General features: G+C 44.6%; 2 long non-coding RNA genes across 2 annotated transcripts; one reads left to right on the forward strand and one right to left on the reverse strand.

Moving 5' to 3' along the window:
- Positions 1 to 12,045: 12,045 nt before the first annotated feature.
- On the forward strand, positions 12,046 to 18,280 carry LOC115470291. Its single transcript, XR_003942169.1, has 3 exons — positions 12,046 to 12,184; positions 13,946 to 14,005; positions 18,074 to 18,280. It is a non-coding gene; the product is annotated as an uncharacterized LOC115470291 (long non-coding RNA).
- A 12,577-nt stretch (positions 18,281 to 30,857) lies between these two features.
- LOC115470287 lies at positions 30,858 to 38,083 on the reverse strand. Its single transcript, XR_003942167.1, has 3 exons — positions 37,919 to 38,083; positions 32,852 to 32,911; positions 30,858 to 30,868 (listed from the first exon to the last, which is right to left on the reverse strand). It is a non-coding gene; the product is annotated as an uncharacterized LOC115470287 (long non-coding RNA).
- Positions 38,084 to 72,089: the final 34,006 nt, after the last annotated feature.

A 72,089-nucleotide genomic window follows, 5' to 3' on the forward strand; every position in this document is an offset into this window, starting at 1 on the left:
GTCATTAATGGTCATGGTGGCACTTACTAGTAGAAATAGTAATAGATATGAGAACAGCTTTTAAGTATGTTCTAGGACAGTACGCTATCATTAATCACTCATTATTGCTATTCTTGTCACATAATTAGAAAGGAATAAACATATGAGGAAACATAGTAGAATTAGCACTTATGACTACATAGGTAACTTCCAATAGGCCTTTTGAATAGCAGAACTAATCTTACACCTAGAAAGAGGGTGCATATTTGTAAATAAGGGTATAACCTTCAAGAAAGGACAAAGGTGAAAGTTAGTAACAGGAAAAGGCAATCTGTTTTAAAGGAAAATAACTTTTATGTGTTACCATGACATCCTTATAATGGTAAAAAAAAAACCTTCCTGCAGAGAGACCATTTCAGAAATGTTAATAAGGGAACCTTTTTGAAAATTACCGAAGGGGATTATACACATACATGTACATCTACACACAGTGCTTTTTTTGTGCCGGTACGCAACGGTACAGTGTACGGCACCTTTTCTCCTCCTGTCCCCCCTCCCATGATATCCAGCGATTCTCCGCCTCTCCCCTGCCCTCCCATCAACGTGCAGCGATTCTCCATCTCTCCCCTGCCCTCACCTCTCCCATATCCAGCGATTCTTTGTCCCCCAGCCATCCTCCTTCACTGCCTGCCAGCCAGCGTCGGACTCAGAAGCAAACGGTGCAGGCATCGATTGGCTGGCAGTGTCGTAGCTTCCCTCTGCGAGTCCCGCCTATGCGTAAACAGGACGTTGTAGGCGGGACTCGCAGAGGGAAGCTATGATGCTGCCAGCCAATTGCTGCCTGCACTGTTTGCTTCTGAGTCTGACGCTGGCTGGCAGGCAGTGAAGGAGGACGGCTGGGGGACGAAGAATCACTGGATATGGGAGAGGTGAGGGCAGGGGAGAGACGGAGAATCGCTGCACGTCGATGGGAGGGCAGGGGAGAGGCGGAGAATTGCTGGAAATCATGGGAGGGGAGGGCAGGGATGAGATAATTGCTGGACATCGATGGGATGGGAGGGAAGGGCAGGGGAGAGAGAATTGCTGGACATCGATGGGAGGGCAGGGGAGAGAGGAGGGCAGGGAAGAGAGAATTGCTGGACATGGATGGGAGGGGAGGGCAGGGAAGAGAGAATTGCTGGACATCAATGGGATGGGAGGGAAGGGCAGAGGAGAGAGAATTGTTGGACATTAATAGGAGGGCAGGGATGAGATAATTGCTGGACATGGATGGGAGGGGAGGGCAGGGAAGAGAGAATTGCTGGACATCAATGGGATGGGAAGAAAGGGCAGTGGAGAGAGAATTGTTGGACATCGATGGGAGGGCAGGGGAGAGAGGAGGGCAGGGATGAGATAATTGCTGGACATGGATGGGAGGGAAGGGCAGGGGAGAGAGAATTGTTGGACATCGATGGGAGGTCAGGGGAGAGAGGAGGGCAGGGAAGAGAGAATTGCTGGACATGGATGGGAGGGGAGGGCAGGGAAGAGAGACTTGCTGGACATCAATGGGATGGGAGGGAAGGGCAGGGGAGAGAGAATTGTTGGACATTGATGGGAGGGCAGGGATGAGATAATTGCTGGACATGGAGGGGAGAGGGGAGAATGGCTGGATGGGGAGGGGAGGACAGGGAAGAGAGAATTGCTGGACATGGAAGGGAGAGAGGAGAATCACTGGATGGGGAGGGGAGGACAGGGATGAGAGAATTACTGGACATGGAGGGGAGGTCAGGGAAGAAAGAATTGCTGGACATGGAGGGGAGAGAGGAGAATCGCTAGACGGGGAGGGGAGGACAGGGAAGAGAGAATTGCTGGACATGGATGAGAGGGGAGAGAGGAGAAATGCTAGAAATGGATGGAGAGGAGAGCAGGAGATAGAGGAGAATTGCTGGACATGGATGGATGGAGGAGTTGGCAAGGAGAGAGGAGAAATGCTGACTTGGATGGAGGAGAGGGGAGAGAGAATTATTGCTTTATATGGATACAGAGGAAGGAAGAGAGGTGAGAAATGCTGGACATGGATGGAGGGAAGGAGAGAGGAGAAGTGCTGGACATGGATGGAGGGGAGGAAAGAAAAAAGAAGATGCACATGGATGGAGATGAGGGAAAGGGAAGAGGAGAAAAACTGCACATGGATGGAGAAAATAGGCAAAAGCTGGATCCATATTATACCTCCTCCAGTCAATTCCATGGAGGAGGACCCAGCTTTTACTTATGGATGCAGGGCAACAAAAGAAGAAGAAAGGAGGAAAGTAAAGAAATAAATGGAAAGGAAGCCCTGGAAACGGAGTTAAGAAAACAGATAGAAAGCAGCAGAATCAGAGACTGGGACCAATATGGATAGAAAAACAAAGTCACCAGACAACAAAGGTAGAAAAAAAATCATTTTATTTTCATTTTAGTGTTTGGAATTTGTCTTATTTTGCACTGGGTATACTGGAGCTGTAACAGCTTACAGAAATTATTTATAATGAAAAAAAAATCACATTATTTTTTCTCCTATACTAGTATAATATTTTCAATGATGTCTGTTTATATGCGCCATGGCTGGTATAAGGGGTGCGGCTAATGTGGGTGTTGCTATAATAGGGGCGGCACCATATGTGGTGACCCCACCCATAATGAGTACCGGCACCTTTTTTTTTTTTTTACAAAAAAAGCACTGTCTACACATTACAACATACAAACCTGCATATTTTCAGAACTATGTACATAAACCTTAACCCTTCCCAATGCTCATTTTGGCTAAAGTTATCCCCTGGATTCTATAAAGGTTGCCCAAGTTTGGCATGGATTCCATGTCCACACAGAAAGTAATTAGTAAATGAACCTTAACAATCAATTATTGGCATTAATTAGCACTAATTAGGACTTACGCACAGATCTGCCTTTGCATTAGTCTATAATAGTGTGCACCCAAATTGTCATGTGCGTAATTCAATGGGGCAAGGGCAGGGAAGGGGGCATGGGCAGGTCGGGGTGTTCCCAAAATTTAGGCACAGTGTTATAAAATAAGGTCATTTACATGCCAAACTAACATTAGTCTTGTGCCACCATTTACTCCAGGTTTCAGGAAGCATAAGCATAAGCTGTGCAGTGGACAAGAATAATTGAACAGAATGTATGAGCCAATTAGTCTTTTTCCATAGTCAACTACCATGTTACTAGGTTACATCTGGTCCCCAGGTTCTTCAGGCAGTGCCCAGCAGGAAGGTAGACATCTGCATGGCCCCCTCAGAAAGGATCTTCTTCAGAATAGGGTGTTTTGAGCTGTGACCTCTTTCAGAGGGCAAATGCTTCCCTATTCACCACATCCCCTCTATCCCTAGCATGGGTATCCTTAAGTGGTGATCATGGTGGTAAATTAGGAAATTGTGGGGCTTGTCTGAATATTATACCTGAATATAGCAGGTGTGCATGGTATCCAGCTATCAGATTGCAAATGTCATGCAGTGAAGCTCTGCTTCATAGCTACCAGCTACTGCTCCGAATTCAGATAGACCAGTCAACTTCAATTTTCATAGAATGACAAAGGAAACTTCACAGGTATCAAGTTCAAAAACAGCTAATTGTAGATAAATGATCATTTTAATAAGCTGAAGCCTATCATTCAGTAATAGACAGGGAGTTGTCCTTTTGGTAGTAAAATTCTCATATGGATGTGATTATCTATATTATTTGGAGCTTCTTTTTCTTTTGGACTCTAATCCACAAATACAAAATACCATCTGGCTAATTCTGACATAAACTCTGAAGTCAGTTTTAGAAAGTGAGCTATGATATTTGTGCTGCCATAAACAAACATGGAGGAAGTGATCTCACATACACTTTTAGAAAGAAGGTATTGGATGGAGTTTGGGATTACACACATACGTTGCAAAACACAAACCAACAACACACATGTGTATATTTAAGCCTGCTCCAGAGCACTGACTATTTTAGAAGCATGGAATCTATGTTGAAAACAATGGTGTAACTATAGGGGGCCTTGGGGGGCCTGGGCCCCCACAAATTGGATCCGGAGCCCCTGGTTTGGCTAGTGGGAATCCCTAATCCCCACCAGCTGAAGTCTTTCTCCATTGCTGTTCTCTGCACATTGCCCTGCTTCCCCTCATGTCACGTGCATGCTCGGTTTCACTAAAACCAAGCATGTACGCGACATGAGGGGAAGCAAGGCAGGCAATGCACAAAGAACAATGCTGGAAAAAGGCTTCTTCTTGCGGAGGTTGGTGACCCCGACCAGCTAACATATATGGGGTTGCAGTGGGGCAAGGGTTGGGGCGGGGAGGTGGGCTACAAACTGTGCCCCCTCACTTTGGGCTCTGAATCCCCCAAACGTTAAGGTCTGGCTACACCCCTGAAAATACCTTTGAAGCTATGACCTTCAGATTGGAAGGCAACCAACTTTCAGCTAATCTGGCTCTTGTCAATCTCTTATAGACAGCTCACACTTAGATGTATCACAAGTTCAATGCAGGCTGGTGACTCATAGGATTTAACATTGCAAAACAGGCAGAGGTTTAACATACTTCAAGGAAACCTATAATTTTGAGGTGTATTCCTGTTGTTTCAGGTAAGAAATTATATTAAGCAACAAGGAAAATGTTGTTTACATTTTTCATGACATTTCAAATGAATGTGTACCCCAAGGATAAACTAGGTGGCTGAGCTTATATCAATAAGCTATACCATTACAGAACGTCTACCCACAACTATATACATAGTAACAAGGTAACATAGTAGATGACGGCAGAAAAAGACCTGCACGGTCCACCTAGTCTGCCCAACAAGATAAACTCACATTTGCCATTTTTATGTTTATCCCACACATGTTTGAATTCCATTACCGTTTTCCTCTCCACCACCTCCCACGGGAGGGCATTCCAAGCAACCACCACTTTCTCTGTGAAAAAATACTTCCTGACATTTTTCTTGAGCCTGCCCCCCCTTCAATCTCATTTCATGTCCTCTCGTTCTACCGCCTTCCCATCTCCGGAAAAGGTTCGTTTGCGGATTCATACCTTTCAAATATTTGAACGTCTGTATCATATCACCCCTGTTTCTCCTTTCCTCCAGGGTATACATGTTGAGGTCAACAAGTCTCTCCTCATACATCTTGTAACGCAAATCCCATACCATTCTCGTAGCTTTTCTTTGCACCACTTCCATTTTTTTTAACATCCTTCACAAGATACGGCCTCCAAAACTGAACACAATACTCCAGGTGGGGCCTCACCAACGTCTTATACAGGGGTATTAAAACCTCTTTTGCTGGTCACACCTCTCTCTATACAGCCTAGCAATCTTCTAGCTATGACCACCGCCTTGTCACACTGTTTCGTCACCTTCAGGTCCTCAGATACTATCACCCCAAGATCCCTCTCCCCGTCCGTACCTATCAGACTCTCGCCGCCTAACACATACGTCTCCCGTGGATTTCTACTCCCTAAGTGCATCACTTTGCATTTCTTCGCATTGAATTTTAATTGCCAAACCTTAGACCATTCTTCTAGCTTCCGTAGGTCCTTTTTCATGCTTTCCACTCCCTCTGGAGTCTCCACTCTGTTGCAAATCTTGGTGTCATCCGCAAAAAGGCAAACTTTACCTTCTAACCCTTCAGCAATATCACTCACAAATATATTGAATAGAATCGGCCCCAGCACCGATCCCTGAGGCACTCCACTACTCACCTTTCTCTCCTCCGAGCGAACTCCATTTACCACCACCCTCTGGCGTCTGCCCGTCATCCAGTTCCTAATCCAGTTCACCACTTCAGGTCCTATCTTCAGCCCATCTAGTTTATTCAAGAGCCTCCTGTGGGGAACCGTGTCAAAAGCTTTACTGAAATCTAAGTAGATTACGTCCATAGCACATCCTTGATTTAATTCTCCGGTCACCCAGTCAAAGAATTCAATGAGATTCGTTTGGCACAATTTCCCTTTGGTAAAACCATGTTGTCGTGGATCTTGCAACTTATTTGCTTCCAAGAAATTCACAATCCTTTCCTTCAGCATCGCTTCCATTACTTTCCCAATAATTGAAGTGAGGCTTACCGGCCTGTAGTTTCCAGCTTCTTCCCTATCACCACTTTTGTGAAGAGGGACCACCTCCACCGTTCTCCAATCCCACGGAACCTCTCCCGTCTCCAAGGATTTATTAAACAAATCTTTAAGAGGACCCGCCAGAACCTCTCTGAGCTCCCTCAATATCCTGGGGTGGATCCCATCCGGTCCCACTGCTTTGTCCACCTTTAGATTTTTAAGTTGTTCATACACACTCTCTTCCGTGAACGGTGCTATATCCACTCCATTCTCACATGTACTTTTGCCAGTCCATTGCGGTCCTGCTCCAGGATTTTCTTCTGTGAAAACAGAACAAAAGTATCTATTTAGCAAATTTGCTTTTTCTTCATCATTATTTATATAGTGGTTCTCTGCATCTTTCAGTCTCACAATTCCCTTTTTAGTCTTCCTCCTTTCACTAATATACCTGAAGAAAGTTTTGTCACCCCTCCTTACATTTCTAGCCATTTGTTCTTCTGCTTGCGCTTTTGCCAGATGTATCTCTCTCTTGGCTTCTTTCAGTTTCCTCCGGTATTCCTCTCTATGTTCCTCTTCTTGAGTCTTTCTGTATTTCAGGAACGCCAACTCTTTAGCCTTTATTTTCTCAGCCACTTGTTTGGAGAACCATATCGGTTTCCTTTTTCTCTTGCTTTTATTTACTCTCTTTACATAAAGGTTTGTGGCCCTATTTATAGCTTCTTTCAGCTTGGACCACTGTCCTTCCACTTCTCGTTCATCCTTCCATCCCATCAGCTCCTTCCTCAGGTATTCCCCCATTTTATTAAAGTCAGCACGCTTGAAATCCAGGACTTTGATTTTTGAGTGGCCGCCCTCCACTTCAGCCGTCATATCAAACCAAACCGTTTGATGGTCATTGCTGCCCAGGTGGGCACCCACTCGGACATTTGACACATTATCTCCATTTGTGAGCACCAGATCCTGCGTCGCTCCCTCCTTCGTGGGTTCTGTCACCATTTGTCTGAGCAGAGCACTTTGAAAAGCATCCACAATCTCTCTACTTCTTTCCGATTCCGCAGACGGAACTTTCCAATCTACATCCGGCAAATTGAAATCTCCCAAGCAACAGCACCTCTCTCTTCTTTCCCAACTTATGGATATCTGCGACCAGATCTTTATCTAGATCCTCCAATTGCGTCGGAGGTCTGTAGACAACACCCATGTGTACAGAGGTTTTATCATCTCTTTTTAAGGTGATCCATATCGCTTCTTCCTTTCCCCAGGTCCCTGACATTTCAGTTGCCTCGATGTCATTTCTCACATACAGAGCTACTCTTCCACCTTTTCGACCCTCTCTATCCTTCCTAAATAGATTATAGCCTGGTATGTTTGCATCCCATTCATGGGAACCATTTAGCCACGTCTCCGTGATTGCAACAATGTCTAAGTCTGCCTCCAACATCAGGGATTGAAGGTCATGAACTTTATTGCTTAGACTGCGAGCATTTGTGGTCATCGCTTTCCATGTACATTTTCTGGTATGTGTTTCAACATTTGTGATTTGGGGTTGTTTTTTGTCTTTGGGTACCTTCATATCTTTTTGTTTCACCTCCATTGCTTGTTCTTCCGCATCAGTTCTATTTTGAGAAACATCACAGTGCTGTAATGGAGCAAAAGAATTCTGTAGGGGCAACACTTGTGAGGGTGGATGCCTCTGTGCCACATAACGAAGTCTGCCTGAGCATACGGTGAACCATCTATTCTTAGGTGGTTTTATCCTTTGAGGTAGTGGTGTGAATTTGGCTTGATTCTGTGCATTATGATGTTGTGCAGTCTTAGAAGTTGCTTTAAGTGCATCTAATTCCTGCTTTACTTTACTGAGCTCCTGTTTTAAACTATTGAGCTGATGACAGATAGGACAAGCCTTAAGGCTCCAGATGATTGGCCTTGAAACTAAAGCACCACAATTATTAAAGAGAATAAAAGTCATCCTGATTTGTTGGAATGGGTATGAACAGGTATGCTATAATGGGGTTTAACCATGTGCAAGATTAATTTTACTCCTCAGCAATCTGAGACAGTTGTAATTAGGGTGAAGTTAATTTGTGATAAGTAATTATTCAGAAAAGCTATTTAGGAAGTGTCAGTCTTAGGGTGGGTGGGATGAGGGAAAGGGTGGGGGGCTTAAACTTTAACTGTGGAATGTGTTTGCTGTAAAACCTATCTCTAGGACTGTGTTAAGCCACTATTCTACACAGCTGTTTGGGACAAGGGGACGACAAGGTTCAGAAATGCACCAGAAATGTGCAGAAACCACAGCTATAGGGTAGGGAAAGCCAGCACAATTCTTATCTGTTTTGAGTTTCCTTCAGGCAGCAGACAAGCAAAGAGCTGCAGGCTGCTCAGGAGCTCCACAGAAAACAGAAATCACCACACCTAAGTGTTTAAAATGTCTGCTGAAAACCAGGTGGTTGAGGGAGGGGAACAGCTCAGCAGCACACTTTTAGTAAAAGAAAGAGATTTCTAATACTTCCTGGAAGTTTTGAAATCTGAAAATCTAGTTTTCAAATTTACAGATATCAATAAACCAGCTAGAAACAGAACAATCAGATATCAATAAACCAGTTAGAAACAAAACCAGTTAGAAACACAACAATGAGATCACACCAGTTAGATCACAATATTTGCTGAGCAGATTTAAAACAGGTTTTTTTTTTTTAATCTTTTAGGAAAGATATATTTGCAGTGCCAAGGACAGACAAGCATAGAAGGGATAGAAGGGAAAGCCAGCACAATTCTTATCTGTTTTGAGTTTCCTTCAGGCAGCAGACAAGCAAAGAGCTGCAGGCTGCTCAGGAGCTCCACAGAAAACAGAAATCACCACACCTAAGTGTTTTCAATGTCTATAATCAGGAGCACTCCCTATAACAACCTTTTGGTAGATGTGCTGCTGAAAATTGATGCCTTTCTGTTAGCTTGCTGTCTAATCAAAGTTCAAATTCTTCTCTTTTCTCTACTTGATACATTGGCCACCCAATATTCAAAGTGATGTTAGAGTGCAGGAAGGGCTCCTGCCCGCTTAAATTGCTGGGAGCCACCTTACCTCCAATATTCAGTGGCACAGGCTTAGAGATAGGGACTGCCTGGAACGAGAGGGACTGCTTTGGGAGGAGGGAATAGGAAAAAAAAACTCTGTGGATACCAGGGGCGTATCTGGACTCCGGCGGTAGGGGGGGCCAGAGCCAGAGGGAGGGGGCACATTTTAGCCCCCCCCCCGCCGCCGCCGAGCCCCCACCGCCGAGCCCCCCACCGCCACCAATGACTCTCTCCACCCCCCTCCCGCCGCCAACCCTCCCCCGCTGCCGTTCTTACTTTTGCTGGCGGGGGACCCCAACCCCCGCCAGCCGAGGTCTGCTTCCACCTGCCGCTGCCGTAAAAACTTCTTCTTCAGCCGGCGGGGGACCCCAAACCCCCGCCAGCCGCCCCGCGGTGTTTAAAATTCATCTTTGGCCTCCGTGGCCGTGCTGCTGTGATAGGCGCTGTTGAAATCCACTTCGGAGTCTGACGTCGTTGTACGTTGTACGTGCTGCGACGTCAGACTCCGAAGTGGATTTCAACAGCGCCTATCACAGCAGCACGGCCACGGAGGCCGAAGATGAATTTTAAACACCGCGGGCGGCTGGCGGGGGTTTGGGGTCCCCCGCCGGCTGAAGAAGAAGTTTTTACGGCAGCGGCAAGTGGAAGCAGACCTCGGCTGGCGGGGGTTGGGGTCCCCCGCCAGCAAAAGTAAGAATGGCAGCGGGGGAGGGTTGATGGCGGTAGGGGGGTCCAGGGCAAAATCTGCGGGGGCCCAGGCCCCTGAGGCCCCACGCAGATACGCCCCTGGTGGATACTGGTTGTGTTGCAGGAATTACCACTATTGTTAGCAGAATCTGTGGTACTTCAGGAGTCAAACACCACACACCAGAATGAGAGAGAAATCTTCTTTATTTGCCAGCAAACAAAGTAGGACATCAGCACTAGGTCTCTTCTTCTCTTTCTCAGCTCTCTGTGTCTTCTCTCTCTCGTCTCAGCTCCTTCTCCTCTTTCTGTTGTCTCTCTTCTAACGTAAGCTGCTTCTGCTCTCAGTTATATAGGGTCCTACCCCTCTCTAGCCCCCCTTTCTCACCAGATGGTAAAGAATAGATTGATTACCCTGCCTTGAACTAATTATTACTTACACATTACTTAAAAATATCAGTTACATAGGTTTGAGATATTTCCCAAACTGACCTATGACCTGGGGCCTCTCACAGTAGACAATGTGGCACCTATCTCTTGCATTTTATTATTATTAAATTCTTAGGTTCCCAGCTAACTTCATACTAACTGGGTTCTGGCATTCATTAAGGGGTCAAGGGGCCAATCTTGCTCAATGGCACACATACATTTATTATTACTTTCAGAAAACCAGTCCTTCACTTAGCTATAATTAATCAAGACTTTCCCTGACCTCTTTCACCTATTAGTTTCCTACACAGAACTCGCTAGGACTGTGGATAATTCAAACCAGATGATGACCTCTTAAAACTGCAGACAAGCTTACTTGAAAAGTCAGTCAAAGATGTAACACTGAATTGAAAAGATATTCTACATAGAAATAGAACTTATTAATTAAACAGAATAAAACATATTCTAAAATAAGCAGAAATCAGAATTCCTTATAAGACAAAATCTAAATCATCAAGAATATCTATATCTACTCTATCTTCTTCTAGACAGCATTAGCCTAATCCTTTAAACTGCCTGCAATATGCCTTACTTATAATGGTATCCAGATGTGGTAAATAATTACTTCTCTCTGACCTTTCTAACCTCTGGTGTAGCAAAAGCTAGACATTTGAGTAAATTAAAACCAGATGGCATTCCTCCACTTTACAGGACTGAAAAGTTAAACACCAAATTAACAATATGATTTCTTTGCCCAGGCTGCCTCAGTTGATATTCAGCCGGAAACTACATAACAGTCATATGTGGGTTCTGGATGAATGTCGATCAGGACCTGCATACGTTCTGGTAGCTGCAACTGCTTTGTTGTTCTTTGTAGGTATGTTTATAAGATCTTTCTTATTTGTATGGATTTCCTTTCCAGTTTTATGTATTGTAATTTTTATTGTGACCCTCATTAACCTGTCTGCCAGATTTTGCACTATGTCAAGCCATAAATAATCTGTGACTGTAACTCGATATTCAATGCCTGTGGCTGCACATGGCCAAGAAATGAATACCTGGGGCTAATATAGCTGGAGATAGCGTTTCAAACAACGTTGACCACCGGAGGCTGAATATCGGGTGGAATGACTATCTACGTTCATATTAACCCCTCAGTTTGTCTACATCTGGCCTCTTTTTTCTCAACATTTCCACTCCTTTTTGCTAGTATTTCATTAATTTTAACATCTACCTGTTGATTGCTTTTTATCTTAATATGTTTTTTCTATACATATTCCACTGAAGTTCCTTGAGATTTCTTCATTTCAGTGCTTTTCATCTATATTCCCCATCCTCCTTTTCCCTTCCGGCCTTCACATGCAAAATGCCTTTTCACATTTGAGAGGAATTCCATCCCCTGTATCATTTTGGTCGCTCTTCTTTAAACCTTTTCTAATTCCGTTATATAATTTTTGAGATATGGTGACCAGAATTGAACATAATACTCAAGGTGAGGTCGCACCATGGAGTGATACAGAGACATTATAATATTCTTGGTCTTATTTACCATCCATGTTCTAATAATTCCTAGTATCCTATTTGCTTTTTTTGGCCACTGCCGCACACTGCATGCTTTGATACAACACCCTGATTTTCAACAACAAAACTGCATTGCTTTAAAATGATCAGCATCCCTTCAATTATATTGTAATTACTAGTTTCCTGCAGAAATACTATTGGTGCTTTAGAAAACTTCCTGATAAACTCCTGTATAAATAGAGCATGTTTATGTGAGGAGGTAAAGCTCAGAGTGTCATTCTTCACATCTTTCTTCTCAGCACTACCGTACCAGAAATCAAGAATGGCATATTGGGGCCGTCAACAACAATGCTGTCCTCCCAGCCCAGACTGCTATCCTGTCCAGGATCCATGTTGTAGACAAAACCCATGTAATAATCGTAAGTAATGCTTCAGTCTGATAATACTTTAAATTATATCTTTTATGAGCCTTATCTGCTTTATAATCTTCTGAACTCTATAAGTTGAAAGTGACAGTTACCACTTGCATTATTACATATATTCTAAGAGAACTTCAAAACATGAATTAACAGTGAAAATGTGCCAGGGTATACCAAGCAGTTTGAACTGTAAAAAATTAACATAAAAATAAAATGCAGTTTATAACTATTCAAAAGTTGGACTTCAGATTTAGTATTCACTTTTTCCAAATTCAAGCTCAAGAAGAGTTAAAGTTCAGGGACATGAGGTTGTTCTCTACTCATTTGGACTCACAGTCTAAGTGAGTGTTGTTCACTCCCAGTCATCAATGGCTACCAGTATGTCAGGTTTTCAGACTATCCCTATTGAATATTCATAAAAGAGATTTGCATAAAATGCAGGTAATACACTAGTGAAAGCCTGACCTGTTGGTGGCCCTCAATTACTGCGGTGAATACCTAGATCTAAGTTGTAACTGAGGCAATAGAGGGTGAAGTGATTTGTCCAAAATCATAGAGAATATGAGTGGGAAAACCTGAAACCCTTGATTATCTAGTTATTTTCCTGTTTTTCTATGAAGTGGCTTCTCTATAAATGTTCAGAGAATGTTTATATTTCTTTCAAGTCCTTAGTTGTAGGGTCAGATCTTTAAATATACAGTAAAGAGGGCTTGTGCTAGAAATGCAGGGCCCAGGGCAGAAACTGGGAAAGGGTCCCCGAAAGCCCACCTTCAGGCTATATTTCCTTCAGCTTGTAGTAAGATCGGGGGCCCTCTGTAGCATAAGAGGCTAGGACAGTTGCTCATGTTACCACCCCAAAAAGCCAGACCTAATCAAAGGTACTTCATAGGCTAACTCTTTTTCTTCTCTTCTTTCTTAATTTTACATCTTTACTTTCTAGAATTTCCATAATTTATTTGCCTCATTTTCCAGTACTTTGTACTGCTCTATATTGGCATAACGCCTTATTAATAGTCATATTATTAATGATTACAAACATAACTGGATTTAACTCACGCCTTTTCAATAGATGCTCCAGGTGGGATAGACTTCCATACAGGAGGCATTGGAGCTGACTCTGTGGGTGCTTGAGCACCCCTAATATTGAGAAAATTCCTTGTATGTGTCCAGGGAGGGGTCATTTCCATTGGGCTTAGCACCCCCAATAATTTTGAAAAGTTGGCTCCTATGACAGGAGGTATTTCTTTGTTCCCAGAGAGATTATAATCTAATTTTTTAGCTGAGGCAAGGGAGGGTTAAGTGAGTCACCCAAGATCACAAGGAACAAAAGTAGAATTTGAATCCTCCATTTCCGTGGTTGTCAGCTTTCTGTTCTAATCACAAGGCTATTCCTTCATCATTGACTTTCTTTTTATGCATTTGTAGAAGTTTATAGGACTTGAATGGTTTTGATTATTAAATATTATCAATGTTAGTAGGAAGTAAAATTGGTAAAAAAAGAAAAAAAGCTTTTTTCAGAGGCCACCTGTATTTGATTTTGTTCTGTTTTATATCCAATAAAGAATTTACAAAACAAAACACAAAAATAAAGCAGTTGAACAATAGGCAAAAAGGGTAGTGGTAAACAAAGTTCACTCCTACAGAAGAGAGATCATAACTGTATTCAGAATTTGGTACACAAATCATACTGGATATAACTGAAAATTAGAAAATAGAATGAATGCCCATTTTCAACATTTGTTTTTCTATTCTTAATTTCAGCTTGCAAGCCTGTCCAGTGCTGCCCACAGAATAATCAGTATTCGTATTACCGTTCAGTAGGTATGTAAAATTGCAAATGTGTAGTCTTTTTTTCCAAATGGTATCTAGGTCAGCATTGGAATGCACAAGTTGGGATATTCACAGTCTTCAGCCAATTTTACCAAGTGCCTGTGGAACATGGAACCTTTATTTAAGTTAGGTGTAGGGCTGTGGAATATACATATGTATTTTTTTCAAATGTGCCATCAGAACAATATTACAAAGATATACATAGAAAACAGAGTGGCATCTTTGGTTGCTTCTACATGAAAACAGCAGTACTTACGCATGTAAGTGCAGATTTTTATAATCTACACATGCTAAGTCCAGTATTTCACAAATTTTCATGTATGAGTCACCATTCAAGGAAGCAATCATCCTGTGGCCTGTACACGTGTATAATGCAGAAACTGAAGTTCAACTTTTGCACGTGTTTGCATTCTAGTTTTTACATGTATATGTGCAACTACTTACATGAGTAAATACTGCTTCCTCCTTCTAAAATTACCTCCTTTATCTATCGAGCTATTAATATGCTACATACAATTCAGATTCAAAACTATTTTATTTAAACTTTTAAACATTCTGTTTATTAGGGAGTGAAATTCTTTAACTGAAACTCTTTTTGAAGACACACACCCCCAACAACATTGGTGTTTCTTTAGTAAAATCTGTCTATTTTATAACACTGAACAAAACAAAGAAGTTTGTTCTAGAATGGAAATACGCCACTTTCCTCCTTTTTATAGTTTTCCAACATGATTAGTTTATCCTGTGGAATTCAGTGCAAAAAATAAAAAAAAAATAAACCTCCAGAAAGAAAATGAAAAAAAAAATTCTTCACACAAAATTTTTTAATACTGACCGTTTTTTAATTAATTTATGAAATCAGTAAAATTGCTTTTTTTAGTAATTAAAAATAAAATCCCATTAGCAATGCAGTACCAGTTATTAGCCAAATTCAGAATGGTTAGTTTTTTGATATAGGTTACCCCTATAAGTCACTGAAACAGGACATCAAAAGAAAAGATGTGTGTCCTTCTTCTCTTTCCCAACCCACACTTTCCACCCCATTCAAGCTATTTTTTCCTTTGCCTACCCCATTTTGCCCTCTCTCGCTCACACACACACACACACACACACACACACACACACACACACACAATATAATACAATACAATACAGATTTCAATGACCACTTAATCCCAACAGAGAGATCTGAGGCAGTTTACAGTCAAAACGTAGCCAATATAAGAGTGGCTGCAGGCTAAACCTGAGGACATATAATATGGCCGAGCTGCATTAGTGAGCAGAAATAATTTGATTTATGTGGCCAAAGGGGGGTTTGGTGGAAGGGAATTGGCTAAGGAAAATGGGGAGGGTTGAATATATGTGATATTGAGGCTTATATCTCTTTGGAGTTGTGGTATTGGGTATCAAGGGGTCAAGTGAGATGTGGGGAGGGAGCACTTGGAAGCTGTTCGGGTTAAAATGACAAGGTAGTTTGTTCCTGGGGTATTGGGATTGGTGGGGATGAAGGTGTGGGCAGGGTTGGGTCAAGGGGCTTTTGGTAGGAAATATTTTAGCAGGAAGATGTTTTGTGGAAAGGGCAGGAGCTGTGAGGGACTGTTCTTTCACAGCGGGAGAGAGGAAGAAGCTCCCTTGGTAAGATAGGGGATTGGGTTGGGCAGTTGTGGGTAATCAATCCTTTAGAGTCTGGATGTTTGTTTTGGGGCACCACCATGAGTGTGTACATTACCCTGCAGCACCACAAGTCATGTAATTACTAAGAATACAATGAGCTAGGCATTCGAGTTCTCATAGGTGGCTAGTTCAATACTGGCAAGCTACAAGGTAGGGTGGAAAATATATTATGATATCTGTTAAGTAGCTTTTATTTGTACTGATAACCTGCTAACATGTTTATTGGACAAGAATGCTATGGCCATAAAGGTCTTGTCATGACTTGGACGTGTTAGATTCTTAATTGGGGTAGGGTTATTTTTGTTTGTTTGTTTGTGTGGTGATGCAGCAAAGAGAGAGTGCAAGTGCCAATGTTATCATTGGGAGATATGATAGAAGTTTATAAAATATTGAGTGGTGTAAAATGATTAGAAGTGATTCGATTTTTTACTCTTTCAAAAAGTTCAAAGACTAAGGGACACTCAAATGAAGTTACAAGGAAATACTTTTAAAACAAATAGGAGGAAATATTTACGAATAGTTAAGCTCTGGAACTTTTTGCTGGATGATGTAGTAACAGCGGTTAGCATATATGGGTATAAAAAAGGTTTGGACAAGTTCCTGGAAGAAAAGTCCATAGTCTTTTATTGAGATAGACATTGGGAGCTACTGTTTGCCTTGGGATTAGTAGCATGGAATGACCTGGATTGGCCAATGTTGGAAACATGATACTGGGCTATATGGACCATTGGTCTGACCCAGTATGGCTATTCTCATGTTCTTATTTTCTTATGTACTTTAGTAGCTATACGTAAATTATTCAAAATTTTTTCAAATAGAAAGTTTTTAGTTTCTTACAAAAGAATAGATAATTTCATTCTACTTTAATGGCATAGTAAGCTATTCCAATCAAGTGCTACTAGATATGAGAACAATTAATTAAACAATTGCGTATAGTGCAAACCTTTAGTAGAATTATACAATAACAAGAATTGGTTCTGCATGAGAGAAGAACACCTATACAGTGGCCTTTCTGACAAATTAACCACATTAACCCCCCTCTCTCTCTTTTTCTGCCCAGCCTTACCACTCTCCTTCTTCCCTTTCTCTTTCTCCTCATCTCTCCACCACTTTTTATTTTCTACAATTTTCATTCATTTCCTCAGTCCATCTCTACCACACATTGTTCCTCACCAACCAGTCCCAATCAATCTCTTTCTAAACACCATCCAAAAAACCTCCCTTTCCCCCATCCACTCTCTCTTCCATTCTTGGTTGCCCCTACTGATATTCTTCCCTGACCCTGCTAGTCCAGTTCCTCTAGACAAACAGCAGCACCAGCTCAAAAAATTGTACTTCTCCCTCCCTCTCTATGGTCCAGAAAAGCACTCATTTTGTATTGGAAGTTAAGTATTTTGAAGGAATGGGGAATTCTATACAATTCTGTGCTTTACAGTATGTAATATTCCCCCCAAAGTGATAAATGCATCTATAAATAAATAATTTCTAAATAACTTAGCTCATCATCACATGACATTTCAGACTTGAAGCCAGTGATTTAATCCTTGACACATTCTTCTCTAGCAGAACCATGAATGAGTTTTTGATATGAGCACTTTTTCATGAGATTTGGACCTATCAACAACTCATTTTCATTAGTTATGCAGAAGTAATCTTTATTACAGGACACCTAAGTTAATTGAGCAAAAAGGTGCCTATTTTAGACCTGTTTAATAAAATCCATAGGAGCAATAATGTCTTTATAAAATACTAGCAGAAATCCAGCAGTGACAGGGCCTACATTGAAAGTGCAGATATTGTGTCTGCTCGACAACAGTCTGAATGTTAGTGCATAGAGTATGCAAGTACACAAGTAGACTAGTTTGTAATCAATCTGCATATTTTATGACTCTATCTACACTCCACACAAATTGTGTGTATGTTGTCCTATATGTGCTCAAATGACTTCATAAAATTACTCCATAAATGTGTTTCAGCAAGTGGGCAAAACATGGACAGGTTTCCAAATTATGAGCGTAACTTATATAACACAATAAGTTATCCGCAGATCATGAAATACATAGACATGAATATGTATGCTTACCATTGACCTGGCCTGACTTAAGTATGCCAGTGCAAGCCTAGCTAGTATTCTCTAACTGTATCTTGGTGCACAGATGCCATTATAGAATTGGTGCTCAGCATTAGTGTGTCTACCTCAAGGAGCACAGTCATAGAATTGCCTCATAGATCCCTGAAAACATTTTAGAAAGATCATTACATCCATTGAGTCAGGCTATAAGACTGGACACGTTAAATATGAGCAGAGAAATAAGTTATTATTTTTATAACAATGTCATGTGCTTCACTGATCTTTAATTCTGGCTTTTCTTTAATTTGCTGTAGGTTCATATTCCCAAAACAAATGTTGCCAAGGCCCTGTGAGAAAATGCAAGAAGTGAAGATGCTGCAATGAAAGCTACAAATCAGCAGTGTTATATTTCCAATTAATCAAAAACATCTCTCTCTCTCTCTCTCTTTCTCTCTCTTAATATCCATTCTTTTGTGAAAACATGACCCTTCCTTATTAAACTTTTTGTGATGATCAAAGCATCTTTGGTTTCACTGTTTTTTTTTTTTAACTTTAGCCTACAAGCAAAATGTACACTTTCATTTTTTCAAAATTGCCTTTTCTTTTGAAAAAAATCTTCAGATGCTAGATAAGTCATAGGCTGGGGTAGAGAAGCTCAAAATTATGAGCTAAAACTTGATAGAGAAAATTAGAAGCGCATTCTTGATATGAAATATAAATCCAAATTTGCATGTTTTCCTAAAAATATCCAAAATTCAAATGGTGAATATAGTGATTTTTGAAACAGAAAAAGCCTTTTTGTTTTGAAAATGGCCATAGCAAAGAGTGGATCAGAGAGTTCCATATCTCCGTCCACTTCCAGCTATTTTATATCATTGGCTCTAAAAAAAAAAAAACTCTAAAAATGTTTTTGATTTTTATCTTTTACTAGTAAAAAAGGCCCGTTTCTGGAACGAATGAAACGGGCGCTAGCAAGGTTTTCCTGGGAGTGTGTATGTTTGAGAGAGAGAGCCAGAGCAAATGTGCGGGTGTGTGACAGAGTGAGACTGTCTGTGTGACAGTGTGTGTGTGTGAGAATGAGAGTGTGTGACAGGGCCCCTTTCCCTGTTCCTAATGGCCCTCACCCCGTTCCCTCCCCTCCTTTTCCTCCTCCTTCCCACACTTTGGGTTCCTTAAGGCTTTCAAAATTCTATGTACCCCCGTGGCCCTAACGCCCAGTATCCGGATACCCCAATGCTTTCCTCCTCACCCCTCCCCCAAGATGTAATACTTTCACGTACTTCATTTTTTAAAAAAAGTGTCCTATCTAACCTGTGTACAAATGCCCGGCATTCAGATTGTGTTCCTCTCGTAAATTTTCATTTCTTTCATTCATTCAGAACTCTCTCCCCCCCCCCCCCCCCCCCCCGAACACTTTTGGTTCCTTCAGTCTTTTAAAACTCTCCTATGTACCCTGTGTGCTAATGGCCAGCATTCAGATTGTTCCCAAATGTTCATGTCTTTCAGTGGTTCAGAACTCCCCCCTCCCCCCATTTAACACTTTCGGTTCCTTCAGTCTTTTAAAACTCTCCTATCAATCCTGTGTCCTAATGGCCAGCACTCAGATTGTTTTGCTTTGCCAAATTGTCTGTCACTGATGTCACTGAGGTCAGAGCATGCCTGCCTAGCAGACCACTTCCGGCAGGCACGGTCCCAAGCACATCCTGTTGGAGGTGAGAATTATTATATAGGATACTTTCATAATAAAGATTCTTCTATGAACATCATACATACTTCTGTGGTACTGAATGAAATGCATTGATTCCTCAGTGAAAATTACAAGTCATTCCACTGTCTTAGATGAGTGCAAGAGTCTCCAGAAAAGAGATGGAAGAGGGTAAGCGTAGAATATGTTTTGAATAAACTGCAAGAAATCGGCTCAACTGATTGCCAGTCAGGAAGCAGCAGGGCTTGACCTGTTCATACTGAAGACAACATTGCAACAATTCAACAACCAGGCATTGAGGTGACATCGTTTAGATGAGGTGGTTGGTGTGAGTGTCAACGTATTGCAAATTTTGACACAGTTGTGCAGAAAACACAACTCTGTGTTATAAACTGTATTTTGTGCTCATTTTTTTACTATTCTCTATACAATACCGATGGCCAAATTTCAGTCAGGATATCTTGTTTCCTGATTGGGTTCATCTTAACTGTTGTTGTAATCTGCCTTTGGAAGCCTGGTTTTATAAAGATGGAATATATTGAAATTAAATGGAAGTAGAATTAAACTCTCCTTTCATTGGGACAGGTGGAATCACATCTTCATTTCATCTGTTTTGTAAAAATTTGCATTTTAAATACACAAATGGATTATTCAGTTTTGAACATATTTCAAGGATAAGCGGTTTTATAAGTCAAAATAAAAATAAATATTTTGTTTCATGTAGCTCTCTTATTTGTTAAAACATAACTAAATGGGCTATAATGCAGTCCATTGGTTTTCTTATATTTTGTACTTGTGCTGACATAGAGGGGCATAATTGAACGAAAACGCCTATCTCCATGGGCGTTTATCTCCGAGAACGTGTCCGTGAAGGGACGGACCGAACCGTATTTTGGGAAAAAATAGACGCCCATGTTTTATTCGACAATGTGTGAGCTGGGCGTTTTTGGTTTTCAGTGATAATGGAAAATGAAAGCGCCCAGCTCAAAAACGAATAAATCCAAGACATTTATTCGTGGGAGGGGCCAGGATTCGTAGTGCACTGGTCCCCCTCACATGCCAGGACATCAACCGGGCACCCTAGGGGGCACTTTTACAAAACCAAAAAAACAGGTAAAAGAGCTCCCAGGTGCATAGCACCCTTCCCTTGTGTGTTGAGCCCCCCAAATCCCCCTCAAAACCCACTGCCCACAAGTCTACACCATTACTATAGCCCTAAGGGGTGAAGGGGGGCACCTACATGTGGGTACAGTGGGTTTGGGGGGGGTTGGACGACTAATAAGCATTAAGCAGCACAATTGTAACAGGTAGGGGGGATGGGCCTGGGTCCACCTGCCTGAAGTCCACTGCACCCCCTAACAACTGCTCCAGTGACCTGCATACTGCTACCAGGGAGCTGGGTATGACATTTGAGGGTGAAAATAAAAAGTTGTGAAACATCATTTTTTTGTGGTGGGAGGGGGTTAGTGACCACTGGGGGAGTCAGGGGAGGTCATCCCCGATTCCCTCCAGTGGTCATCTGGTCATTTAGGGCACTTTTTGGGGCCTTATTCGTGAAAAAACAGGGTCCAGGAAAAGTGTCCTAAATTCTAGCTAAAAACGCATACTTTTTTCCCATTATCGGTGAAATGCGCCCATCTTTGTTCGGCAGATAACCACGCCCCAGTTCCGCCTTCGCCACACCTCTGACACGCCCCCATCAACTTTGTCCGCATCCGCAACGGAGTGCAGTTGAAAACGTCCAAAAATCGGCTTTCGATTATACTGCTTTAATCGTTTTTCTGAGATAAACGTCCATCTCCCGATTTAGGTCGGAACTTGGGCATTTTTCTCGTTCGATTATAAGCAGGATACTGTGCCAAAACTAAAGACTCTTATCTCTTCTAAAATGGTCGATAATAAAACACTATCTACCCTAAAAGGTTGTTTTGTGGCTGTACATGAGGAATTGTGATATTAGTATGTGCTTATGTTCCTTATATAATCCTTTCAAGAAAGCCAGTTAATCATTTAACCTATTAGTGAATATAACCACAAAGGCATTCTATGGTCAAATTTTAAATATGGTAATACTAGAGCCCAGCTAAGAAACAGGTTATTTTGATGTTAGTCTTCACTGGACCACAATTGCTTTCCTTGTTGGAAAGGCAGTGGATAGGCAGTGATTTAAAAGGTGGAGGATGAAAGATTTAAAAGGAATATTTATATCCCATATTATCCCTTGCAATCTTGAGTTCAATTTGGCTTACATTTGAATATACAGTGTGAACGATATAATTCAGTAACATCATGGGATCAAGTAGATGGATGTGTCTGCAACGTTTGAGATTAGCATATATATTCAAGTGCCCTGAATATAAAGGACGTCTGTCCTTTAATGATTCTGCATGTTCAGAAATCAAAGCCATATGCATAGACAATTATTCATTATTATCACATACACTGTAACCAGGTTCCTCTAAGTGCAGCCAAGGATAGAACAATCTCCTCCAGCCACGGGCTCCCAGTACAGTCAAGAAATAAATGTCCACCAGCACCTTCAATCTTAAGGACTTTATTCCATGCAGGTTTCTAGTAGACCTGATACAGAGTTCCAACAGCAGCATTCACCTTCAATCTTAAGCACATATAAGCAACCTGAGACCATGTGGCAAATAGTCCCCTTTAAGCAGTAGGCTATCAGCACTACCAGGATTCAATACAGGCTCACAGTCAGCTCCAGTCTGGGCTCTTTATCTAGTGCACAATAAACAGTAGTTCAATTCCAAATAGAAGCAGTTCTTTCAGTTCATCATCACAGTTAAATCACAAAGCAGCAGTTTCTACATTCTACTCTCTTTACCATCAGGAGAGTTCAATACTTTAGGGACTCTTCATCCCCAAGGGATTTCACCCTGCATCAGCTTCACTGGTAGATTCAGTACTTTAGGGACCTCTCTTACCCAAGGGTTTTCAGCCTGCAATTGCTTCTCTCTCTCCCTGCATAATCTTCCCACCTGCCTAATCAATCCCTGGCTTCTGCTACCACAACCAATCATTCTCCTTCCATTAGCTTCCCCCACACCCATACCAGCTGAGTTAAGCATTAAACTAATGATGAGCTCCTGCACACAGGGTTTCCTATCTCTCTTTCCCCCTAGTGGCAGCCAATCTACACATCCTGCCAGCTAACACCCATGTCTTCTCCCATTGCAGCTAGGAGTCCAGTCTGGGTTCCTCATCTCACCCCCTGGCTCCTTGCCTGCAATGCCTTCTGGGACTTGTATTTCAGACTGAAACTGCCTTAACCCAACTATCCTGGATGTGACTTTATCACAACACACACCAGAACAGTCATCCATACACACATGTTGCAAAAGTAAACAGCAACTTCTACAGAGTACATCCAAAACTTCATTTTTATTTTCTCATTTTCATCTTCCAAAATTCTAGACAGCAGATGTACAGATCAGTAGGATACAAAGAGGGGCATTTTCGAATGGGGACAACCATCTCTAAGGGCGCCCAACTATAAGGCAAATGGGCGGGGCAACGCATATTATCAAAACAAGATGGACGTCCATCTTTTGTTTCGATAATACAGTCGGGGATGCCCAAATCTTGACATTTAGGTCGACCTTAGAGATGGTCATCCTTGGTTTTCGGCGATAATGGAAACCAAAGACGTCTATCTCAAAAACGTCCAAATCCAAGCCCTTTGGTTGTGGGAGAAGCCAGCATTTATAGTGGAATGGTCCTCCTCACATGCCAGGACACCAACCAGGCACCTTAGGGGGCACTGCAGTGGACTTCACAAATTGCTCCCAGGTACATAGCTCCCTTAACTTGGGTGCTGAGCCCCCAACCCCCCCCCCCCCAGGTCCGCCTGCCTGAATTACACTGCACCCACTACAACTGCTCCAGGGAACTGTATACTGCTGTGATGGACCTGAGTATGGCATTTGAGGCTGGCATAGAGGCTGGCAAAAAAGTATTTTTAAACTTGTATTTTATGGTGGGAGGGGGCTAGTGACCACTGGGGGAATAAGGGGAGGTCATCCCCGATTCCATCCAGTGGTCATCTGGTCAGTTCGGGCACCTTAAAGCCAGTCAAGTGCTCGTCAGGGACACCCTTCTTTTTTCTATTATCAGCCAAGGACAAATATCTCCTAATCACACCCCAGTCCTGCCTTCACTACCCTGCCGACATGCCCCCATGAACTTTGGTCGTCCCTGCGACGGAAAGCAGTCGAGGGTGTCAAAAAATCGGCTTTCTATTATGCCGATTTGGACGACCTTGCGAGAAGGACACCTATCTCCCGATTTGTGTCGAAAGATGGGTGTCCTTCCCTTTCAAAAACAAGCATGAAAGCAATCAAAAACAAGTAAAGTCAGAACAACATAGTTTATACCTAAATGTTCAACCACCCTTAGGATTTGTCTTTTGGCTTCAAAAGCAATGTAAGATCTGGATAAATGAATTAAAACAATCAAACGTTTAAAGCAAATGCCCATGATCTGTAATACTTGGCAGAAATAATGAAACAGTGATGTAATATTCACTTAGCAAGTAGCCTGAACCAACATATTTATTTTCCACTGAACACAATTAACTTTGTATGAACTTGACAGCTAATAGTGTGCTGACCTGGGCAATGTTGGCACATTTAGACTGCCTCTGGGCAGCACTTTTGCATGTAGGGAGCTCTTCCCTCATTATTTAATACCTCTCTGTGTAATAGTAGTAATAAAAAAAGTGCATTTTTATAATATACCACTGCATTCCACAAAACAAAAGGAGCAAGCAGAAAAAAGAAATGATGTCCAATGCTCCCAGCGTTCAACCTAATCAATGTTTTTAAAATAAATTGTACCTATAAATAGTAAATCTGATTATTGAGCACCTGATTCTAATAACATGATGTCTGATTTGGTGGCTCTTTGCTAGGTGAAAACATCTCTGCATGAATACAGGAGTCCCTATAACCAGTCCCTCCAAATAACAATATGATTATGATTTATAACTAATTACTACTATAGAGATCCGAGGATGTGGATGACTGGTTAAAAGCCTGATTATTTATTGAAGCCTGATTTAAGGTGATATAGACTGGATCTGGGGTATCCGGATTTTATCTATTTCCCTATATGCATGTTTTATTGGTGTTAGTGCTAAGGGGTGTGGGGTAATGTTTATCGGCGCTGTTGTGTTCTCCCACCCTTCCCTTGATTTACTTGCAGTCAGATTGATAGACCTGGCTGAGCAAGAGGTGCTTTATTTTTGTAACAGGTGTAAATGTTTGGAATATTAACATATAGATGATGAGTATGTGTCCACTTACACACGTATACGCTAGTATGTTGTCTAATTGCTATTCGGTAAATACCCAGCTAATGAACATGGCGCATGTTTGCAGAATATATTTAAACACTGTGGCTGGAGCCACTGATCCCACAAATGTTTAACATTTCATGGGTATCCAGATAATTTATTTGTGGGTTTTATTTTGGGGTAGAAAATAAGCTTGTATTTTGCTTCCTACAGTAGAGAATGGTGATTGTATTTTCTTGACAAGTGGATGCTTGTAAGTAAAGTTGAAAAGTAATAAAAATAATGTTTAAAAAACCCTTGCAGACATCTGTTTATCATCTGCAGACAGATAGTATAGTGGAATGCTCAAAAAGACTCTCAAGCAAATGCTGAAGAAGTTTGTGGCTGAAGATGGGGACATTGGGATTCTGTACTCCTGTATGTACTGGTTGCAATCTGGGAGGTGCCCCAGAGTTTGACAGGATTCTCTCCATTTGAACTGTTATATGGGAGGAGACCTAGAAGAATCCTGGATGTGGTTTAGGAAGCTTTGGAAGGAAAACCCCGCATGGGAAGGAACTTGGCCGAATATTCGCTCACCATACAGGAGATGCTGAAGAAAGCTGGTGAGGCAGCCAAACTCTGCTTGAAAAAGGCTCAAGTAGGCCAAATCCAAACTTACAATCAAAGAGTGGTACAAAGAACCTTCCAGCCAGATGATAGAGTCTTAGTGCTCTTACCCTCCTCAAAGAGTAAACTATTATACAAGTGGCAAGATCAGTATGAAGTTGTGGAAAAGATGGGACCTGTTAATTATAAGGTGTCCCAACCAGACGAGAGGGACAAGGCAAAGATCTTCCACATTAACTTGTTGAAGAAGTGGGTCCCCATGACTGCAGCACTGGTCCAATGAGATGAGTTTGGGCCAGAGGACCTGACAGAGTTCGGGTCTTCACAGGTCCCATTTGACAACCAACTCTCCAGCTCACAGAAGGCTGATCTAGATTAGTTGGTACGTCAGAATCAAGTTGTATTTTCCAGAGTGCCAGGCTAGACCCATCTTGCAACTCATCACATTCTCACTGAGTGGGGAGTGGAAGTCCAACAGTGCCCCCATAGATTCCAGAAGCCTGGCAAGAAGCTGTGGTGAAAGAGGTCACTAAAATGCTGGAACTGGGCATCATCGAGGAGTCGACCAGTAACTGGTCATCTCCCATTGCACTGGTGCTAAAACTGGATGGGAGTATCCAGTTTTGTACTGATTTCCAGAAGGTGAATGCTGGCTCCAAACTACATGCCTTTCCAAAGCTGAGGGTAGACAAACTCATCAAGTGAATAGGAGGAGCCCGATTCATCTTGACCAAGGGACATTGGCAAGTGTCTCTCACCTAGGCTGCCAAAACGAAAACAGCCTTTTCCATGTCAGAGGGATTGTTTCAGTTCATGGTGTTGCCGTTTGGCCTTCATGGGGCTCCATCTACCTTCAAGCACCTTGTGGATCACTTACAGAAAATGCATGATGACTATCAGGCTGCTTACCTAGATGACATTGTCATCTACATTAAGGATTGGAGGATCCATCTCATCCATATAGAAGCAATACTGGATAGTCTATGGACCACTGGTCTAACAGTAAATCCTAAAAAGTGCTTCTTGAAAGGAAAAGAAGTCCAGTATCTGAGGTTCTCGGTCAGAAAAGGACAAGTGAGACCCCAGATCCAGAAGGTAGAGGCAAACACCCAGGTGCCAGTACCCCAGATGAAGAAACAAGTATGAGCTTTCCTGGGCCTCATCAGTTATTACTTCTTTTTTATTTCAGAGTTTGCTGAGAAAGTAGAACTGCTAATCCACCTCCTACAGAAGAAGGCTCCGAAACAGATGCACTAGACCAAAAAGCTAAATGTGGCCTTCCAAACCCTAAAGAGGGACATTTGCTTAGAGCTGGTGCTGGCCAGACTTCAACCAGCCCTTCATTGTGCAGACTTATTCATCAGAGGTTGGTCTCAGGGCCATTCTAGCCCGAGGAAGTGGACCGGGAAAGAGCATCTGGTAGCCTATATTATTCAGAAGCTGTTCCTGAGAGAGAAGAATTATGTGATGTAGGGTTGATCTGAGGAGGGTAGACACTATACTGCCCCTCACCATTAAGGATAGTCCCTCAGATAGCCTTAGCCACCTTAAACCCATTAGTCCCACCCAGGGAGAAAGTGAGACAGGATAGGTGGAGTCAAAGGTACAGGAAAGAGTAAGTATAAAAGATAGGGCCAGACTAGGGTTAAGGAGGCCCAGGAAAGGAAGAATAGAAGTCCCATCTTATGCCTCTACAACCTGTATCTAGCAACTGTGACCTGGCTGAGGTAAGTCAACTTTTTGAATGGAGACTTGTAAGCCTTGCTCTGAGGTCTGGGTGAAGGCAGACTTGAAAACTTAGAGAGAAAATGATAGAGAAAAACATAAGAACTCACAGGCTGTGTTTGGGGAGTGACAGCCACCAGCCACAGACTGTGTTTTGGGCCTTTCAAGCCTAGTTAAAATTGTATTTGCTGAACTATCAGGCGACCCTCAGGGGGAGGAATGCTGGCTTCGGCCTAACCCCTGGTAAGCCTTTCCTCAGCTGAGAGATGCCCAGCTCTACCACCGGCTGCCTTTCAGGTGCTGTGGAGGACTTGCAGCTCATCTGCATATCCTTACAGCCTTCTCTGGGGTGACACCCAGGTCCACTCCAATCCACTCAGGGCCTCCGCTCTAGGTGCCCAGCGCTCCCACCAGGTGCTGTGGAGGACTTGCAGCCCTTCTGCATTTCCTCACAGCTATATCCCGGGTGACTCCAGTTCCACCCCGATATTCCCAGGGCCCTCGCTCCAAGTGTACAGAGTTTCCAGGTGCTTTTTGGCTAGGATCAGGCGACCCTCAGGGGGAGGAATGCTGGCTTCGGCCTAACACCTTTTGTTCATGATCCTGTGATGTAACAGGTTTCAGGTTTTCTGTTAACAAAGAACTTGTTTCATTTTTACACCATTGTCCAGCTGTGTTATTTCGCAGGCCTACCCTCAACCCTAACTTGTGATATCACACATTTCTTTTCTGGAAAATCTTGCACTCATCTAAGAGAACCATAGCTGTTCTCCAGATCCAAATTTTTAATAAGGATCAAATACTTCTGACTAAAATCCACGGTAACTGTTTATGTTTAAAGCCAAATGACATTTGTGTGTATCATGATGATAATTGCTAGTTGGTGGCAAAGTCATTTAGATAGGGGGGCCAGCATGACTGTAGGCTTATTGCAAATTTATTCAGGAAGATATACCCTAAATTATATTAATAATGGTAAAGTTTTGATAGAGTTGTGCAGAAAAGAAGCTTTGCATAATTTCTTTTTGAAACACATATAACTAGGCTCCTGCTGATAGTTACCCCTTTATACACATATACAATACATTCTAAAAAGTGGCACATATTTTAGTATTCTATATTGGTTTCTGGGCACTCAGGTGCTGTCAAGGTCTCAGGCTCTCAGACACTGGACTAACATGAGCCCTTGGGCTGCTGATGAGGAGCGGCAGCAGCAGGCAAAACCCTCCAACCCAGACTGGACAGGATACAGGATTCTCAAGCAGGATTCAGGAACTAGCGTTACTGGAACAGGACTTCACCTGCACTTGACCGCTGTTCCCTAGGGGTTGAGCCCCTAGGTGTAGGCAGCCGGCAGGACTTACTGGATGGAGTGGATCAAGACAAACTTGATTAGACAGGGTACAGGATACAGGGTCTCAAACAGGCAGGAAACAAACACAAGGTTCACAACCAGAAGGGAAAGGAAGCCAAAAGCAGACAGGGAAGGAGCAATCAGGACTGGATTCAAGACAGGATTCAGGAGACTCAAACAGGCAAGGAATACAGACTAGGGACATTAACTAAGAAACAAGGCTAAACAAGACAAAGCAGAAGTGCACTTAAGCATAAACACCACCCTGGACCTTTGGCGTTGCAAAGGTAAAGCAGAAACTTTCCAGGTGGCTAATAAGCCCATCAGCAGCTGAGGCTCAGCTGCAGCAATCTCAAGGCAGCTAAGGGTGAGGCTAGCTGCCAAACTTCCAAGCAAGACTGGAGGGCTAAAATATCTGGACCGGACCGAAAAGAGTCTGGAAAGTCTATGGCAGCCACCGGTTCTGGCCACCAGAGGGCGAGGCGAGCACAGCCAAGGAAAACAGTCACAATCCTGACAGGTGCCATAATAGAAAAGTCTCTTTGTGCACAGTATCAGTATTCATGTTTGATTTGAAAAGAGTAAGTCTGGACAGACAGAGATAATGGATTTCTGAGGCTAATGGATGGGCTCATTTTCAAAACAGAAAAATGTCTAAAAAGTGGCATTTGGATGTTTTTCTTGCCAAAACATCCAAATTGCTATTTTTGAATCCCATTTTTTAGATATTTTTCTATGCAGTTCATCGGCTGTACATCCAAATCACAAGGGGGCATGCCATGGGGCATGTTGGAGGCAGGATTTGGGCATTCCTAACACTTGAACATTTTTCTGTCATAAAGGAGCATAACAAAAATGTCCAGGGCTACAATTTAGATGTTTTGGTCTAGACCTATTTTTATCAAAACTAAGTCCCTAAAAGGTGTGTTAAATGACCAGATGACCACTAACCCCATGTTATTGCAACAGTGGTCACTGACTCCCTCCCTCCTCCTTGAAAGAAACAATACTGACCAGCATCTATGACAGCTTCAGATATAATAGCCAGAACTATTAGAGCAGCAAGCAGGTCCATGGAGTAGCCTAGTGATCAGTTCAGTGCCCTGTAGAGATGGGGACCTAAGCCCATATCCCACTCTAACTGTTATACTTGTAGTGGAATGTGTGAGCCCTCCAAAATTCACCAAAAATCTACAGTATCTACATATAGGTGACACTTGAAGCATAAGGGCTATTGTAGTGGTGTACAGTTGGGTACTATAGATTTTTTGTGCATTTTAGAGGGCTCACCTTACAAGATACGAGTGTAATGGTGAGACCTGTACCTAGGACCTTTTATGTACCCCAGCTCTGCTGGGATGTCTAGGTGGCCAGACTACTAAGGACGCTGGCTCCTCCTACATCCAAATGGCTTGATTTTGTGCATTTTTCACTTGAATGGATTTTTTTTTAATGGTCCAAAAAGATAGAAGCACTAAGTACAACAACAACTAGCAAATAGCCATTTTCAAAACAAAATGATAGATGTTTTTCTGTTTCTAAAATTGCTATATTTCATTACTTAAATTTTGGAAGTTTTTAGCAAAATGTGCAAAGTCAGATTTAGACATCACATCAAAAATACCCCTCTAAGTTTCTCTATAAGGGTTTAGGTCATAATTTTGAGTGGCTCTCCCCTAGCCTATGACTTATCTAGCATTTGTATTTTTTTTTCAAAATAAAAGACAATTTTGAAAAAATGAAAGTATATAAGTACATAAGTATTGCCACACTGGGAAAGACCAAAGGTCCATCAAGCCCAGCATCCTGTTTCCAACAGTGGCCAATCCAGATTACAAATACCTGGCAAGATCCCAAAAAGTACAAAACATTTTATACTGCTTATCCCAGAAATAGTGGATTTTCCCCAAGTCCATTTAATAACAATCTATGGACTTTTCCTTCAGGAAGCCGTCCAAACCTTTTTTAAACTCCGCTAAGCTAATCACCTTTACCACATTCTGTGGGAATGAATTCCAGAGTATAATTACACGTTGACCGAAGAAACATTTTCTTTGATTCGTTTTAAATTTACTACATTGTAGCTTCATCGCATGCCCCCTAGTCCTACTATTTTTGGAAAGCGTGAACAGACTCTTCACATATACATTTTGCCTGTAGGCTATTGTTAAAAGAAAAACAGTGAAGCCAAAGATGTTTTGATCATCACAAAAAGTTTAATAAGGAAATGCCATGTTTTCACAAACGAATGAACATGGAGAAAGAGAGAGAGAGAGAGAGAGAGAGAGAGATGTTTTTGGTTAATTGGAAGTACAACACTGCTGATTTGTAGCTTTCATTGCAGCATTTTCACTTCTTGCATTTTCTCACAGGGCCTTGGCAACATTTGTTTTGGGAATATGAACCTACAGCAAATTAAAGAAAAGTCAGAATTAAAGATGAATGAAGCACATGACATTTTGTTATAAATAACGTATTTCTCTGCTCATATTTAGCCTGACTTGTCAATGGGTGTAATGATCTCTGTAAAATTATTTCAGGGACCTAGGAGGCATTTCTATGACTGGGCTCCTTGAGGTAGGCACACTGATGCTGAGTGCCAATTCTGTAATAGCATCTGTGCACAAAGATACAGTTATAGAATACTAGCTAAGCCTGCATTGACATAGTTGAGTCATGCCAGGTCAATGGTAGGTATAAATATTCATGTGTTTCCTAATCTGCAGATAACTTTCAGTGTTCTATAAATTACGCTCATAACTTGGAGATCTGCCCATGCCCCTCCCATGTTTTGCCACTTGCAGTTACTGCACGTTAATGCACATTTATCCTATTTATTTACTAGCGCTTACTGTCCTTATTATTGTGCCAATTATTTTGGCACTTATGAACATATGGCACATGTAACTAACATGTGCACTTATAGAATTGACCTTTTACTATAACTTGATGAGTAAGGAATATGCTAAAATATATTTAGGTGTCGTTTTACAAAGCAGCGGTACTGCCGGCTCACCAGGTTAGCGAGGGATCCCCTAACGCCTCCTAAATAGGTGGTGGTAAGGGCTCCCTCTGGAAATGGCCGCACGGCAAGATGCAGACATGTTATCGAGCAGGTGAAATGTCTGTATTTTCACTATAGGCCATATTGCTGCTGGGTTTGTCCTACTATTTTGTAAAGGCATGTAGGTATGTATTTGGTTTTATTAAATAGGACCAAAATAGGCACCATTCTACCTTATTAACTTAGATGCCCTGTAATAAAATTACTCCTGACATAACTAATGAAAAATGAGTTGTTGATCTGAGTCCAGATCTCAAGAGAAAGTGCCCATATCACAAAACTCATTTGTGATTCTGCTAGAAAAGAATATGTCAAGAAGTAAATCACTGGCTTCCTCAAATTTGAAATATCATGTGATGATCAGCTAAGCTATTTATAAGTTATTTATCTATTAGTGCATTTATCACTTTTGGGGGAATTTTTTCATACTGTGAAGTGCAGAATTGCACAGAATTCCCCTTCCCTTCAGAATAAGAACATAAGAATGGCCATATTTTCTACCACGTGTTTTAGATGTGCATCAAAAATGGAATTACTGCCCAGAGTACGTGCTAGCTGGGTGGGAGTTGCAATTTCACGCACATTGGATGTGCGTAGGCACCTACGAACCATAGTTAAAGGGCCCCTCTGTTTTCTATTTGTTTCTTTTTAGAATGTCATTCTGGTGGCACATTTGAAGAAATACGTGTGTATATCCTACAGTCCTAATCAAGTAAATAAACTTTATTGATAAGGTAAACTCCTCTTTAAAAAGTGCCCGACACAGGCTATGTTTCGCCCAAAAGGGCTGCATCAGGGGCTCTATAAGACTGTGTACATACACAACAATAGTGAAATTATATATCTTAGTTGCCACCAAATGTAATAAATGGACAAAAACCTACACGCTATCATTTACTGGAAGGCGGTTTTGTCCTTGACATTGCCTATATGCTGTTTGTCCATTTATTACATTTGGTGGCAACTAAGATATGTCATTTCACAATTGTTGTGTATGTACACACTCTTATAAAGCCCCTGACGCAGCCCTTTTGGGCCAAACACAGCCTGTGTCAGGCACTTTTTATTGAGGTGTTTACCATATCAATGAAGTTTGTTTACTTGATCTGCTCTGATTGGTTTACACGTTGGATTTTGCGGATCATCTGTCTTCTTATTTTCTGGGTCTATCCCACAGTCCTATACATAGCTTAAAAAAAGGCTCCATGTTCCACGGGCCCTTGGTAAAATTGGCTGAAAACTGTGAATGTCCCATTTTCTGCATTCCACTGCTGACCTAGATACCTTATGGAAAAAAGGGTTTCACATTTGCAATTTTACATACCTACAGAACGGTAATACGAATACTGGTTATTCTGTGGGCAGCACTGGACGGGCTTGCAGGCTGAAATTAAGAATAGAATAACAAATGTTGAAAACAGGCCTTTATTATATTTCCTAATTTTCAGTCATATCTAGCTTTGTGTACTAAGGGCCCCTTTTACAAAGGCACACTTGTGTTTTTAGCGCATGCTAAAAATAAACGTGTGCTAAATGCTAGAGACACCTATCTTTTCTTATGAACATTTTTAGCATTTAGTGCATGCTAGTAATTAGCATGCGCTAAAATCACTAGCACACCTTTGTAAAAGACTCCCTAAATTCTGATGAAACAGCCACTGTTCCTTGAGACCTCCACCTACAGTCCTTCCAGTAGGGGGTGATGTTTCAACATCACATTATCAATCTTGAGGGACAGGCAAGTTCTTTAGGACTCCAGGGAACCTGCCTGTCCCTAGTGATTGAAAACACAGTATTGAAGCATCACCCACTACTGAAGAAATGCAGTTGAAGGACCCGGGTTCAGCTTAGAGGGAACAGTATATAAAGCTATGATCTCTCTAGGAATGAACTTTATTTATCAGTATCCTTTTTGCCTATTGTTCAACTGATTTATTGTTATTTTTGTTTTCTTTTGTAAATTCATTATTGGATATAAACCAGAACAAAACCAGGATATAGTTGGCCACTGAAAATAAACTTTTTTTTTAACGTACAAATTTTACCTCTTACTAACACTGATAATATTTGTTTAATAATCAACCTATAACCTGATAGATTTAAAGTGTTAATTAGTCTATCCTTCAAAAGTGACTCCATTAAATAACCCCCTTTAGAGTCAGGTTGACAGGCTTGTTGTTGTCAGCATTGTCCTTATTACCATATTAAAGTGAGGGCTTCTGTCCACCTCTGGGTCTCTGCAAAACTTCCTGGTTTCAACAAATTGTTCAATGTAACTGTCAGTGGTATTGCCAGAATCTTTCTAAACTCTTATAATATCTGACATTGTATCCCATTTGACTCATTTGCTTGTTTGTTTTTTATTTTACTACATTTCTGCAACTCCAATGAATAATGTTGCATCTTCCTCATTTTTGAATAAAAAAAAAGTGGTATATTAAAAGCATTACCCACTAACCAATCACTTTTCTATGGGTTTCCTCCAGTCACTTTTTTGGTGCACAGTAACCAAAACATTTCTACTTTTTCCTTATCATCACTCACACTATCCTCTTTGCTGCTTCTTTTGTGCAAATTTCTACAAACATAAAATGAAGGTCAATGATGTCTGAAACATTGACATGTTCAAGGTAACAATTAGAGTATGAACCAGTGCTTTTTTTGTGCCGGTACGCAACGGTACGGCGTACCGGCACCTTTTTCTCCTCCTCCCCTCCCCTCCCATTACTTCCAGCGATTCTCCGCCTCTCTCCTGCCCTCCCATCGACGTGCAGCAATTTTTCCATCCCTCCCCTGCCCTCACCTCTCTCATATCCAGCGATTCTTCGTCCCCCAGGGTCCTCCTTCACTGCCTGTCAGCCAGTCGGACTCAGAAGCGAACGGTGCAGGCAGCGATTGGCTGGCAGCGTCGTAGCTTCCCTCTGCAAGTCCCGCCTATGCGTAAACAGGAAGTTGTAGGTGGGACATGCAAAGGGAAGCTACGACGCTGCCAGCCAATCGCTGCCTGCACCGTTCGCTTCTGAGTCCGACGCTGGCAGGCAGTGAAGGAGGACGCTGAGGGACGAAGAATCGCTGGATATGAGAGAGGTGAGGGCAGGGGAGGGACAGAAAATCACTGCACGTCGATGGGAGGGCAGGGGAGAGGCGGAGAATCGCTGGAAATAATGGGAGGGAAGGGCAGGGGAGAGAGAACTGCTGGAAATCAATGGGATGGGAGGGAAGAGCAGGGGAGAGAGAATTGCTGGACATAGGATGGGATGGGAGGGAAGGGCAAGGGAGAGAGAATTGCTGGACATGGGAAGGGCAGGGTAGAGAGAATTGCTGGACATGGGATGGGAGGGAAGAGCAGGGGAGAGAGAATTGCTGGACATGGGATGGGAGGGAAGGCAGGGGAGAGAGAATTGCTGGAAATCAATGGGATGGGAGGGAAGGGCAGGGGAGAGAGAATTGCTGGACATGGGATGGGAGGGAAGGGCAGGGGAGAGAGAATTGCTGGACATGGGAAGGGCAGGGGAGAGAGAATTGGACATGGGATGGGAGGGAAGGGCAGGGGAGAGAGAATTACTGGAAATCAATGGGATGGGAGGGAAGGGCAGGGGAGAGAGAATTGCTAGAAATAAATGGGATGGGAGGGAAGGGCAAGGGAGAGAGAATTGCTGGACATGGGAAGGGCAGGGGAGAGAGAATTGCTGGAAATCAATGGGAGGGAAGGGCAGGGGAGAGAGAATTGCTGGACATGGGAAGGGCAGGGGAGAGAGAATTGCTGGACATTGGATGGGCTGGGAGGGAAGGGCAAGGGAGAGAGAATTGCTGGACATGTGAAGGGCAGGGGAGAGAGAATTGCTGGACATGGGAGGGAAGGGCAGGGGAGAGAGAATTGCTGGACATGGGATGGGAGGGAAGGGCAGGGGAGAGAGAATTGCTGGACATTGATGGGAGGGCAGGGATGAGATAATTGCTGATCATGGAGGAGAGGGCAGGCAAGATAGAATTGCTGGACATGGAGGGGAGAGAGGAGAATTGCTGGACGGGGAGGGGAGGACAGGGAAGAGAGAATTGCTGGACATGGAGGGGAGAGAGGAGAATCGCTGGACAGGGAAGAGAGAATTGCTGGACATGGATGAGAGGAGAGAGAGGAGAAATGCTAGAAATGGATGGAGAGGAGAGCAGGAGATAGAGGAGAATTGCTGGACATGGATGGAGGAGTTGGCTAGGAGAGAGGAGAAATGCTGACTTGGATGGAGGAGAGGGGAGAGAGAATTATTGCTTTATATGGATATAGAGGAGGGAAGAGAGATGAGAAATGCTGGACATGGATGGAGGGGAAGAGAGAGGAGAAGTGCTGGACATGAATGGAGGGGAGGAAAGAAAAAAGAAGATGCACATGGATGGAGATGAGGGAAAGGGAAGAGGAGAAAAACTGCACATGGATGGAGAAAATAGGCAAAAGCTGGATCCATGTTATACCTCCTCCAGTCAATTCCACGGAGGAGGACCCAGCTTTTACTTATGGATGCAGGGCAACAAAAGAAGAAGAAAGGAGGAAAGTAAAGAAATAAATGGAAAGAAAGCCCTGGAAACGGAGTTAAGAGAACAGATAGAGAGCAGCAGAATCAGAGACTGGGACCAATATGGATAGAAAAACAAAGTCACCAGACAACAAAGGTAGAAAAAATCATTTTATTTTCATTTTAGTGTTTGGAATTTGTCTTATTTTGCACTGGGTATACCGGAGCTGTAAGAGCTTACAGAAATTATTTATAATGAAAAAAAATCACATTATTTTTTCTCCTATACTAGTATAATATTTTCAATGATGTCTGTTTATATGCGCCATGGCTGGTAAAAGGGGTGTGGCTAATGTGGGTGTGGCTATAATAGGGGCGGTGCCATGTGTGGTGACCCCGCCCACAACGAGTACCGGCACCTTTTTTTCTACAAAAAAAGCACTGGTATGAACATATCAGGAGTGGAGGAGTAGCCTTGTGATTAGAACAGCAAGCTGACAACCATGGAATGGAGGATTCAAATTCTACTTTTCTTCCTTGTGATCTTGGGTGACTCATTTAACCCTCCCTTGCCTCAACTACAAAATTAGATTATAATCTCTCTGGGAACAGAGAAATACCTCATGTATGGTAGTCAATCCCACCTGGAGCATCTATTGAAAGGTGTGTGTTAAATCCAATTAAGTTTGTAATCATTAATAAAATGACTTATTCCCATATTATTAACAAGGCATTATGCCAATACAGAAGAGCACAAAGTACTGGGAAATGAGACAAATAAATTATGGAAATTCTAGAAACTAAAGATGTAAAACATAGTAATAACAGAAAGAAAGAAGAGAAGAAAAAGAGTTAACCTATGAAGTACTTTTGTTTATGTTTAAGTCTGGTATTTTGGGGTGGCAACATGAGCAACTGGCCTAGTCTCTTATGCTATAGGGGACCCGCAAGCCACAAGCTGAAGGAAATATAGCCTGCAGGTGTGCTTTGGGGGACGCTTTCCTGGTTTCAGCCCTGGGCCCTGCATTTCTAGCACCAGTTCTCTTTATTGTATAATGATCTGACCCTACAGCTAAGGACTAGGAAGAAATATAAACATTCTCTGAACATTTATAGAGACGGGACTTCATAGAAAAAAAACTGGAAAATAACTAGATAATCAAGTGTTGAAAAATGTAGGTTTTCCCACTCGCATTCTTTATGATTTTGGACAAATCACTTTACCCTCTATTGCCTCGGATACAACTTAGATCTGGTGTATTCACCACAGTAATTGAGGGCAACCAACATGTCAGGCTTTCACTAGTGTATTACTTCCATTTTATGCAAATCTGTCATGCATATTCTAGTACTACTACTACTTATCAATTCTATAGCGCTATAAGGCATACGCAGCGCTGTACACCATACATGAAAAGACAGTCGCTGCTCAAAGAGCTCACAATCTAACTAGGACAGACAAACAGACAGAACAACTAAGAGGGATAGCCTGAAAACCTGACCCATTGGTAGCCATTGATGACTGGGAGTGAACACCACTCACTTAGACTGTGAGCCCATTTGAGAAGAGAACAAATTCATGTACTTGAACTTTAACTCTTCTTGAGCTTGGATTTGGAAAAAGTGAGTACTAAATCTGAAGTCCAAACTTCTGAATAGTTATAAACTGGATTTTAATTTTATGATTTTTTTTTTTTTACAGTTCTGACTGCTTGGTATACCCTGGCACATTTTATTGATAATTTTTGGTTTGAAGTTGGAATATATGCAATAATGCAAATGGTAGCTGCCACCCTCAAATTATAGAGTTCAGATGATTACAATGCATATAAGGATCATAAAAGATATAATTTCCAGTATTATCAGACTGAAGCATTACTTACGATTATTACATGGGTCTTGTCTACAACATGGATCCTGGACGGGATAGCAGTCTGGGCTGGGAGGACAGCATTGTCTTTGACGGCCCCAATATGCCATTCTTGATTTCTGGTACGGTAGTGCCTTGAAGAAAGACGTGAAGAGTGACAATGAGCTCTACTCCTGACATGAACATGATCTATTTATACAGGAGTTTATCAGGAAGTTTTTTACAGTACCAATAGTATGTCTGCTGGAGACTAGTAATTACAATATAATTGAAGAGATACCAGTCATTTTTTAGCAATGCAGTTTTGTTGTTGAAAATCAGGGTGTTTCTGATGCAGATCAGCCCTTGCAAATAGCGGCCAAAAAAGCAAACAGGATGCTAGGAATTATTATGAAAGGGATGGTAAATAAGACCAACAATATTATAATGGCTCTGTTATCACTCCATGGTGCAACCTCATCTTGAGTACTGTGTTCAGTTCTGGTTATCGTATCTCAAAAATGATATAGCGGAATTAGACTGTACGGCGCTGCGTAACCCTAGTAGCGCTCTAGAAATGTTAAGTAATAGTAGACAAGGTTCAAAGAAGAGACATTCAGTGTTTAACAGAATTCCTGGCCTCTTTCACACACACAGAACATACAGACCCTCATCAAATACAGAATAAGTATCCATTATCTAAAAATAGAAATACTGTATATAAAAATTAATCTGAACCCCCAAGAAGCCAGACTCTGCATACATTGCAACACCTGAGAAAAAGAAACAATGATGTGCGTCCTCCTGTACTGTGCAGAAAATGATAGCAGCTGCAAATTTCAAAAACTGACGTATTGCAATCACTACATTAGAAATTAACAAATATAAATAAAACAGAAAACAGAAGATAAGGTGATGTCTTTTATTGCACTAAGTTAATACATTTTTGTAAAATTAGCTTTCAAAGACCCAGACGTCTTTCTTTAGGCCAGGGTAGTATAACGCTTTTATGGTATACTGTCCTGACCTGAGGAAGGTGGTTTTGGCCTCTGAAAGCTGGTCAAAAAATGTATTAAGTTGGTCCAATAACTAAGTAGCACCTAATTTTACATTTAAAATTCTTTTTCTACCATTTTTGTCTAGCCATTTAGTTTCTCTGGTTTCTGCTTTCTTCTGTCTTATCTTAACTTTATTGCCAGGGCTTCCTGTCCATTTGCCTTTTTTCTTTCTCCTTCAATTCCTTCACTTTCTTCACTTCCTCCGCTGTATCCATCTCTGACATTTTTCTCTTTCAGCTCTCTTCTATTTTTCTGCCTCTCTATCCATTTAGATTTTATTCATTCTTACTATTTAGTCTTTAAACTCCTTTTTTCACTCTACCTACAGCTTTCCATGCCTTTGCCTCCCCAGGCCCATCCATTCCCCTTTCTTTTATTCCCCCGTCTTTCATTAACTGTTTGCTCTTTCTCTTTCCTCTCTGTTTCTTTCTCGTCCCTCTCTCTCTCTCTTTCCTGCCTGACTGCCATGCAGCATCTGTTTCACCCCCTGCCAACTAATATCATCTTGTCTCTCTTTCTCTCTATTCCCCCTATCCAGCATCACCCTTTCTCTCTTTCTTCCCCTATATCTAGAATCCCCTCCCCTCTCTCTTCTCTCCCATCCAGTATTGTGCTCTGTGTCTCTCTCCCCCCCCCCCCCCATCCAGGATCACTCTCTGTTTCTGTTCCACTCAATTCAGCATCACTCCATCTTTCTTCCCTTCCACCATCGCCCTTTCTCTCTCTCCTCCCCATCCAGCATCTCTCTTCTCCACTTCCATCAACTCCCACCATCCAGCATCAACCCACCTTTCTTTTCTCTGCTTCCATCATTATCCTGTCTCTCTCTCCCCCAAGTGGAAACAAACCAAGCAGATCAATTTGAGATGGAAACAAATCTTTATTGGTGAAACACAAACCAAAATAACGCCTGACCCAGGCAATGTTTCACCCACATAAGGGCTGTGTCAGAGCAGAGGCTACAAAATAATAAATAATAAAACAAAATGAACGACAATAAATAATAAAATTATATATAGTAATAATATAAAACAGAACAGAGAACAAAACCATTACAAGTATATAAAAATAGATGACTACTACTACTACTACTATTTAACATTTCTAAAGTGCTACCAGGGTTACGCAGTGCTGTACAATTCAAACATAGAAGGACAGTCCCTGCTCAAGGAGCTTACAATCTAAAAGACAGGTGTACAATCTATAGACAAGTGTCCAGTCAAAGACAAGTGTAGATTCCGAATAATAGGGCATACTATATTTCACGGACGGTTAGGTGCCGAAAGCAGCATTGAAGAGGTGAGCTTTAAGCAGAGATTTGAAGATGGGTAGGGAGGGGGCTTGGCGTAGGGGTTGAGGAAGATTGTTCCAGGCATAGGGTGAGGCAAGGCAGAATGAGCGGAGCCTGGAGTTGGCAGTGGTGGAGAAGGGAACTGAAAGGAGGGATTTGTCGTGGGAGCGGAGGTTACAGGCGGGAACATAGGGGGAGATGAGGGTAGAGAGGTAGTGAGGAGCAGTAGACCGGGTGCATTTGTAGGTAAGGAGGAGAATCTTGAATTGAATGCGGTATCTGATCGGAAGCCAGTGAAGTGACTTGAGGAGAAGGGTGATGTGAGTGTATCGGTTCTGGCGGAATATGAGATGTGCGGCAGCATTCTGGAAGGATTGAAGGGGGGATAGATGGCTAAGTGGGAGGCCGGTGAGGAGCAAGTTGCAGTAGTCAAGGCGAGAGGTAATGAGAGCTTGGACGAGAGTTCGTGTGGTGTGCTCAGATAGGAAAGGGCGAATTTTGCTGATGTTGAAGAGGAAGAAGCGACAGGTCTTGGCAGTCTGTTGGATATGGGCAGAGAAGGAGAGGGAGGAGTCGAAGATGACTCCGTGGTTGCGGGCAGATGGGACGGGGAGGATGAGGGTGTTATCAACTGAGATAAAGAGTGGAGGAAGATGAGAATATGAACCAATCTCAAATGTGACATACTTAATAAAACTATATAAAAACATTGTCATAGAACACCAACTTTGACATCCATAATCTATTAGAGACAGAGTCATGAAATCATCACCTCAGGGTGTATACAAAGTTAAAATAAAAATAAACAGTGATGTATGTAATTCCAACAATCAACATCCTGCCTGCATACTCAATAGTGTGTGTGACATGTAAGACATCTAAATTAAATAAATATTCTTCATCTTAATCACTACCATTTGGAGATCACAATGGCTAACCATGTTATTAGAAACAGGACACAATACCTGTGACATGTGAAGTAACAATTGGACGGAACTGTTAAATTTGTCACTACAGTGGAACTATTAAATTTGTCACTACAGTCATTTTCTTAAATCTGTTAGTGAGCAATGATTAATATGTTTTCTTGGAGGTTTTTTTTTAGAGCCAATGATGAACAGAGGATCAGTTTAAGATCCGTTTCAGCTCCAATAGACGGACACATTGTCTAGGAGCTCTGTGAGGCTCTTTTTTCCTCCAGATTATAATTCCATAATTGTATACTGATTTTTTGTATCATTCTAGTGAAAGGAAAATGTAGTATTTTGTTATAATCTATTAGAGAGACAGAATCATGAAAACATCAACTCAGGGTGTATACACAGTCAAAATAAACAGTGATGTATATAATTCCAACAATCAACATCTTGACTGTGTACTCAATAGTATGTGTGACATACAAGCCATCTAAATGAAACAAACATTCTTCATCTTAATCATTACCATTTGGAGATCACAAATGGCTAATCAGGTAAGTTGATAGGCACTTTTGTCTGGGTCATAACAAATATTCAGCCTGGAACAGGATAGGTTTGACAGAGCATAGTTAACACTGTTTTTTGTGCAGTTCTATTTGCCTGGTTTGCTTATCCAAATTCTGGCTGAAAATCAGCTATTATAAGTACAAATATCAACTCAGCTCAGAGTCTGTCCCTGGACCACCCACAAAATAGCTGATTTGGGGTTAACCAGTTAGCATTTAGAAGGGATATTCAGTGATAGTATCTGGTTAGGTGCTGCTGAATATTCCCTCGGGGCCCACTCAGTGCCAGACTACCTGGCATGAGGCTCTCTTACCTAGGTATCGGGCTTTGAATATTGACCCTGTGATTAAAAAAAATTCTTGCAATTAAATACACATGCTCAAGAAAAATAACAATTAAAGAAATGAATCAAACTTGGTAATAGGAAACTTACAGTAATAGAAGAATTACGCTATACAATCTTCATTAAGCAACCCACAATTTGGGATGGCAAGAAAAGCAAAATTAAAGAATAATTTGTGGAATTGTTTGTTTGTTTATTAGGTACTTGATAACCTGGCAAAATTCCAAAAGATGTTCTAGGAGGTTTAGAATTTGAAAAACAAGCAGAACATAAGAAAGGAATGCCAAAATCAAATCGGACAGAATAAACATTCATACCGCAAACACCACCAAAGCAAGAACTAAAACAAGCAAAAGCATAATAGTTAAAAATAACCCAGTAACAATCTAATCTTATCATAAAAATTAAAAAACAGTAACAATCTAATCTTAACACAAAATGCAGAGCAAAAAGCAGGTCAGCTGGGCACTGGTAATTTAAGGATGAACGCCAATTAAAAAAAAAGTGCTTTGAGAATTGATTTAAATTTAAGAAATGACAACTCCATTTGGAGATAAGGGGGCAAGTTGTTCCAGAGTGAAGAAGCCAAGAAAAAAGTAAGCAGAACATCTAAATGAGACTGGAAGCCAGTGTAATAGAATAAAGAGAGGTGTAACATGATCAAAACGTTTCACATAACACAAAAACAGGCAGCCGAATTATGTAGGGATTGCAGATGATGAAGGACAAAGGAGGGGACCCCACAAAAACAGTATTACAGTAATCAATACGTGCAATGACAAATGCATAGATCAAAGTGTGAAGAGCCACAAAGTCTAGATAGCAGCTGATAGACCAAATCCACCGAAGTCAATAAACCACCTGAGAGACATGAAATTGAAAAGACAATTTAGAATCAAAATGACCCCAAGGTAGTGGCACGAAGTGACAGGGGTAACTATTGAGTTGAAGAAGTTAAGTAAAATAAAAGAAATTGAAAGGGAATCTGAAATCCAACATGCTACCATTTTGACAGATTAAGAACCGTTCTGTGTTGGGAAAGCCATTGAGAGATGGCCATAAGACAAGTTTGTAACTGGGAAATATCGAGAAGTGAGGTAGAAACTAGAAGAATCAATAGGATGTCGTCTGCGTAGATGAAAAAGTTTATGTTGTGCTATTGGATAAGAAGATCAAAGGACTAAGAAAGATGTTAAATAGCAGAGAAGACAGGACTGACCCCCGAGGGACATCACATTGCAGTGAACTAAGGGAAGACATAGATAGTGCTGTAGAAACAGTAAAATTCTATCAGAAAGGAAAGAAGAAAACCACTGAAATAACGTGCCCAAAACTCCAATAGACTTTAGACAAGAGAGAAGCAAAGAGTGATCAATGAGGTCAAAGGCTGCAGAAAGATCTAATGAAACAAAAAGACCAACCAGTATTATTCTATATAAAGAAAAAGCACATTCAGGATATTTATCTAATACAAGACTTTAGTTATCCCTTAGTATAAGTGAAAAGGTAACAATTGAAATTGAGACTTTTCTAGCATCCAGAAAATTATATACCTGTAACAGTTCAGTGAAAATAAAATTCTGAGACTGATACTTTTCTCCTCAGAATAGACTTCCTGATCCTGCTCGTCTAGCTCCATCTCTACCTGTTTTCAAATCTATCTGAAAACCCACCTTTTCACCACTGCTTTTGGCTCCTAGCCACTACTCAATTGCCCTCCCCCTTGTTCCTTCTCACCCAGTACTTCCCTCGCGCTTAATTGTCTTGTCTGTCTGTATTTTTAGATTGTAAGCTCTATTAAGCAGGGACTATCTCTCTGTGTCAGGTGTTCAGCGCTGCGTGCGTCTGGTAGCGCTATACAAATGCTAATGATAATATTAATACTTCACAGAACACTTGCAAGGAAACTGAAGGAAAAGCATTGCACCCAGGGCAAGAACTGGACGCTTACCTAAAAAAGCTTTTCACCTGACCTGTGTTGCTCTGCATAAATCTTGAAAAAACATTACTTTCATATCACAAAAAGAAACTGACGTGATAGTGGAAATATAAACATAAGGGTCAATATTCAGCTGGCGTTATTCCTGGATATTCAATGACAGGCCATGTTCAAGCTTTGACATTGAATATCCGGTTTATGAGACACTGGCTAACACATGTCTGGTTGTTGATATTCAGAACTTTATCAGCTATAGGCTGCTGCATAAAGATAGGACTGCATTTTATGTGGTTCCATTTATGCAGTTACCCTGTCCGCTTAAATGCATTGTACTTAGGTGGCCATGTGCCGACTCTGCCCCCCCCCCCCCGGAATGCCCCCAAAATAGCTGGCTTTCACTAAAGCGCTAACCTCTCATTTTCAGCAGAGATAACCAGTTAAGTGCCACTGAAAATTAGTGGATAGCCCTGAACAAGCAATATAACTAGTCAGTGGATGTTTCTGGCCAGTTAAATTGCTGTGAATATCCATTCAATTCAATTCTTGTATACCACTAATATCCCCTTTCCAGGGTTCAGTGTAGTTTACATTCTAGGTGAGACAAAAGCAGATAGTGTTAGTGTGAGGTATGAGAAATATTAGTGACCATTGGTGTAATGGTTGAGACCACAAACACTAAAAGAAAGAAGAATGGCCTAGTGGTTAGAGCACCAGTCTTAACATCCAGAGGTGGCTGGTTGAAATCCCCCTGCTGCTCCTTGTGATCTTGGGCAAGTCACTCAACCCTACATTTCCTAAGGTACAAAAATAGATTGTGAGTCCTTCAGAGACAGGGAAATACCTAGTGTCCTTGAATGTAACTCACCTTGAGCTACTACTAAAAAAGGTGTGAGCAAAATCTAAATAAATAAATATTGGATGATACTAGGAAGTAGAAGTCATGATGGATTATTATGGAGCAGTCTTTGGGAAGAGAGAGATAGTTGTTTTCTGTTCTGATGGAAATAGGTAGAGAGTTCCATATTTTAAATCTAAGTTCGGGGAATAGAGGGCTGAAAATTTTCTGATTTCGAATTGTCCACCTCCACAACTCCAGCTTCCATCCTTCACATACAAAAAGATCCATCATTTACAGCCAAGCCACAAGATACCACCGTATCTGCTCTGACCCAGGGGACAGAGACAGACACCTTAAAAGCCTGACTGCATCCTTCAAACAGAAAGGCTACAACCCCAAAATAATCTCCAAGAATATTGCCTCCTCCCTCAAAACACCCAGGGAGAATCTGCCACAGTACAAGGAGAAAATATCCACAGACAGAATCCCCCTTGTAGTGACATACAATCCAGAGCTGGAAAAACTGAGGAAAATCATAAGAGATCTACAACCTATACTCCAGGAGGATGAATTACTGAAAGAGATATTCCCATCCCCACCAGTACTGGCCTTCCGACAGCCACCCAACTTAAAACACAAGCTAATCAGAAGTAAACTTCCATCACAGACTGAAAAGGAACAGAAGGGCACACTTCCCTGTAATTTATCCAGTTGCAAACTATGCCAAAATATTTCACAGGACCCCACAGTCATCCACAAAGGAAAGATATTCAACATAAAGGAATCTTTCACTTGCTCATCTTCCAATGTGGTATATATCATTCAGTGTAAAAAATGTAACGAAGGATGCTATATTGGAGAAACAGGCCAGATGCTTAAGACAAGATTCAATTTACATAGACATCACATGAACAATACTGGTGCCAGTAGGGCTCCCACCCCTGTTGGTCAGCATTTTACAGGACCAGGACACTGTACCAGTGACTTCACCGTGAGAATCCTGAAAGGTAACTTTAAAACCATACAAGAACGTAAGACCTTTGAAGTCAGAATGATTGAATATTTTAACACCCAACAGAAAGGACTTAGCAAGGATCTGGGGTTCCTAGCCCATTATAAACCATAAAACTGTAATCTCTGTTGATCACCCCACCCCTCACCTATCCACACCCATCCTGTTAGAATATCAATGATATGCTTTGATGTCCCCATGCATACCTCCTACCCACCCCCATCCTCCCACCCAGTTAGACTGTCATAGTAATGCTTGAATGTTTTCACTTATATACACTGTCAGCTAGCACATTTGCTTATTTCCAATCTGACGAAGAAGGGCAACCTTCGAAAGCTAATCAAGAAATGTATTAAGTTATGTCCAATAAAAAAGGTATCATCTTATTTTCTTTTCCACGTTTTAATTTGTTTGATTTCTATTGATAACCTTAAGAGTGGACTAACACGGCTACCACACTCCTCTACTTAAGAATTGTCTTTTGAAATGGTGATGATAGCATTAGTTGTTGTTTCAGTCTGTTAGACTGGACCAAATATAGCAAAGTGGTCTTAATCAGCAGTTCAGAAGTGAAGCCCTGTAAGATTTGAAAAACTTGGGGCCCTTCTAGTAAGGTGCACTGAAAAATGGCCTGTGGTAGTGTAGATATGTGTTTTCGGTATGCTTTGAGTCATTTTTCAGCGCACCTGTAAAAAAATGCCTGTTTTTACATTTTTGCTGAAAATGGATGTGCGGCAAAATGAAAATTGCTGCACGTCCATTTTGGGTCTGAGACCTTACTGCCAGCCATTGACCTAGCGATAAGGTCTCATGCAGTATCTAGGAAATATTTTCTGGCATGCGTAACGGACGAATGTCAAAAATGAAATTACCGCACGGGCCATGTGGTAGCTGGGTGACATGCGTGAGGTGTGCATAGGCGCCTATCCTGCTTATTTTTGAACGAGAAGGCCGGCCATCTTCCGACACAAATCGGGAGATGGCCGGCCATCTCCTAAACTCGGCCAAATCGATATAATCAAAAGCCGATTTTGTCCGGCTTCAACTGCTTTCCGTCGCAGGACCGGCCAAACTTCAAGGGGGCGTTTCAGCAGGGTACGGAAGGCAGGACGGCTTTGGCCAATAATGGAAAAAAGAAGGCCGACTCTGACGAGCACTTGGTCGGCTTCACTTGGCCCATTTATTTTTAGGACCAAGCTTCAAAAAAGTGCCCCAACTGACCAGATGACCACCGGAGGGAATCGGGGATCACCTCCCCTTACTCCCCCAGTGGTCACCAACCCCCTCCCACCCCCCCCAAAAAAAATTATAAACATTTTTGTGCCAGCCTCTATGCCAGTCTCAAATGTCATACCCAGGTCCAGTTTTTAGAGGGTACTGCAGTGCACTTCAGGCAGGCGGACCCAGGCTCATCCTCCCCTACCTGTTACACTTGTGGTGGTAAATAGGAGCCCTCCAAAAAAAACCAAAACCCACTGTACCCACATGTAGGTGCCCCCCTTTACACTTTAAGGTCTATGGTACTGTTGTATAGTTGTGGGGAGTGGGTTTTGCAGGGGGGGAGTTGGGGGGCTCAGCACACAAGGTAAGGGAGCTATGCACCTGGGAGCAATTTGTGAAGTCCACTTCAGTGCCCCCTAGGGTGCCTGGTTGGTGTCCTGGCATGTCAGGAGGACCACTGCACTATAAATGCTGGCTTCTCCCATGACCAAATGCCTTGAATTTGGCCGGGTTTGAGATGGCCGTCATTAGTTTCCATTATCGGCGGAAACCAATGGTGGCAATCTCTAACGCCGGCCATCTCTAAGGCCGGCCCAAATGTTGAGATTTGGCCGGCCCCGACCGTATTATCGAAACGAAAGATGGCCGGCCATCTTCTTTCGATAATACGGTCGGGTATGGCGCTTTCCGGGGCCGGCCTTAGAGATGGCCGTCCATATAGATGGCCGGCCCCGTTCGATTATGCCCCTCCATGTAGCTTACTAAAGGGCCCTAAACAAGCAAATCTGAACCTGGTCTTTCTGGTATGGGAAGCCAGTGCAGTTTGTTTAGATGAGTTGAAACACTAGTATAGCTATTCACTCTGTATATTAGTCTTGCAGTTGTATTCTGTATGATTTGCAGTTTTTTCTAATATTGACACTTAATACCAAGAAACAGCATGTTACAATAATCCAAATGAGGTAGGACTAATATTTGGTCGAAGAATGATCTGACTGGACGTTGCTGTCTCATTTTGAATAATGCTTTCTTCCATAGCTGTTTAATATAGGAAGAGAAGGTGAGTGTAGAATCAAGCAGGACTCCTAATACTCTTGTTTCAGATTTGACTGTAAAGCTTTGACCATTGGACAAAGATATTGATGATGAGACCTCAACTCGCTGATTTCAGAACCACAGGACCTTGTTTTTTTGTGCATTCAGATTCAGTTTATTCGTAAGGGCCCAGGTGCTAACAGCAGTCATACCATTCGCTACAGACTGAGTTATATAATTGTTTGATGCTGTTACTGGTAAGAGAAGCAGGATGTCATCTGGATAGGATAATAGTAGTTCATTAAGTCTCAGGTATATTGAGGCAAGGAATGACATAAAGAGGTTGAACAGGATTAGTGAGAGGGTAAATCTCTGCAGGACTCCGCAGTTAATAGGCCAGTAGTTGGAAAGTTGGCTGCTTTGCTTGACAGAATAGCTTTGATTTGAAAGGAATTCACTGAACCATTTGAGCACAGTTCCTGTTATTCCTATCTGATCCAGGCATTTAAGTAGCAATATGTGGTCAACCGCATCGAACACCACCAATTTATCGAATTGGAGAAAAATTACTTGGTCACCTTTGCATAGGTGTTGTTCGACATGTTAGCAGTAATGTTTCCATACTATGTGATGATCTGAAACCAAATTGTTGCCAGTGTAAAATAGATAATTCTTGAGAACAGTGACATGGCAGAGGAAGTAATATCTACAAGAAGTGGTTTTGCCAAAGGATGGTAAATGAGGAGTAGGGCGATTTGATTTGCCTTTTTTGAATCATCACAGAATTTTCATAGCATGTATTCCAGTTCGCATGAAACCGCAGAGCAAATCAAAGACATGTGGAAAAAATTCTTAAAGATAAGAGCAAGTTCTCCTCCTTTTTTACCCTGCCTTAGAGAATGAAGAATACCTTAACTGGGTGGATAGATGTGAGACAGTATTGGACTATCAACTTCTGTGAGCCATGTTTCAGAGATAAACAGATATAGATGGCTAGGACAGGAGTGAGTTGAGACCAATTAAGAACCTCATAACCTTCAAGATCTCTTCAATGGTATACAAAGAGGGGCATAATCGAACGGGGCACCCAAGTTTTCATGAGGGCGTCCTCGCAGGATGTCCCCGCGAAGGGGCGGGGAAACCCGTATTATTGAAACAAGATGGGTGGCCAGGGATGCCCAATTCTCAACCTTTAGATTGACTTTAGAGATGGTCGTCCCTAGAGATGGTCGTGCCCGGTTTTCGGCAATAATGGAAACCAAGGATGCCCATCTCAGAAATTACCAAATCCAATCCCTTTGGTTGTGGGAGGAGCCATCATTCGTAGTGCACTGGTCCCCCTGACATGTCAGGACACCAACCGGGCACCCTAGGGGGCAATGCAGTGGACTTCAGAAAAAACTCCCAGGTGCATAGCTTTTTTACCATGTGTGCTGAGCCCCCCAACCCCCCCCCCCAAACCCACTCCCCACAACTGTACACCACTACCATAGCCCTTAGGGATGAAGGGGGGCACCTACTACAGTGGGTTTTGGGTGGGGTTTGAAGGGCTCACATTTACCACCACAAGTTTAACAGGTAGGGGGGTAGGGGCCTGGGTCCGCCTGCCTGAAGTGCACTGCAGTACCCACTAAAACTGTTCCAGGGACCTGCATACTGCTGTCATGGAGCTGGGTATGATATTTGAGGCTGGAATAGAGGCTGGAAAAAATATTAAAAAAAAAATATATATGGTGGGAGGGGATTCGTGATCACTGGGGGAGTAGGGGGAGGTGATCCTTGATTCCCTCCGGTGGTCATCCGGTCATTTAGGGCACATTTTTGAGGCTTGGTCATAAACAAAAAAAGGACCAATTAAAGCCGGCCAAGTGTTCATCAGGGACGCCCTTCTTTTTTCCATTATTGGCCGAGGACACTGTAGGGGTATTTCCCTGTGATCTAGCCTGAGCTGGTCTTGGCCTATACAAGCCTATGTACAATAAGATGGCTGCTGCAACCCCCTGACCTGAACATCTCTGTGTCAGCAAGTTCCAGCTTCAGCTTGTGGAAAATCACTGACAGGCTTGCGGAAGCCAAGGACATTCTGTGTTCCAACCACCCCCTTCTATTCCCCTGAGAAGCTGAGAAGGGAGGCAGAGCCATGGCACCAGAAGTTACCATTTCCAAGGTCACAAAACAAAGAACTCTTCTTGCCCATATACTGGACTGTACGAGAGGCTAATTGGTCCGGGTTATCACCTGACCGGGAGGTCTGGATGAACGCGGGAAGAGTGGGAGAAGTTAGTTGTCGGAGACCCTCGGAGGAGGGGTACCTGGTGAGAAGACCTGAGAACTCCAGCAAGGCTCGGGGTGAGCCAGAGACTGTATGATACCACCCTTGTGACCTGCATAACTGGTGCAAATACCTGTGTCAGAGATATTGGCTCTGAGAACCAACGGAGAGACGGAAACCTGCTTGTTTGCTGAGAAAGACCTGTTCTACATCTAAGACACAGACAGCTGAGATAGCGTCTTTGGGAAAATCAGCTCCGTTCTCATCTGCGGCCGTCATCAGGACAGCATGGTGAGATCACAGTGATATATTTCCTAGTCTGGGATTAGTCAGTGGTTATCTAAGTACGACTGGTTTATGTCAGCTCTTGGTCAGGGAAAACTGCTAATGTGTATTTTGCAAAAGATGTGATAAGTTTCCATAAGGATCATTAGGATATCATTTGTACTGTTCTAATCATTACTGTACGTAGTCTCAGGAGAATCAGAGTATAGTTAGACAATATATTTAGTTAGTGTGCATATCAGTAAGAGATATTATATTGCATATAAGCTATTGCAGAGTGTTTCTATTTTTCTTATCTATAATAAATAATAATATATCATCTGTGACGTGGCTTCTGTTCTTTGGCGGGAAACAAACACTGGCAGGGTGCCAGCACCAAGGTTCCTGTATAAGATTCCCCTAGGCTGAGCTAGGAACCTTGGAATAAGTAATCAGTGGGTAATTATTATCCTAATTATTTATTTACACCCTACAGCACCCATGTGTTAAGCATGCCCCAGTCCCGCCTTTGCTATGCTTTTGACACACCCCTGGGAACTTTGGTCATCCCCGCAATGGAAAGCAGTTGAGGGCGCCCAAAATCGGCTTTTGATTATGCCAATTTGGGCGACCCTGGGAGAAGGACGCCCATCTTCTGATTTGTATTGAAAGATGGGCGCCCTTCTCTTTCGAAAATGAGCCCCAGAATAATCTTCAGCCTCTTACCAAGCTACACGACCAATCTAATAGACTTAGCAATCTAGAACACAAACAAATCAGTGAGATCCTACCTTACCCTCCACTTCCCATCATTTAAAGACATCAAATACAAATCTACTCTCACTACCAGCTTTTCCTATATCTGCACCAAAACATGGAATACACTCCCAAAGGAACTAAAACTGAAAGACAACTACCTACCTTCTGAAAACACCTAAAGGCTCACGTATTCAGAAAACATATCCCCGTTGATCCAACCTAACCATCCAATAGACCATTCTTATTCTACCCACCAATGAGACAGTTCAAATGGAAAAGGCACAAGCTTCACGACCAACTCACACCAAGTACTTAATACTACCTTCCAAGACTCATAACCTCAAAATCCTACTTACTATGTACCCTCTTCTAACAAGAACTGACCAGTGATGCAACCCTACTAGACTATGTTGTGATCAGTTCGACTCAATTTTGTAAATTTCTAACAATAGTCATGTAATCTCCACTGAATCTCCTATGAACATAACCTAACTCTATACTCTCCGCAAGACAAACCCACAGACTTGCACTATTCTATTGAATTGTTAACCTTCTCAATATCTTGTAACCGCCCCCTTTGTTCCATGTAAGCCACATTGAACCTACCAAAAGGTGGGATAATGCAGGATACAAATGCAATCAATCATTCAATCATTATCATCATCATAATAATAATAATTATTTTATATTGCTGGATTAGGTGTTGGGTTATATTTTTCTTGTGTTTGAAGAAGTGGATTTTTAAGGAGCTTGTTTGTTTTGGGACTTGTTTTTCTCTAGTTCAAAGAGAGAGAAAGCTAACAATACTCTTTTGATGTCACAGCACTTCTGAGGTGTTTTCTCCTTTTTTTCCTTTCTTCTCCACCCCACTTCACTCACTCACACACACACACACACACACACAGAGTACAGACCTGTGGTGAAGAGGTGCTGAAAGGAGAGCTGCTGTACCCTGTGGCTGCTGAACAATGCAGAGGGGAGGGGGCCCCCCTGCAGGAGGGCCCCAGGCTGAAAGGCCTAGCACACTTGGAGCTGAGAAACACTATGAAGGGGAGGCTTCCTCCACCCAAGCCCCAAGCATGCAACCAGGAGAACCAGGAGAGCCCAGGCCTGTGGACGGAGGAAGGACCAGAGCCCAGCAGCGCTTGCTGAGGAGCCAGCTCACCCTGACTGTAAGTCCTGGCCATAACATTCCTAAGCTGGGTGAAGAACAGGGGGCAAGAAGGCAGGGCCCGGGTTCCAGAGCAGGGTTCTCTGCATCCAGTATCAGAGGAGAGGTGGTGGAAGAGAATAGCGGAGAGTCTGAAGAGGACGTTAGTGAGGAAGAAGAGGAGGAGAAGGAATCCAGGCCTAGGGCCTGGCAGAAGAAAGAGGCCCAGCATATGACTCCTGAAGAGGTAATTAGATCAGTGAAGAAAATGAATCGAGTAGAAGGTGAAATAGAGGTACTGAGGAAGCGGCTGAAGCTAGCAAAAACTATGTGTAACCTGGCTTCCACTGGCCCACGAGACAAGTATGTTAAGGGAGTTGAAGCACTCCAGAAGCGGCTTACAGCAAAACAAAGGCAGCTGCAAAAACTAAAGAACTGCAGAGATAATCCCCTTCGTGAGGTTTTCCTGAACAGGGAACGCATGCAGCAGACCCAGACGCAGTCCCAGATCCAGCAGGAAGCAGAACCCAGAGACACACAGGACTCCGTGGTTCCAGACACCCCAGAGGCTATGCTGGAAGGGACAGCAGGGGAAGAGAAACAGCAGCAGCCAGAAGGAGGGAAAGACAAGACTGACACAAATAATTCCCAGTTATCACCAGTATTTTATTTCCTACAGGATTCCCAAGAGCTAGGTGCTCCATCCACTTACCAGCCTTGTAGAACAGAGGCTCCTAGTCCAGTTGTGGCAGGTACTGTGGATAAGGAGGGGCTCCAGCACTGCATGCAGCAAGAGAGCCTGGCAAGTTTGGAACACAAAAGAGCTATGAAACTGAAAAAAATTCAAAAACGTCCCTTATACTTAGAGAGCTGGCAGGGCATAGCCGAACCCACAGAGAAGAGCTCAGGTTTGCTGGGAGAGACAGAGAAGAAAGACAGCCTGGAGAATCAGAACAGTTTGAATGCTGAGGAGAATCAGAACAGTTTGAATGCTGAGGTAGGAGAAGAATCACTACACACTGAGCAAGTACAGAAGTTACCAGGAACAACGGGAGGGAAAGTAGAGCAAAAACAAGGGGTTTTGCAGATGGAGACAGAGACTAAAGAGGATGGGAAAGTACAGGAATGGAGTAGTGGAGTACTACAAGAGATGGAAGAAGCTGAGAGCAAATATGGTGGACAGAGGGCGGGAACATCGTGGGAACACCACAGTCACTCATGGACAGAATTGATAGGGCAGACCTCTGAGCAGGGCTGTCCAAGAGCTGCCATCCAATCTCAATCAGAAGTGCTGATGACATCATGGGGGAAGCTCAGTGACAGGCAGGGACTCCCAATAGATTCTGCCACTCAGAAACAAGAAGAAAGAGCAGAAGGGAGCTTCTCAGAAACTCATGCCCATCAAAGCAGGAGTCCCAGAAAGGAGAGAGAGAATTGTGGAGAGTGTCAGCTGCACCAGGAGGCGGAGCCAAGACCCAGATCGAGTGAGACAGGGCATGGAGGAGAGTGTCAGCTGCACCAGGAGGTGGAGCCAAGACCCAGACTGAGTAAGACATTGCCAGATACAGAGAGAGTACATGAAGGAGAGTGTCAGTTGCACCAGGGGGCGGAGCCAAGTCCCAGACCCAGTAAGACAGAGCATGGAGGAGAGTGTCAGCTGCACCAGGAGGCAGAGCCAAGACCCAGACTGAGTAAGACAGTGCCAGATACAGAGAGAGTACATGAAGGAGAGTGTCAGCTGCACCAGGAGGCGGAGCCAAGACTCAGACTGAGTATGACAGTGTCAGAAACAGAGAAAGTGCATGGAGGAGAGTGTCAGCTACAAGAGGAGACAGATCCCAGACCTGGTCTGAGTGGGACAGTTGCAGAGCAAGGGAACGAGTGCTGGTTGGGAACAGCAGCAACTGGCAAAGGACTGGAAGTAGAATATTGCAGAGGGGGAAGAGACAGAAACAGCACAAGTGAACTGAACATAGTGGGGTTAGTGGACATGGGAGAGGAGGGAGGGGAAGAGAGGGGGAGGGGAGGAAGGCAGGAAGGGAGTGGGGAAGGGGGGAGCATACTGGTATCAGCCCCTTTATCCTTTGCAGCAGTAGTACGGGGAGGAGGGGCAGAGACAGGGAAGGAGGAGGGGAGGCAGGAGTCAGACATGGAGACAAGGGGAAATCCATTTTCTGGTCCGTTGCGGGGTCCCGGGAGCGGTGTTACCCCAAAACGTCGAAATGTTGTCCAGCTGCGTTGGGTGGGCACAGGGGTAGCACCACCTAGAGAGGTTGTTTTAAGAATGGTATTCTCCCTTGGCTTTATCCCTGAAGATTTGTATGCATGCATACACCCTGTGGGAATCCCTGAATATGATATTAGTTTCTTAACAGGGCGAGGTTTGGACCTGTTTTGGGAAAAGTACACAGAGGTGCAGCATCAGGGTAGATGGGTGGATTTTAAGGCTGTCCCCATCAGTAGACAGGACGCAGTCCAGATTACCATTTTGGTACGTAATGAATCTCTTATGGCTGCAGACCTGTCATACTGGTTGGGACGGTATGCCGAAATTAGGACCCCATTAAGCAAAATACCAGACCAGAGTCGTGTGTGGGCGGGGGGGTGGAGTGCCCTTGTAAAATTAAAACAGGCAGGCTATGTCACCCAACATATACCTTCAGCCGCATACATTGGAAGGGATCGAATTCAATGCTTTTATGCAGGACAACCCAGACAGTGCTACAGGTGCGGATCTTTCCGTCACTTAAGCATGTCATGTACAGTGTTAAAGTGCTCGCGATGTGGTAGTACAGATCATGACACCAGCGACTGCACTACCATACGCTGTAACCTGTGTGGAGGCTTGGGGCACCCTTTTAGCAAGTGCCCACAAGCATCGCACAATCAGGTAGAGGAAGAGAGGAGGGGGGAGGAAGGGGCACAAGCAGAAACTACAAGGATACAAGGACAGAAGCGGGAAGCATTAAAGGGATTAATGGATAAATCAAATACCACTATTCATACAGAGGCAGGCACTAAGGGAAAGGGAAAGGGGGAGAAAAGGGCATCAGGTTTGGATCACATTCAAAGAAGGGGTATTTGTGAAAGGATGGAAGAAGGAGGTGGGGAGAAGGGGGGAGAAGAAGGGGAAGCATGGACCCTGGTAGGGAAACATGGAGGGAAGGGGGGTCGGAGGAAGGAGGGGAGGGGGCTAGCCCGAGCGGGGAGAACAGATATTCTGGAGAAGAGCCAGAGTAATCGATATGCAGTGTTTCAGGTTTCAGGTGAAGGAGAGGGTGATCTTGAGATGAATCCACCCCAAAGGGAGGTTTTGGAGGAGAAGAGGAGGGAGGGGAGGGGAGCAAGGAATGAATCATCTGAAAGACTTAACAGAGAGGAGCCAGCAGTGTTACCCCCCAGTCTAACATCACATCCTACTAGTTTAACGAAGGGCCTCATGCAGGAAATAGAGGAGGGTAAGGAAGGGATGAAAGGGGAAAGGACTGGTCCAGAGGAAACCAAGAAAAAAAAGGGTAGAAAGAAAGCCGGGGAAGATGACTCAGAGTGGGAGGATTTGGAATTAGGAGAAATTATAGAGGATCCTGAAGAAATGATGGGGGCAGGAATATCTGTGAAGAGGGATTGCGGTGAAGAGATGAGGAGGGGTAAGAAATTTAAGAAATAAACCATGGCTGCCTTGTCCTTAATCTTTGCAACTCTGAATGTAGCCAGCATAAAGGCAGAGAGAACTAGATTTGTCGCCTTTAGCGATTTGACCCAGTGCAAGGTAGACTGCATCCTGTTGCAGGAGACTCATTTGGATTCTTTGCAGCTCCTGCACCGGGCCAAGAGAGATTGGAAAGGGGGGCCCTCATTCTGGTCTCTGGCCAAAGAAAGATGCGCAGGGGTGGCTATTCTTTTTGCCACCCGAGAAGTGGAGATTACGAGGGAAATAGAGGTGGAGATAGGGAGGTGTGTTGTCTTAGACGTTTTCATTAGAGGGGTAGCAGTGCGAATCATTAACTTTTATGGGCCCCAGATTAGTTGGGAACGCAAGCAGCTGTTGCTCCGGGTGAAACCGTATTTATATACAAGCAAATTGGTGGTATTTGGAGGAGACTTTAATATGGTCTTACAGCAAGCAGATAGAAAGGGGTCCAGGCGTCAGGTGGGTTATGACAGCCTCCAGCTGGCAGCAATTGTAAAACAGGCAAGACTGGAGGTGGCGGGAGGGAAGGGGTTCACTTTTAGAAGGGGAGACACGGAGAGCCGTATTGACTGGCTCTTTGTAGGCGGGTTGGCTAAGTTTCAGGGGCAGCCGAATAGATGGACGGAATATTCAGATCATGCCTTAGTTTCCACAGTCTTAACAATATGCGAAGGGGCGCAGAAAGGCCCAGGATTTTGGAAACTGAGTGCAAAGTTATTAGAAGTAGAGGAAAACAGACAAATATTTGAGGGTTTTTTAGCAGACCAAGAAACACTATGGGAGGTGATGGATGATAAGGGAGCCTGGTGGGACATGGTAAAGGGGCGAGTCAAGGCCCTTTTCCAGTCCCTAGCCAGGAAGCAGAGTCTGGGGTTACAGGCACAGTGCTGTCGTCTTCGTAAGCAATTGGACCACGCGGTCTCCAACCATCTAGAGAAGGGAGAGATAGAAGCTTTGCAGGCCCAGTTGAGGCTGTTGCAATATGATCGATACGCTGCTTTGCTTCTGGAAAGGGAATATGGGCATCGGTATTCCCCGGATCCTTTCCAGAATTGCAAGGTAGCAGTAGGACACAAGGTCATTTATGCTATGAGAGATGAAGCAGGGCAGCGATTGACGAACCAACGTTCAATCGAGGCCAGGGTCATTCGGTTTTACACCCAATTGTGGGGGAAAGAGAGCTTGGTTTCTAACTTCATGCTATCATACGTGCAGAGTGCCCCAGGCTTGGAAAAGGTTTCGGAGGGGGAGATGGAACAACTGCTTAGGCCCATTACCACAGGAGAGGTAGATGATGCTATTGATACGCTATCAGCACGTACAACTCCGGGTCCCGATGGGCTGACCCCAGAGTTCTACAAAAAATTCCGTGTGGTCCTGATTCCAGTGTTAGCTGCAATTTTTAATAATTGTTTGCAGAACGGGCGTTTGGCCCCTTCACAGCAGTGCTCTATTTTGGTTCTCCTCGCAAAGAAGGGAAATCTGGAACTTATCGAGAACTGGAGACCCATAAGTCTTCTGAATGTAGATAGGAAAATAATGGCCAGGATTATTTACAACCGCCTGGCTGGGGCAGTGGGTGGTCTCTTGTCCTCAGCACAGTTTTGCTCGGTGAAGGGGAAAGGGGCAGTGGAAGCAGTTTGTACCATCCGTGAAATAGTGGAAAGGAGTCAAGGTGGGACAAAGGGAAAGTATTTGCTGACCCTTGATCAGTCTAAGGCTTTTGACAGGGTGTCCCAGGAGTACCTATGGCTAGTGCTTCGGTGCTATGGGATACCCGACCAGTTTATAGGGTGGATCCAGACTTTGTATCGCAATGCAAGGAGTAGCACTCTAATAAATGGTTGGGTGGGCAAGAGCTTTGCAGTGAGGTCAGGGGTACGGCAGGGGTGTCCCCTCAGCCCCTTGCTGTACGTCCTTTCCTTAGATCCTTTCCTCAGAAGGTTGAGTGGAGGGTTTAGCGGTCAACTAGAGGGCATCTCTTTGGGTTCACACACATGGCGATGTGTCGCCTACGCAGATGATGTCACAGTAGTAATCAGTAGCAAGGAGGAAGCCGAGCGAGTTCAGACCTGGATGGCAGAATACACACAGGCTGCGGGGGCCCAGATAAACCAGGATAAGAGCTCCGCAATTTGGGTAGGACAGGGCAGACCAGCTTTCAAACTTCCCAGTCAGTACCCAGTAGCAAGGGATGAAGTACGGATCCTGGGTCTCTGGGTAGGCAGACAGGACTATGATATGATCAACTGGGAGAAGGGGCTGGGGAGAGTCGAGGAAAGGGTGGCCCAGTGGAAATCATATAAGTTGCGGTTTGTGGAAAAACTGCATGTCATTAAGACCTATCTGATACCCCTTCTCCTGTTCATATCCAAGGTCTGTTTACTGCCTATATCGTTACATGCCAGAGTATACAGCTTGTTTTTCCAACAGCTATGGGGGAACAGGATGAATATTATCCGGAGGGAGGTGACCTATTTGCCCAAAAGGGAGGGGGGGTTGGGAATGGTCAACCCTGTGGTACATTTTAGTTGTTTCTTTTTCCAACAAAATCTGGGAGGGGTCTTGCGGGAAGGGAGGCCGGCTTGGGCAGACTGCATGGCCTCCTGGCTTCAGCGGTACTTGAGGGATTGGGTGAGGGGAGGTCAGGCAATGCCCCTGCGAGGGAAGGCGGGATACTTGCCACAGTACATCTCACCTCTGTTGAGATTGGTGAAGAGATGGGGTATCACAGTACAGGAAATCCAGAAGGAGGATAGGAGGCAGCTACAACACCGCATTATTCAGACACACTTTTCAACACGTCTAGCCTTGAGGGACTGCCCAGGTCCACTACAGGAGGAAGGTCTGGCTTTCCTCAATTCATCACGCCTCCCCCGGAAGATTGCGGACATGGCCTGGCTGACTTTCCACAGCCGGCTTTATGTTCGAGCTAACATGAAAAATAGAAACAGCAATGATCGTAAGTGCCCGAGGGGGGAGTGCGTGACGGAGGATGAAACAATGGACCACTTCCTCCTCAAGTGCCCGTTCAATCAACAAGTCTGTCAGGCAGTAGCCCGCCAATTAGGGATTCCTTTCTTCCACCAGCTATCTTATGCAGAATGGGCCTATGGAGGGTTTCCAAAAGGAAAGGGGTGGTGTAGGGAGACACTGTATATCATCGCTGCAGCCCTTTGTTACTTCCTGTGGCAGGCACGCTGCCAAGCTTCATTATATCGGAAGTGGCTGTCTGTACAGGAGGTGGCAGGGGATGTGGTACATTTTGTCCAGCAGCTGGCAGTGAGGGAGAAGGAGCATTGTTCTGGACTACAGTGGGCAAGGCATTGGAGGGGTTTTTCGTTTCAGCCTCCCTGAGTGGGAGGGTTTGTTGAGGGGCGGGGGTATTGGCCAGTAAGGTTTTATTTATGTATTAGTTAGCGGGTTTTATTGCTTGTTTTATCGCTTGTTTGTATGCTTGGTTTGTCTTGTTGCAAGTTTCAATAAAGACAATATGACACACGCAATCTTGCTAAGTAGATACACTCACTAATTAGAAGTTTGGATTAGATAGAATTGTTTGGCATTAGTTGGAAGAAAAAATAAATGAAGGTTACCTGTGAATAATACATAATTATATTGTAGGAGTCCTTAATGAGTAATTCCTTGTTAGTTCTTTGAGATACATTTTAAAACTGAACCACTATAGTTTACATACCTCTGAGATTTGTAAACAAATTTTAGAGTCTGGTAGGATAACAGGAACTGTTCCATATATCAATAAGGTGAGATAGCAACAGGACTACAGACAGAAAATCATTATGAACTGTTAGACCTTAAAGAAAAGAAGCTAGCTGATTATATTTGGGGGACAGCTGAGGAAGGGAAGGGAATAGATTTTTATATAGCACCTTTTTGTGGTTACAATCAAAGCAATTTACATATTATACACAGGTACTTATTTTGTAACTGGGGGCATTAAAGGGTTAGGTGACTTGCCTGGAATGACAAGGATATACAGTGGAAATTAACACAGGTCTCCTGAGGACCGATGATCATAACCCCCACATTGTTCTGAACAATGCGGTAAAAATACTGGCAGATCAGTGTAGGGAATGAACTCCCCAATGATCAATGCTAAAAACAAGCAATTTTAGGTGCGTTATTATCATTGATCATAGGGGGACTTCTACAGTGCATGTGCTCAAGACACAATCCTTCTGTAGAAAAGGTTTGACAGGTCCAAGCCTGTCAATCCTAAACCCTTTTGGTCCAGTGGACCTCAAGACCCCCTACCCCTAAACATAAAAGCCCCCCCCCCCATCAGCAATACCAAAAAATCTTGTCGTCCAGTGGGACCCTTACTAGACCCACAACCACCTGAGGGCTAGCCTGATAGCCTAGTGATGGGCCCACCCATCCTACCCAATCATACCTCAAAACAGGAGGAGGGACTAGCACTCCCTTGTTCCCTCCTCCTATGGGTGCTGCCTCAAAATGGTGGCACGCTGCCCTGCCCAGTGCATCCAAGGGTCCCACTGGACCACCAGTTGTTTTTTATATTGTCGGTGTGTGTGTGTGTGTGTGTGGGGGGGGGTGCTTATGTGTTGGGGGGGGGGGGGGGACGACAGGGATCTGGAGGGCCACCAGATCTCCATGCCCTTGTGTTTTAGAGAGTCGTGGCCTGGAAGCATGCAAATGCATGCTGAACTGGGTCTCCCCAATGCCCTGACAAACCCTAATGCTAGATCCGAGCATTGGGAAGGAATACTAATAACCCTGATTAACATGAATTTGTATGCTCATTGCATTCAGGGTCAGCAAGCTCGTAATTTCATGTGCTCACCAGCTCTGAACATTTTGTGGTAGTAAATGTGGGTTCTGGTCTGGTGTTAATAGCCTCTAGCGCCTGCATTTGCTTCTGAGCATCAGATTTGCAGGCCACCATTAGGCTACTTTACTAAGCAGCTTAAAAGGGCTTATCATGGGGCATGCTGAGGTGTCCTGTGCAGTGGCGTAGCAAGGGGGGCTGCCACCCGGGGCAGGGTGGTTCGCCGTTGCACCCCCCCAGGGTGCAGCACGATGACCCCCCCCCCTCGGCGCATTGACACCCCTCCTCCCGACCCAGTGCCTACCTTCCTCCGTGCAACCAACTCCCTACCTTTAAAAAAAAATATCGGAATCCGAGGCGAGGCGCAGCGCCTCGCGCCTGCACGGAAAAGATATGTGGACCGTCTCATCGGACCTTTTTTCGCTCTGTCTGTCCCGCCCTTGCAGAAATAGGAAGTTGCGTCAGCAGAGGGCGGGAAAGATAGAGCGAGGGAAGGCCCGATGAGACGGTCCACATTTCTTTTACATGCAGGTGCGAGGCGCTGCGCCTCGCCTCGGATTCCGATATTTTTTTTAAAGGTAGGGAGCTGGTTGGAGGGAGGACTGTAGGCACTGGGTTGGGGGGGTGTCATCGTGCTGCACCCGGGGGGGGGGAGCTGGCAGGGAGCACCCCCCCTGAGCTGACACCCGGGGCGGACCGCCCCTCCCGCCCCCCCCCCCTTGCTACGCCACTGGTCCTGTGGTATTTTTGCAATCTGTGTGTGTAAATCACGTGCTAATTTTTTTTATTTTTTTTTTTGCAGTGGGGGGAAGTCTGGAGGTGGAGAGTGAGCATTTTTGTGCTAATCAGTTAGTGCATCTGCATTACCATTCTGTAAATAATTAGTGTGTGTTTAGCACATTAGCCCCTATTGCCTACAATATAGCGATAGCAAGGTCTCAACTGCTAATTTTTGTTAATGGCCACATGCTAATGGTAGGATTAGCATATGTTTAAACAAATCACTGTAGAGTATAATATATGTCAGTGACGATCCTAGATCGGCTGCCACCCAGGGCGGATCGCCGATGCGCACCCCTCTCGGGTGCAGCATGACCCCCCCCTGGCGAAATGACACCCTCCATGGCGCATCAACCCCCCCCCCCCCGGGTACATCTTTAGCTGCGGGGAGCAACAGCGTGGCTCTCAGCTCCACTGGCTCCCTGCTCCTCTGCCCCGGAACAGGAAGTAACCTGTTCAGGAGCAGAAGGAGCAGGGAACCAGCGGAGCCGGCGGGTGGGAGGCACTCCCCCAGTAGTGTGCACCCGGAGCGAACCGCCCCCACCCTTGATACGCTGCTGATATATGTTGCTAATATATTCCTTTAAAATAAAAAAGAAAAAACACAAAAAGGAGGAAAAGACCTCAACAGACCCAGGTGCTCAAGTGAACTTGTCGCTAACGTACTCCCAACATTCAATAGGCCATTATGTCATCATTGGCTAAAAACCTAAACAAATGTATTTTTATCCTTTGTTTTGAAGAAGAAGACAAAACACAGCTGCCCATCTCCCTTGAAAACACCAGAGGGCAAAACAGGTCCTCATCGGGAGTTAAGTTACCAGGAGTTAAGCAGCCGGATCATACAAGAAGCTAAGTTACTGTATTTACTTATTTTTGGGTTTTGTTCACATATTTGGTTGAACACAATGTGATGTTTTTGAGTATTAAAAAAGTATAAAAATACATTTGTGGAGGTTTTTGGCCAGTGATGTCATAATGGCCTGTTGAGTGCTAGGAGTACGTTAGTGACAAGTTCACCCGGGTCTGTTGAGGTCTTTCCCTCCTTTTTTTTTAAAGTTTTTATTTTGAGGGAATCAATTAGCAACATATATTATACTCTACAGTGGTTGGTTTAAAGAGGTTTTGAAGTTCTGTAGAAGAGTTTTTTTTAGCATTAGCATTAATTCAGAAAATGAAATACCAGCCATTTTCCAGCTGCACTAACATTACCTTAGCACATGGGAAAAACCTATGTAAACGTTTTAGCACAATTTTGTAAAAAGACCCTTGGTGGTTTCTACTTTTTTTTTTTTTCAAAAGGTACTAAAGTTCTGAATAGCAGGAAGATGGCTGGAAAAATTATGCCAGCAAAACTGCCACCATTGTCATTACTTTTATCTCTGACTAGAAAGATATCCTGATTGATCATACAGCACCAGTTCAATATGAAAGATGTCTGTAGCTGGATTGCCTCAGAAACAGGTAGCAAAACTGAATACCCTATCTGGGGCTCTCCAACAGGTCTGTTCCCAGTTGACTTCTATCCAGGCTCAGCGTCAGCCCACCCCGGCGGCCTCCAGGCCGGGGGAGACTTTTTCAGGACCCCTTTTTCCCAAACCTTCGCGGTTCGATGGGACCCCTGCAAACTTTAGGGGTTTTTTGAACCAGTGTATTATGTATTTTGATATGCAGCCGGGGGCGTTCCCCTCAGAGAGGATGAAAGTGGCATACATTATTTCCTTACTTACCGGTCTGGTCTTGGCCTGGGCGTCTCCTCTCTGTGAGCAATGGGACCCTCTTCTGTCCGATTTGGGAGTTTCTGCACCAGTTTCGACTGGTATTTGATGTTCCAGGAAGAACGTCCTCGGCTGCTGCCGAATTGTTGCGGATATAACAGGGAGATGGATCCGTGGGAGCATATGCGATCCGGTTCCGAACCTTAGCCACCGAAGTGAGATGGAACCAGGAGGTCCTCTCTGCAATTTTCTGGCAGGGTCTCCAGGGGCGCATTAAGGATGAGTTGGCGGGACTGGACCTTCCGGTTCCGCTGGACGCCTTGATCGCACTATGCATCCGAGTAGACACGCGGTTTCAGGAGAGAGCCCGGGATTGGGTTTCTCATCAGTCAGCCCCTAGATCCGGCGCCCGGGTCAGGCGAACCTCATCCTCTAAGGCCCCAGGTGGTAGCCGGGGAGGGACATCCGAAGAACCTATGATCATCGGACGACAGCGCCTAACTGAGGCCGAGAGAGCTCATCGGCGGTGCAACAACTTGTGCCTGTATTGTGGAGAGGCCGGCCATTTCATCCAAGCCTGCACTACCCGGCCAGGAAACGCCGGCACCAAGACCCTGTGAGGGGAATGGTCTTGGGTCACTCTGCTCCCCTCCCCAACAACTTGATTACCCTTCCAGTCATCCTGCGGTGGCAGGAGTTTGTGGTACATACCAGAGCCCTGCTGGACTCCAGGGCAGGGGGAAATTTTATCAGTACTGTACTCTTAGAACAGTTGGGGCAGCCGATGGGGCCGTGTAAGCCGGCTCTGCGAGTAACATCTATCCAAGGAACGGCTCTACCGCAGCCTGTCACCCAGAGTACCTCTCCCCTAGAAATGAAGGTGGGGGATCATCACCAGGAGGAGATCCAGCTCCTGATATTGCCTAGATCCATTCATACAGTTGTTCTGGGACTCCCCTGGCTACAGCGTCATTCGCCCGTCATCGACTGGGTACTTGGGGAGATCCGTAGCTGGGGCAGTCGTTGCATTGGAGTTTGTGTAAAGGACCCAGAACCCAGTCGTCCAGTTCTTACCACCCTTCCTGGGGTGTTGCAGCCCTGTAAAGCCTCTTTGCCCGACGTATACCAGGACTTTGCTGATGTATTTAACCCGGTGGAGGCAGACACTTTACCTCCTCATCGGCCGTTTGACTGTGCCATTACCTTGCTTCCTGACAAGATGCCCCCTAGGGGCAGACTATACACACTGTCTCGGGACAAGTCTAAAACCATGCAGGCTTATATCCGGGAAAACCTGCAGAAAGGATTTATCCGGCTATCCTCCTCTCCTGCAGGAGCTGGGTTCTTTTTTGTAAGCAAAAAGGATGGATCCCTCAGGCCGTGTATTGATTACCGGGGCCTGAATGCTATTACCGTTAAAAATCGGTATCCTCTGCCTTTGATCTCGGAGCTCTTCGATAGGTTCCAGGGAGCCCGAGTCTTTACCAAGCTAGGCTTGCGGGGGGCCTACAACTTAATTCGTATCCGCCAGGGGGATGAGTGGAAAGCTGCATTCAACACCCATGAGGGGCATTTCGAGTATCTAGTTATGCCTTTCGGACTATGTAATGCCCCTGCAGTCTTCCAGGACTTCATCAACTTCGTGCTTCAGGACCTCCTATACTCCTCTGTAATAGTTGATTTGGACGACATTTTAATCTTCTCCAGGTCACCCCAGGAATATGTCTCTTTCGTCCGTCTTCAACGGCTGAGACAACACCGGTTGTTTGCAAAACTGAGCAAGTGTGCTTTCCATCAGCAAGTCATTCCGTGCCTTGGATACATCATCTCTGCAGAGGGTCTCCAGATGGATCCCAAGAAGTTACAGGCCATCCGGGACTGGCCTAAACCCCAGGGCCTCAAGGCACTGCAGTGGTTCCTGGGGTTCGCAAATTACTATCGTCAGTTTATCTTGCATTACTCCTAGGTCACCGTGCCCCTGACCGCTCTTACCAGGAAGGGTGCTGATGCCCGGAATTGGCCTCCGGAGGCACATGAAGCCTTCTCCACTCTGAAAAAGGCATTTGTTTCTGCTCCCGTCCTCCGCAGTCCCGACCCCAGCAAACCATTCTTTGTGGAGGTGGATGCGTCCTCATTAGGGGCCGGTGCTATCTTGTCTCGGGCAACCCCCACTGGGAAACGGCTCCCTTGCTTCTTCTTCTCCCGCAAATTTACCCCTGCGGAGCGGAATTACACAGTGGGGAACAGAGAACTCCTGGCCTTGAAGCTCGCCCTCTAAGAATGGAGGTATTTGTTGGAGGGCGCGGAACACATGTTTACCGTGATCACCGATCACAAACATTTGTTGTATTTACAAGAAGCTAAGAGGCTGAATCCTTGCCAGGCCCGCTGGTCACTGTTCTTTGCTCGATTCCATTTCTGGCTGGTGTTCCGTTCCGCGGAGAAGAATATACAAGCGGATGCTCTTTTTCGGGCTTTTGAAGCACATGAGGACCCCGAGGAACCTCATCCAATGTTGGATCCAGCCTGCGTGGCCTCCGTGCCGGTCGCCACCTCCACCGTGAAAGCTTTTGTGCCTCCACGGAATCGGAGAGGAGTGATGCACTGGGCCCATACCTCCGCTTTCGCTGGACATTTTGGTTTCCACAAGACCTTGCACCTGATCGCCCGTGAGTATCAGTGGCCTCGGATGGCTCAGGATGTCCTGCATTATGTCTCTTCGTGCCCCACTTGTGCCCGGGTTAAATCTGTGGTTGGAAGACCATGGGGAAAGTTACAACCATTACCTGTGCCCCGACAGCCCTGGGAGGAGCTCTCCATGGACTTCATTACTGACCTTCCTCACTCCCAGGGGCATACAGTAATCTGGGTGGTGGTAGACCAGTTCTGCAGAATGGCCCACTTTGTTCCATTGAAAGCACTACCCTCAGCCACCATCTTGGCTTCCCAATTCATCCAGCATATCTTCAGGCTCCACGGATTACCAGTCCGGATTATCAGCGACCGAGGGTCACAGTTCACCTCTCGGTTTTGGAGGGAGTTGTGCACTGCCTTGGGAATCACAACTCATTTCTCCTCTGCCTACCATCCCCAAACCAATGGGATGGTAGAAAGAATCAACCAGACCCTCAAGGCTTCCCTCCGAGCTTTCACCAACGATCGGCAGGACAACTGGTCTTTACTCCTGCTGTGGGCGGAATTCGCGTACAATAACAGCCTGCACTCGGCCTCCAAGATGTCACCTTTCTTCGTGGTGTATGGTCAGCACCCACGGCTTCCGTCACCTCTGCCCACGGATCAGACCATTCCACACTTGCAGCAGGCCCTTTCAGACATGCGTGGGACCTGGAGGAAAGTTCAAGAGCAATTACAGCGGGCAGTCACCAAGTACAAGCAGTTTGCTGACCAGCAGCGACGCACCGCACTGGTATTCCAAACCGGGCAGAAGGTTTGGTTGAACACTAAGTACTTGAGACTCCGGTTGCCCTCACGGAGGTTTGCACCACGGTTCATTGGGCCTTTTCCTGTCCAATCCTGTCTAGGCGCGGTCACTTACCGCCTGCACCTACCAATGACCCTGCGAGTAGATAATGCCTTCCACGTCTCGTTGTTGAAACCCTTTTTGAGGTCCAAGTGGCATCCCCGCCAGGGAAAATTGAAGGTTCCGGAGTCAGAACTGGATCCGGAGTACAAGGTCGAGGAGATTGTGGACTCCAAGTGGCAGAGGGGAAAGTTATTCTATCTGTTGTCTTGGAAACATTTCAGTCCTGAGGACAATTTATGGGAACCAGCCACCAATGTACATGCTCCAGAATTGGTACAAGACTTCCATGCCCGTCATCCCTCTAAACCTGGACCGGGAAGGAGGAGGGGCTTCGGGGGGGGGGGGGGGGATACTGTCACGTCCCTCACCTGGAGCCTGCTCCCCATGGTCTGGCCGCTCTTCATCTCCGCCTGCCTAGCACAGAGTGGCGGTCAGACAGGTGGACTAGCGCTCCGCACCTCACTCCTCTCTCCTCTTGCCTTGCCGGCACTGGGGCCAGCACCGGCAAGGAGTTCCGGCTGCATGGAGAGAATTGGCCATGTTGGGGCTCGCCGGCGTTCGTGGGCGTCACCTCCATCCAGGTGCGGAGCTCGGAAGGCTTAGCCGCGCCTCCTGGTCCCTCCATATTGGCCAGGTGCGGTTGGTCTCCATCTCTGTCGGCCGGCTACTAATCCTGATTGGCCGGCCTTGATGACGTGGGTCGCAGGGTCTCCCGTCGTCCTGCCTCCTGCCAGCTGATTCTCGTTTCCCGAATTGGAGGGGCTACTTAAGGAGCTGGAAAACGCTGCTACTTGCTTCGGCTTCTACTCACAGAGGACTCATGCTTCCGTGTGTGGTATCTTGACTTCGCTCTTGTCTAACCTGCCCAGACTTCTGCTGGTTCCTGACAACTCTCTGCTTGCCCAGACTTCTGCAGGTTCCTGACAATCCTCTGCTTGCTGCCTGCCCAGACTTCTGCTGGTTCCTGACAATTCTCTGCTTGCTGCCTGCCCAGACTTCTGCTGGTTCCTGACAACTCTCTGCTTGCTGCCTGCCCAGACTTCTGCTGGTTCTTGACAATCCTCTGCTCATTGCCTGCCCAGACTTCTGCTGGTTCCTGTCAACTCTTTGCTCGCTGCCTGCCCAGACTTCTGCTGGTTTCTGACAACTCTCTGCTTGCTGTCTGTAGCCTGGCCCGGCCTCCAGGACTCTCTGTCACTTGTGGCCAGTCCGCCAACCCCTGCAGTTCCGGAAGTCCTGTTGGCCACCTGCACCTGGGGGCTCAACCCTTGGGGAACGGCGGTCGCTGCAGGTGAAGACTTGGGGTTGTTCGGCTATCCCTTGGAGGGCTGGTGTCTACTGTCACTTCATCCCTCCAGCTGGACCTAAGGGCTCACGGAATCTCCACACAAGACAGTATCTGAGATTCTCGGTCAGAAAAGGACAAGTGAGACCCCAGAGTCCAGAAGGTAGAGGCAAACACCCAGGTGCCAGTACCCCAGATGAAGAAACAAGTATGAACTTTCCTGGGCCTCATCAGTTATTACTTCTGTTTTAGTTCAGAGTTTGCTAACCCACCTCCTACAGAAGAAGGCTCCGAAACAGATGCACTAGACCAAAAAGCTAAATGTGGCCTTCCAAACCCTAAAGAGGGACATTTGTTTAGAGCTGGTGCTGGCCAGACTTCAACCAGCCCTTCATTGTGCAGACTGATTCGTCAGAGTTTGGTCTCAGGGCTGTTCTAGCCCGAGGGAGTGGACAGGGAAAGAGCATCTGGTAGCCTATATTATTCAGAAGCTGTTCCTGAGAGAGAAGAAATATGCAATGTAGGGTTGATCTGAGGAGGGTAGACACTATACTGCCCCTCATCCTTAAGGATAGTCCCTCAGATAGCCTTAGCCGCCCTAAACCCATTAGTCCCATCCAGGGAGGAAGTGAGACAGGATAGGTGGAGTCGAAGGTACAGGAAAGAGTAAGTATAAAAGATAGGGCCAGACTAGGGTTAAGGAGACCCAGGAAAGGAAGAATAGAAGTCCCATCTTATGCCTCTACAACCTGTATCTAGCAACTGTGACCTGGCTGAGGTAAGCCAACTTTTTGAATGGAGACTTGTAAGCCTTGCTCTGAGGTCTGGCTGGAGGCAGACTTGAAAACTGAGGCCCTCATGATCAAAAGCAAACTCTGGCGCTAGAGGCTGTTAACGTCATACTAGCGCCAGAGTTTGCAGCCGACCCATGATCAGAGCCCTCGAGCGCCTGAAACAGCGCACTTGAGGGCTCTTAGCGCAAGTAGCATGCAAATGCATGCTAAACAGGGCTTCTAGCGCAATTAGCTTGCAAATGCATGCTAATTGGCACTTAACGCATTCATCCCCAATGATCAGCGACCAGCGCGCCAAAGATTGGGTCGCTGGCCGCAGCAAAATCAACGCCAGCTCTCAGCTGGCGTTAGATTTTGCGGATCATTGGGGAGGAATGGTGAGCCCTGTCCAGCATGCAGTTGCATGCTGGCAGGCCCCCCTTCCCCCCCAAGGCAAACGCGAACGGGGGGCTGGAGGTCCGGTGGGTCTCCAGCCCACCCCAAATCCTCCCCCCAGCGTTGTCCTTAGATTCCCTGGTGGTCCGTGGTGTGTTGTGGTGTCGTGCCGGCCCCCCTCCCGGCCCCCCTACCTTTTGTTGGAGGAGGGACGCAGCCTGCCTGCCTTCCTCCTCTTCTAGTCAGTCGACGCCCAAAATGGCGGCGCCCAGCACCGCCCACTGCATCCTGGGATGCACTGGGCGGGGCTACAGACCATGTAAGGGAGCGATTCCCTTACATGGTCTGTAGCCCTGCCCAGCGCATCCCAGGATTCAATTGGCGAGGCTGGGCGCCGCCATTTTGGGCGTCGACTGACTGGAAGAGGAGGGAGGCAGGCAGGCTGAGTCCCTCCTCCAACAAAAGGTAGGGGGCCGGTAGGGGGCCAGGGGGGTGTCACGACACCACAGCACCACACCACCACACCACAGCACACCATGGACCACCAGGAAATCTAAGGACAACGCTGGGGGGATGGATCACAGTGGGAGATCCTTTGGCAGGAGGCGGCCAATCAACGATTTCTGGGGGTATCGGGGGCTGGAGACCCACCGATCCTCCAGCCCCCCCCCCACCCCCCTGTCGGAGGGTGGGAAGGTAGGAGAGAGTTTGGCCGGCGATGGCCACGACATTTTCTGGGGGTTTTGGGGGGGGGCCTCGTTGTTCGGGCTTGGGGCAGGCTGTTTGACAGGTTTGGACTTTTGACAGCCCAGACCTGTCAAACAAGTGCGGAAGGATTGTGCTGAGCGCATGCTCGGCACAATTATCCTGCACTTTAAACATGATAATCATAGATAATAGCGCTGCTTAGATTTGCATGCATTATCTTTGATCATCGATGCAGAAAAGCCCTGCGCTGTCCCGGCGCTATTTTTAGGGCACTGTTTGGAACAGCACAGGGCTTTTGATCATCTGCCCATTAGAGAGAAAATGATAGAGAAAAACATAAGAACTCACAGGCTGTGTTTGGGGAGTGACAGCCACCAGCCACAGACTGTGTTTTGGGCCTTTCAAGCCTAGTTAAAACTGTATTTGCTGAACTAAAAGAGACTTCTCACCTTTTGTTCATGGTCCTGTGATGTAACAGGCTTCAGGTTTTCTGTTAACAAAAAACTTGTTTCATTTTTACACCTTTGTCCAGCTGTGTTATTTCGCAGGCCTTCCCTCAACCCTAACTTGTGGTATCACACATTTCTTTCCTGAAAAAACTTGCACTCATTTAAGAGAACCTTAGCTGTTCTCCAGATCCAAATTTTTAATAAGGATCAAATACTTCTGACTAAAATCCACGGTAACTGTTTATGTTTAAAGCCAAATGGCATTTGTGTGTATCATGATGATATTTGCTAGTTGGTGGCAAAGAGGGGCATAATCGAATGTTGACGGCAAAATAGATCGCCGGCGATCCATTTTGGCAGCGGCGCAACAGCTCGCCGGAACCGTATTATCAAAAAAGATGGCCGGCCATCTTTTTTTTCGATAATACGGTTTACCCAGCCAAATGCCAGAGTTTGCCGGGTTTCAGATCGCCGGTTTTGTTTTTCAGTGATAATGGAAAAAAATGCCATCTCAAACCCGGCGAAATCCAAGGCGTTTAGTCATGGGAGGAGCCAGCATTTGTAGTGCACTGGTCCCCCTCACATGCCAGGACACCAACTGGGCACCCTAGGGGGCACTTCTAAAAATGTTTAAAAAATACACAAATAGCTCCCAGGTGCATAGCTCTCTTACTTTGGGTGCTGAGCCACCCAAATCCCCCCCAAACTCACTCCCCACAACTCTACATCATTACCATAGCCCTTGTGGGTGAAGGGGGGCACCTACATGTGGGTACAGTGGGTTTGGGGGGGGGGGGGTTGGAGGGCTCAACACTTAGCACCACAAGTGTAACAGCTAGGGGGGGGGGGGGGGTGGACCTGGGTCTGCCTGCCTGAAGTACACTGCACCCATTAAACACTGCTCCAGGGACCTGCATACTGCTGACAGGGAACTGGGTATGACATTTGAGACTGGCATACAGGCTGGTAAAAAAAAGGTTTTTATTTTTTCAGTGTGGGAGGGGGTTGGTGACCACTGGGGGACTATGGGGAGATCATCCCCCATTCCCTCCAGTGGTTATCTGGTCAGTTGGGACACCTTTTTGAGGCTTGGTCGTGAAAATAAAAGGACCAAGTAAACCCGGCAAAATACTGATTAACGCAGCTTTTTTTCCATTATACGCGAAAGCCGACCATCTGGTAGCCACGCCCATGTCCGCCCATGCCCTGCCTTCGCTACGCCACCGACACACCCCTTGAACTTTTGCCAGCGCAGCGACGGGAAAGCGGCGATGGTGTAAAAAAAGCCACTTTCGATTATACCGATTTCGCTGCTTTTGAGAGATCGCCGGTCATCTCCCGATTTATGATGGAAAATGGCCGGCGATCACTTTCGAAAATAAGCC

Source organism: Microcaecilia unicolor, chromosome 5, assembly GCF_901765095.1.
Source record: "Microcaecilia unicolor chromosome 5, aMicUni1.1, whole genome shotgun sequence".
Taxonomy (NCBI): Eukaryota; Metazoa; Chordata; class Amphibia; order Gymnophiona; family Siphonopidae; genus Microcaecilia; species Microcaecilia unicolor.